At 43.0% G+C, this 72,089-nt stretch overlaps 1 long non-coding RNA gene across 1 annotated transcript; it reads right to left on the bottom strand.

Moving 5' to 3' along the window:
• Nucleotides 1-38,942: 38,942 nt before the first annotated feature.
• On the bottom strand, nt 38,943-59,016 carry LOC115425203 (uncharacterized). The gene is made up of 4 exons (XR_003936196.1): nt 59,003-59,016; nt 47,166-47,172; nt 44,647-44,651; nt 38,943-39,501 (listed from the first exon to the last, which is right to left on the bottom strand). It is a non-coding gene; the product is annotated as an uncharacterized LOC115425203 (long non-coding RNA).
• Between the last annotated feature and the right edge of the window lie 13,073 nt (nt 59,017-72,089).

The raw sequence follows: 72,089 nt of genomic DNA, 5'->3' as shown, positions 1-72,089 counted from the left end.
AACGCTGGTGAGTAAGCACACAAGGGTAGTAAACAAACCGGCAAAGACAGAGGGCAAGACGGGGTTTAAATACACAAGAGGGCGGGAAGACGATTAGACACAGGTGGAACACATCAGGGCGGAGGTAGGTAATCAGGCACAGGTGGAAACAATCAAGGAAGGGAAGTAAAAACACCAGACACGACACACGAGGGAAACTTGACAAAATAAAACAGGAAATGACAGACAAAACAGAAAAGACAGACAAAATCCAGACACTGTCTGGAAGCAGACATGACAATATGTTGGGTCCAGCTTGTTAACAAAGGCCCTAAAGCCTTTATATTCAACCACAGAAAATGGCTGGCAGTCCTGCACAACCATGTCTACCAAGACCTCATCCAGCTCAGCCTGGCGTCCTTTAAACCAGACAATGTAAATAGTTATTCACACATTTTTAAAAAAAAATTATTTTGTATATTTTTACTTTTTAATCTTGGTCTGTCTTTTTATTACTTACATGCTAGGTGCCATAGGCTTACCTTGTACAGTTACTTCAGGAGCAACTGGTTTGGGTGCAGTTTCTGGGTGCCTTGAGCACAGGTGCCTCAGCAAAGAAGAGGTGTTATTACTAAAGGCCAGCTCTTGAGCACAGATCAGACACTTGACCTTTTTAGGGGTAATAAGGTCAAAGTGCCCCCACACATAAGACCTAGCTCTTTTAGGTGGCCTTTCCTCCATTTTCCCTATCTCTCCTTTCCTCATTCTCAAACAATTAGACAAACTGTTAACGCTCACACATTCACTTTATACTCACTTTCACAAACAAACACACTAACTGTTTGTGTGTGTATGTATGAGTATGCGGGTATATAAATCAATGTAGTGTGTGAGAATAATTGTGTGCCAATGCAAGTTAATCTGATGTTCTACTAATCTTATCGTAAACCTCACTCTCCCTCATTCTAAATCACTAAAACTGTAACACAAACAAACTCCTCCTCAAAAACCTACAACCTTCTGAAGGATTGTGCCCATTTAAGCATTTTGAGTTTGACAACCCGCCCTTCATTCAAAGCTGGGGTGACACATTGCTGATACGCGTGTGATGTAATGAAGCTTCATTTGGGAAGTCACATGATTTTTCACCTGGTGAAGTGGGGATTTGAAACATTTTGTCACGATACTTCTGCTGTGTGAAACCCCAACATGGAGCAGAGCGTCTGCTTTGAGCGTAACATCACTAACAAACATATCTGCCATCTCAACTCAATATTCCTAGATGAGTTTATACTTAAGGCATATTTTAAAAACTTTGTGAAAGAGAAACCAAGAGTGACTCCTACACTCGTTGTCGTGCTGCATTCCAGGCAACCCATAACTCACGTTTTTCCAACCTTCTACCTTCTTCTGAAAATGCACTGGAATGTCAGTCAAACCTGTGACTTCCCACCCATGAACTCTTACTAGATCGATGTGCTCCCAGTTCAGAGTTCTGACGTAACATAGCAATGGCAGCCCCCACTGATGTGGTGTTTATGCAGATTGTTTATTAAAACAAGGTGTTGCTCTGACATTTATCTGCAAATGTTCTGCATAGTCAGCACCTGCTCTTGAGCTAGCTAGTTTTCAGTCCATTGAGTGCAAGAATAAATTAATACCAAATGTCTCCAAATATACAAATAACATGTTATGGAAAAATAATACTCTACTTATTCGTACTGTTCAAGAAAAATCCCAAAACCTGGTTCAAAGTTTGCTGTGATGAATGTAGCTTTATTTAGTGTTCCAGAGCACAGTGAGAGTACAGATGCAGACGGCCTGTTTCAGTAGTCTGACCCCGAATCTACATTTTCAGATGGTATTTATACAGTTACTTCAAAGCAGTCAACAGAAAACTAAAGAAAAGGGGGTTGTTCCTTTAGGAAGGAGCCAGGAAATTTACATTCAAGGGAAAGGGGAGGGGGTTGTACTCCAGGAACGGGGAAAGGATTCACACCTGGGGGAGGGAGGGTAAGTCTCTCAGACCTGGTGGAGGCATCTTAACATTATCAAAACATCAGTGGTTAATGCTAAACAGGTTAACTCAGCAGGGAACATGAAACAAAAGGGTGCCTTCTGTGTTCTCAAATCGCAAATTTCCTTCTTCAGTCCTCAAAATAATAAAAGGTCTTTTCAGCCGATCAGTGTCTTTGAGTATAAGTTTAATGGAGCTCCAACAAAGGTACAAAATCAAACAGAGGCTAATGCTGTCTGTGTGAGTACAAAGAATCAACTGAGTTTGTGTCTTATAGGGTAAGAAAGACTTGTTGTCAACTTACGTCATGCCAGAGAGTCCCAGAACTAAGAGATAAGGGCTCTCAGAGTCTGTGAGAACTCAATTTTATTTCCTCCAAGTGTCAAACTGGCCTATCGACTTTCAACACAACAGATAGGAAAGGTTAAGTTTACAGGTGCCATAAACTACAAAGTCATCCAATTTTATGTGATCTGTGCAAACATCTATGGAATAGATGTAAAAGCCTATGTGACATATGGAATGCATGTAAAGATTTATAGAATACATGTAACTTTCCATTACAATCTCCTCCCTCGTGATCATTTATTGATCACTCAGAGTATACAGTGATAGACTGAATACATCACTACACACCAACCAAGGTTTAAGTAGACTTCACAAACCATCACAGAGGAATGCTTTTTTTTTTTGAGAGGACAGACTCCTAGATAACATACAAGCAAAGATTTACATGTTCAAAAGTCTACTAGGTACCATGATAAATAGACTCATCTGCAAACAGAAGAAGTTGATTAAGAAAAATCTGAACCCAGTCTGTAACTGCAAACACCTCTGCAACATGTCTGTGTCTTCCAATTTACCACTTGTCCTGATACAAATAGACATAAAAGGGACCTAAACATTTGTGTCTGAGTCCGAGTAATTGCAGTGCTGAGCAGAGAATTGTGTGGCAGGAGTCAATCTCATTGGTGCTTTGTGGGAGTTTTATATATTGTCCAACGGTTTGATTTATTTTTTGATTTTGACCACCCTCAGGTCCCGTCTCCCGAAGCTGACCGACTGGCTGGAGACATCACGGACCGGTGAGTCCGCCCCGCAGAACACCACCTCCGCGCTCAGGCAAACAGTTCTCTGGGACCCGTCCTCCTCCTGTCAGCGGCCCGCCTGCTCCACTCCAAACAGGGGGACCCCGTGGACCGAAGTGGTTGTCCGCGGGCGGAGGAGGGCTCCGAGCGGGGCTCCTTCTCCTCCGATACCGCTCACCAACAAGTATGCGGCTCTGTCCGTGAGCGAGAAGCCGGCGACCCGGGACCCACACCAGGAGCCAGCACCTGTTCCTGCGGCCACAGACGCCATGCCCCCGCTGACGGACACCACAGCCTTCCCTCCACTCGCTGCTAACTGCCCTCCAGCAGGTGGGTGTCCAACAGGGAGCCGCCTGCTGGCGCCGACCCGGTCCTCATCCCAACGCAAGCAGCTCGTGAGGGACGCGGTGCGCTGGCACTTCCGTTTTCCCCGCCCGGCGAGGGATCATACCCGGTGTCCTGGTGTGGACGGCGGGCTGGCTGAGCTGGCTTGCTCCCCTGTGGACCGAGCAGACGCTCCCACAACCCTGGTCATCAGGGACTCCATCGTGAGGCACGTCCGCATGAGGGGGGCGTTAACTATGTCGTTCCCCGGAGCCACCATTACCGACGTGGCCGGGAAAATGCCGGACATCCTGAGCTCCCATCCGCAGACGAAAAGGATTATTATCCACGCAGGCACAAACGACATCACCAGGCAACAGTCCGAACTTTTAAAACAGGATTTTAGAGACCTTTTTAACTCCATCTCACAGTCCCAGGTGACTGTTTTTATCTCCGGCCCCACCCCCACCTGCGGCAGAGGGATAAGCAGCTTCAGCCGTCTGCTTAGCCTCAACACCTGGCTCTCCTCTGCCTGCAACTCCCACCACGTCGGCTTCATCAACAACTTTGATGTTTTCTGGGAGAGACGACACCTCTTTGGGCCGGACGGGCGTCACCTAAACAGGGCAGGTGCCCGCATGCTCTCTGCCAACCTGGCATACGGCGTTAAACATGCAATTATCCCCGCACCAGCTGCCCTGTCCCACACCGATTGATGTCCCCCAGGTCCATGCTCCTATTCACTCAGTTCCACCTCTGACCACCATACACACAATACCGGACTTGGACCTCATATTCACACCAACACCTCATCCATTCCGGTAATCGTTACACTACATCAACACATCAGACACCGCCATACTCAGTCTGTGAACCTTCATAACCTCAGACCACTCACAAAACACCCACTACTCACCTCCAACAAGCCACCTGTCACCATCAATGTGGCACTTTTTAATGTGCGTTCTCTTTTAAATAGAACTTTTTTAATGAATGATGTGATTTTAGATAATAAGTTAGACTGTCTTCTTTTAACTGAGACATGGCTTGGCATTGACGCATCTGTTGTACTCACCGAGGCCTGCCCACCAAATTTTAATTTTTTATTTTCTACTAGAGAGGGTAGAAGAGGAGGCGGGACTGCCTCAATTACAAATGACACATTGACCTCAAATGGAGTGTCTTTTAACAGTTATAAGTCATTTGAGCACCATGCCTTTACTTTTAGCAGCCCTCCGATTCTTTGCATCACTATATACAGACCACCCCATCACTCTAGTACTTTTATCAGCGAATTCTCTGACCTTTTATCAATCATTCACATTTCTTATAGCAGGATTTTAATAACTGGTGATTTTAATTTACACGTTGATGATTCCTCGGATCCAATATCCAGAGAGTTTTTAAACCTTTTAAATTGTCTTGATTTTAAGCAGCATGTCACACAGCCAACTCACAACAGAGGACACACTCTGGACCTGGTCATAACCATCGCTGTGTCCGACCACTACTGTGTATTTTTTAACATCACCAGTTTTAACCAGGAGGAGGCCCCGGTGAGAACAGTGAGGAGGCGCTATCTAACTTCTGAAGTGGCTGCAAATTTTATTGAGATTTTACAAAGAACTCCTAAAATTTTACCTGCGTCCTGTGATTTTATCGTTGATCATTTTAACAGTACACTGAAGTCAACTCTGGACTCAGTGGCTCCACTAATAACTAAAACAATAAATAGAAAACCTACACCCCCATGGAGAAAGAACGATGAAATCAATAAACTGAAAAGAGAATGCAGGAGTGATGAGAGAAGATGGAGAAAGAGCAAACTGACCGTGCATTACGAGATTTTACGTCAACAACTCCAAACCTACAATAACGCAGTCAAAAAGGCACGAATTTCCCATTTCTCACAACTCATCACCAACCATAGAGACAACCCCCGGTTCCTCTTCTCCACTTTTAATATTTTAACAGGCACTGATTTTAATAAAGATATTAAGACACCAACAGACGATATTTGTGAAAACTTTGCAGACCACTTCAGAACTAAAATCAAGGACATCAGATCCAGCCTTTTATCCCAGAAAGTTTTGTCTGTTAACACACCTGGACTGTTGTCCTTGTCTGAGGAAACACTGGAGAGTTTTGCCCTGGTTGATGCGAGGACACTTGGTCGAGTTTTCTCCCAAGTAAACCCAACAACCTGCCTTTTAGATCCAATTCCTACATCACTTTTAAAGACATTTTATGGCTTCTTTGAGGAACAGATTTTAATCATGAATTGCTCTCTTCAGACGGGTGTCTTCCCCACCGCCTTTAAAACAGCGGTGGTGAAGCCCCTTCTGAAGAAGAGCAACTCAGACCCCAACATTCTTAATAATTAACGACCTGTATCCAACTTACCGTTTTTGAGTAAAATTTTAGAAAAACTGGTTTTTAACCAAGTTACTGACTTTTTAATCAGAAATAACATTTTAGAGAAACGTCAGTCTGGTTTTAGGAGGAACCACAGTACCGAGACAGCACTTTTAAAGATTTTAAACGACATCAGGTGGAATTTTGATAATAAAAGCTCAGTGTTGGTTCTACTGGATCTAAGCGCCGCTTTTGATACGGTAGACCATCACGTTTTATTAAATAGACTCAGACACCTAGTCGGCTTCTCCGGTACTGTTTTTAACTGGTTTTGTTCTTATCTCACAGACCGATGCTTTTATGTAAGTATGGATACATGTTCCTCAAGAACACATGAAATTGGATGTGGGGTTCCCCAAGGTTCAATTTTAGGTCCACTTCTTTTTAATCTGTACATGCTTCCCCTTGGGGACGTCATCAGGAGACACGGCATCAGCTTCCATAGTTATGCTGATGATACACAGCTATACATTGCTGTGTCTCCTGATGACACAGGGCCAATTGATGCCCTTTTTAACTGCATTGTAGACATCAAGTCATGGATGGCAGAGAATTTCCTACAGCTCAACCAGGACAAAACTGAGGTTTTAGTTATAGGTCCTGAAGGCCAGAGAGAGAAACTTTTACAAAAACTAAAAGATTTTAAACCAACACAATCAGTAAAAAATCTGGGCGTGATTTTTGACTCTGAGCTGAATTTTATCTCACATATCAAAAATATAACAAAAACAGGTTTTTATCACCTTAAGAACATAGCCAGAGTCCGCCCGTTTCTCTCTCAGGCCAGTACGGAGGTGCTAATGCATGCTTTTATTTCTTGTCGCTTGGATTACTGTAATGCCCTGCTCTCTGGTCTTCCCAAAAAGAGTATTTTAAATCTCCAATTACTACAAAACTCAGCCGCACGCGTGCTGACAAGGACCAGAGGGCGGGAGCACATTACACCGGTTTTAGAGTCGCTGCATTGGCTCCCCGTACGCTTCAGGATCGATTTTAAGATTCTCTTGCTGGTTTTTAAATGTCTTAACGGCCTTGCGCCCTCCTATTTATCTGATCTGCTTTTACCATATCAACCCTCGCGGACCCTGAGGTCCTCCGGCACTGGCCTTTTAACCATACCAAAACCCAGAACAAAAACCCACGGTGAGGCAGCATTTAGCCGCTATGGCCCCCGCCTGTGGAACAGCCTGCCGGAGCGCCTCAGGACTGCAGAGACTGTTGTTATTTTTAAAAGAAGATTAAAGACACACCTTTTTAATCAGGCTTTTAACTAATTTTTTAAACTCTTCTTGTTCTTATTTTGTTTTATTTATCACTGATACTTTATCTATTCTATTTTATTTATAATCTTACGTATTTTACTCTTGGTACTGTATTTATTTTATTTTATTTATTCTCTTAGTCCTATGTTATGCTTTTAGTCTTTAGCTTTTAACGCCAGTGTTTCCTCAGGGGGGTCCTCCACACTGGGAGCTGTGTCTGGTCTGCTAGTGGGGGTACTGTCCTTGGGTCCCTTTGGCCTGGCTGGCTGGGGTTCCTCCCTTCGATGTGGGGGTCCACCTGTCTGTCAGAGTCGGGGGGCCTGGGTGCCGGTCCCCCCGATGGCACGGCCTGTGGCTCCTCCCAGTGTGGACGGCCCCAAAGGTGGCATTTCCTTGATCCACAGTGCCATGCCATGTCTCCCTGTTGTGTGCGTGTGTGTGTGTGTGTGTGTGTGTGTGTGTGTGTGTGTGTGTGTGTCTAGTATGGAGGGTGGGAGGGGTTTTCTTTGTAACTGTTATTCTATTTTTATTGCGTAATTGTTTTTAATTCTGTAAAGCACTTTGTGTTGCATCTGTGCATGAAAAGCGCTTTATAAATAAAGGTTGGTTGATTGATTGATATATTTAAGGATGAGGGCCTTCAAGCAGGTTAACAGAATTGTACAAAAACATATCATCACAGCAGACATTACAAATATGGGGACCAAAAGTTGAAAGGGTAATGCACCCCACGGGCCAAAGGTGTCGTGTAACCAAGGCCATCCATCCATCCATCCATTCTCTTCCGCTTATCCGGGGCCAGGTCGCAGGGGTAACAGTCTAAGCAGGGATGCCCAGACTTCCCTCTCCTCAGACTCCTCCTCCAGCTCTTCTGGGGGGATCCCGAGGCGTTCCCAGGCCAGCCGAGAGACATAGTCTCTCCAACGTGTCCTGGGTCTTCCCCGAGGTCTCCTCCCGGTGGGACATGCCCGGAACACCTCCCCAGGGAGGCGTCCAGGAGGCATCCGAAACAGATGCCCGAGCCACCTCAGCTGGCCCCTCTCAACGCGGAGGAGCAGCGGCTCTACTCCGAGCTCCTCCCTGGTGACTGAGCTCCTCACCCTATCCCTAAGGGTGCGCCCAGCCACCCGACGGAGGAAACTCATTTCGACCGCTTGTATCCGGGATCTTGTCCTTTCGGTCATGACCCAAAGCTCATGACCATAGGTGAGGGTAGGAAAGTAGATTGACCGGTAAATCGAGAGCTTCGCCTCTCGGCTCAGCTCCTTCTTTACCACAACCGACCGGTACAGCGACCGCATCACTGCAGACGCTGCACCGATCTGTCTGTCAATCTCACGCTCCATCCTTCCCTCACTCGTGAACAAGACCCTGAGATACTTAAACTCCTCCACTTGGGGCAAAGACTCCCCACCGACCTGGAGAGGGCAAACCACCTTTTTCCGGTCGAGAACCATGGCCTCGGATTTGTAGGTGCTGATCCTCATCCCGCTCGCTTCACACTCGGCTGCAAACCGCCCCAGTGCACGCTGAAGGTCCAGGTTCGATGAGGCCAACAGGACAACATCATCCGCAAAAAGCAGAGATGAAATCCTGTGGTCCCCAAACCGGACCCCCTCCGGCCCCTGGCTGCGCCTAGAAATTCTGTCCATAAAAATTATGAACAGAACCGGTGACAAAGGGCAGCCCTGCCGGAGTCCAACATGCACCTGGAACAGGTCTGACTTACTGCCGGCAATGCGAACCAGGCTCCTGCTTCCAACTGTAACCAAGGCCATAACTGACAATCCAGCACTATCAGATGCTTTAAAGTGGTCAGTGATGGTTTTTAAGATGTCATCGTGGGGGTCAGGGGCTAACACAGAACATTGAGAGTCAGTGAGATTTATGGCAGCGCACATACTGTACCACCTTCAGCCGCAAAGAGATAGTCCAGTCTCATGTTTAGTAAGAACTTTCCTGTGACTTTTTGCTGCATTACTTAACAATGAGAGGGCTTCTGTGTTGGTCTACATATAAAGGAACAAATCTGCAGGGATATGATCAATGTGATCAGCTAAGAAAGTAACTCCAAAGAAGGGAAATATACCAATACCCCATTTTTCTCCTAGTGAGGTTTTCCAGTAATCTCTGGAGGAGAATTGTGCCATAGACCTCTTTTGTCGTACATGATTCGAGACAGTTTTGTTAACAAAAGTGGTGAGTGGAACAATCATCAAAGGAACTGTTATTTTAGCCAAATAGCAACATCCTGCAAATGTTGGAGGTAAGGTGTAATACTGATCCCCACAAACCCATGCAAAATTGTGTATCATTCCCAAACCAGGGGTGGATTCTAGTACAGGTAAATTTAATCAGATTTACTGTCATACACCATTCAGTGTGTGGGAGAGGCCTTCTGTAGCATGCACTTTTTTTTTTTTTTTTACAGGAGGAGTTACCAAGGAACATGCTCGGAGTAGGAAAACCACTAGTAACATGGGATGGGTTCATACATATTTGATTCAAACCATGACACAGACAATATGGTGGGGGTGGTAGGAGGAGCTTTGATATCTGCCTGTAGCTTTTGAGTTCAGTGGGGTCCAAGTTGGTTTTCTTTAGTTTTGGTTCTACGATGGCCTGTTTGAAGGAGCTGGAAAATGAACCAGTTGAGAGCGACAAGTTTAAAAAAAAAAAAAAAAAAAACAACTTTGTGACCCATGGTCCAATTGTGTCAGACACTGACAAGAAGCTTATGGGGGAGGATGTCTGCAGAGTTGGAAGAGGCTTTCGTTTTAGAGAAAAGTGCTGAGATGTCCTCCAATGTCACAGGGTTGAAGAAGGACCAAGTTTTGAAGAGGGGGATCAACTCGGGTCAGACAGCCAGAGAGTGGTGGGATATTGTGTTTAATATCCCTGATCTTGTCTGAAAATTTAGGAAGTCATTGATGTCAGCTTTACAGAGCACAGGGACAGCAGGGGACATAATCGACTCAATTATGTCAAAGATTATGTTGGGGTTTTTCTTGTTTGTGGAAATAGCTGGATCTTGCCTCCTTAATCATTTTATTTAAGGAGGTTATGAGATCCTTAAGATGTGACCTGTGTACTTCCAACTAGGTTGATTTCCAAAGACTCAGTTTTGCGACAAATTCTCATCAAGTTTAAAATGTTTTCATTCATCCAAGGACAAGGCCACTTGCGAGTGACACTAGTTTTCAGGGGAGCCACCTGGTCAAGGATAGAGCTGCAGTGTGTGGCAAAGCACTGTATACACTCATCAACAGCGGAACTCTCATTAAAAAGACAAGGGTTAAACAGGGCACAGAAATCCTGGGCTGTGGACTCTAATAATCCTCCTCTTGGCCCTTCTAGGTGCAGGCTTGGGCTCAAGAGGCCCACACAAATCAAAAACACCACAATGATCACTTAAGTGGACATCCTCAACACACACATTTGTGACGCGTAAGCCCAGTGAGAATTCCAGGTCCAGGGTATGCCCTTTCCTGTGGGTGGGGCCAGATACATGTTGCTTAAGGTTAAAAGTGTCAATCATAGCTAAAAGTTCCATTGCTGGGCATTGTCGATGTGCATATTAAAATCCCCAAGAATTAAAACCTTCTCCAATTTTATTATTGATGCTAAGAAATCACTAAAATCATTTAAGAAGGCACCAGCAGGGCCAGGGGGACGGTAGATTAATAACAGTAAAACACATTGGAGGAGCCAATCTTTCCCTTATTTGTGACTCAAATGAGGGAAAGTCATCGGCGCTCATCCTTCTGCATGTGTATTTGTCCTGGTACACTACAACAAGGCCACCACCCCGGCGACGGGGGCGGGGCTGACCAACAGCAGAGCAGCCAGGAGGGCACAGCTCATTTAAATGAATGAACTCCCCATACCTCTGCCACTTCTCCGTCAGGAATAATGCATCCAAGTTCCTGTTAGTGAAAAGCTCATTTAGGGAGAAGGATTTATTAGCAATGGAACATGCATTTAGTAACCCAAACCGACTAGGTGGTGGTGACGTCATGGTGTTTGTGACTGCTGTGTGTAATGGGATCAGTCTCAACCCCTTACGATGCCTTTTAGCAGGGTGAAACCCCATACGTGAACGGGAAATAACAGGAATGGGGGAGAGCAAGGCAGAGATGTAGGCTGCCGGTGATGGGGAAGAAGAATTCACTGAGGAGGTTGACAGGTGAACAGTGAGACTTTGCTCGTGTTCTTTTTGTGGCCATGAATCACCACTTCAGACCAAGGTGCTGAACACGGGGGACGAGGACAGGCAGAGGATGGATCCCATAACACCGTATCAATTCAATTCAATTCAACTTTATTTGTATAGCCCAATATCACAACAAGGTTATCTCAAAGGGCTTTACAGAGTCAGTTAGAGTAAACAACAGTCAAATGAACAGCAAGAAAATGAGTAGTGTCCAGGGCATCCCCCGTCCTTAGACCCTCCTTCTCGGCAAGGAAAAACTCAAAACCCAGTGGGAAAAGGGAGAAACCTCGGGGAGAACCACAGTGAAGGAGAGATCCACTCCCATGGACGGACAGGCTATAGATGCACCAGGACTGATGGACGTCCATTTGCAGATGTAGTTCTAGTCTACAAGGATGCAGTAGGGTGGACACATGGGGGGTCCATCCCGCTGGATGAGACAGGCAGGGGCGAGGAGGCCCATCCACAGTGGTGAGGCCGAGGACGTCCATCCAGACAGGTGGGGGAGGGGGTCAGGACACAGGTCAGGGCAGGACACAGATGGGTCAGCGCAGATCCTGCCATCATTGGCTCCCAAGTGGTTACAACTGAAAAAGTAGCCACTCCCCCGGAGGGGAGTGGGGAAAGGGGTGTTATGGAAATGTTCAACTGATAACCCACACACAAAGAGGCGGAGAGAAAGTTAGAGTTAAAATAAATAAATGCATTTATTGAGAAGTCAGTCACAGAGAAACTCTGTAAGTGAAGTCTGCTTAAACAAGAGAAAACTAAAGATTATATAGAACCAAATCCAACCCCCTCAAACTATGATGTCATTCCTTACGTACATCGTACCACCCCATACTACTCCTTCTCTGCTCCGTGAAGAGGTCATGATGACCTCTCCACTCTAACCTTGCTTGGATCCAATCTGGAGTGCAGGCGCCATTCTCTATCTACACATTCAGACATTTAGGTGTTTGGGTTTTAACTCAAGGCAAGAACTCCGTTCCTGGGTTGGGGGTGTTACAGAGTGGTAAACATCACACATAATGACTAATGACTCAGCATTAAAAGAAGATGTACTAACAGTATAAAATATAAAGAGTATAAAATATAAAAAGTAAATTTTTCCACCACATTTCCTCCCTTTTGATTATTCAACCGAATCAATCATGCAAAAACATAAAATTTACGTACGAGTATCAATAAATGATTATAAATGATCATCAAACCATAAGGATTACAGGATTACACATTGCTTTCTTCGTCATCCTCAAAATCATCTAAGTCATCAAAATCACAATCGTTATTATCATCATCAATCACTTCATGCAGTACCATACTAAAAGTACCAATCACATTGCTGATCATTGACCGTATTATTGGAATGATGCAACAGGATAATACAAGGAGTAATACAAACACACCAAAAATCATAGCAACAATTTTCATCAACATTGTCTTCCATCCCCCAGACATCAGCCAGCCCCAAAAATCCCAACCTGTTGTAGTGTATGCAGTGTTTTCCTCATGTAGGACCCGTCTAAGGTGATCAAGCTGATTGTGGACATCTGACATGTTAGCAGTAACATCAGGTACATAGGTACAGCACTGATCGCCAATAAGATGACAGACACCTCCCTTTTCGGCCAATAGGAGATCCAAAGCTGCCCTATTCTGTAACGTGACAGTGCGGAGAGCCTTCATCTCACTGGTAAGAGCATCAAATCCTCTTTCAACTGACGCTGTGAGATTTTCTAGCTCCACAGAAAGCTCCTCTATGTACCAAGATAAACGAGCAGGGCCGTACATGGGAATAATACTGATTGCAAACTTATGGCCACCTGAAATCCGGTCCCGTTTTACACGGGTGTGAGGCGGTGACATAACTGGGCTGATGGTCAATTTGGAGGTAGCTGGAACCAAATAAGAGAGGTGACATGTACCTGCCCATCATGCTGGGAAATACAAATAAGAGTGTTGACCACACGTCCACACCATATCTGTAGGACAGACATACCCATAATCAGAAGGAGTTAAAGCTAGTACGTCATTATATGTAGTCGTAACATTAGTCTTAGAATCATAACGTATCAGTGGGGACTTACCTAATAATGCAGTGAGATTATAAACGACGATAAATGGAGAAGGAGAGAGTGTCCCTGTTGTTGGAAAAGTGTATTTATCAGTCCTGTTTTCACAATTTGCTAACCCACATGCTACCTTGAGAGTAATGTTACACCCAGATGTGTGCCCCAAATTATAACGTGTGTGTTCTGTGACTGGGGAATGGAAACACAACTGTGGAATGAAAAAGGATTAGACATGTCTCTCAGCCGAAAAACAACATTTTTCTGTACCATAGTAGTATTAGTATCTCTAGAGAAATTTCTGGGGTTTCTGAAGGTCATGTTGGGTTTCCACCTCAGCCAGGGATACTCTTCGACAGACGGCCAATCACCCACTGTCCACTTTATCATTGTCAACAGTGTGTGATTGATCGAGAGAGGATAAGGAGCGAACAGAGTATCTTCATGTGAGCTGTGTGGCATCAAACTGCACACATAGCAAGACTGATTAGTGACACGTCGTGTCAGATCACGTGTCACTCGCCACCATGTGTTATCGCTATAGTCGTGGTGATCAATGAGGTGGAGGTCACGGCCGTGACGTCTCCGAAGCTCTTCTGACCCTGGCTGTCCTCCGACAGACCAGGGCGCAACAGGAATGTGATGTGTTGGTGAAGGATCAGATACCTGATAGAATGTGTCCATGTACCACATGTACAGGCACAGGAGGGTGATGCAGGTGACAGCTGACCCTTTGATCACCTCCATCGTCATCGAATCAGTGTATGTGTGGGGCAGGGGATCTTCAGTCACTCGCCAGCGACCAGGCAAAGGATAAGTGTATATGAGACGTCACTGGGGTCGTTACCACCGCTAGGTTTCAACCAGTGAGTCTTGTGAGTGTAGGTGCATGATACAGCTGTGTCCAGCTCCGGTGTCCAGTCGTCCAGTCTACGCTGTCGATCGATGCTCCGGCCCGTCCTCGGCTGCAGCAGTTGGCGTTCTCCCAGAAACCGCTTACAGTGGATCGCATGGATCCACATGGCACGTTCAGCAACCTTGACCACTGTGTGCGTCGTCAGGAGCACCTGGAAAGGGCCTCGCCACCTGCGCTGTTTCCAGTGCTTTCGTCTGAAGTCCCGAACCAGGATCCAATCCCCCGGCTGCAGCGGATGAAGCAGCCCCTCTGCAGGAACCGGTAGTGCTGATTTCACCAGTACCTGTACTTGAGATCGTTCAGAGGAGAGTTTCCTACACTAAGACAACATGTCATGCTCCAACAATGATGTCAACCCGGTTGGTTGGGGGCCTGGAGACCTGTATATGGGGTCTCCCAAACATAATCTCAAAAGGACTCAGCCCACTTCGACTCCTACGTCTCATTCTCATTTGCATGAAAACCAGAGGTAGGGCCTTGACCCAGTTAAGACCTGTTTCCTCACAACATTTAGCCAGTTTTGATTTTAGGGTGCTATTTTCCCTTTCAATAGCCCCCCCTGACTGTGGATGGTATGCACAGTGTGTTTTTAGATCAAAACCTAGCATTTTCCCTAACTCAGTTAGTGCTGTGTTCACAAAGTGAGTACCGTTGTCTGATGAGATCCTTTTTGGGATCCCCCAACGAGGCAAAATTTCAGTTAACAAAGCCTTAGCCACTGTGGAGCTGTCTGCATGTTTTGCAGGAAAACATTCAACCCATTTGGACCACATGTCTACCATCACCAGACAATACTTTTTACCCTCAGCTGGAGACAGCTCCACAAAATCCATCATAAGGTGGTCAAAGGTGAGGTGTGGTTGCTCGTGACCTGCTGAGCGACATGGGAAAGACTTTGTAGTGTTATGAGCAGCACAGATAAGACATTTCTTGCAAAATTTCTCTGCAACTACTGTAAACCCCTTCGTGAACCAATACTGTGCTATAGCATCTAACATTCCTCCCTTAGACACATGATCTACGCCATGTGTCAACTTAGCAAACCAGGGGAAGAAATGTTTGGGTAGACAAGGTCGCCCATCAGCAGCACGCCACACAGAAGAAGAATCCAGTGCACAACCACACGAGGCCCAAACACGCCTTTCATCAGGAGTGGCAAAGGACTGTGTGTCAGACACTGACGCGGGAGGGGCCCCCTCTCACTGCTGAGACAAGAAGGAGGAGGCGGCCTCCAAGGACGCAGCAGCCCTGGCAGCTGCATCTGCTCGGGAGTTCCCCTGCGTGACGTCAGTGTCTTCCTTCTGATGCGCCTGACATTTCACAACTGCAATAGCAGAAGGGAGAAGAACAACATCCAACAGATGTGCCACAAGAGATGCATTCAGAATCGGCTTACCATCGGACTTCAAAAATCTACGGTGCTTCCACAGGGCCCCAAAGTCATGCACCACACCAAAGGCATACCTGGAATCAGTATAGATAGTGACAGAATGGCCCTCAGCCAACTTACAGGCCTCCGTCAAAGCGACGAGCTCAGCCGCCTGTGCTGAATAGTGTGAGGGCAAGGGGCCTGAGGAGACCGTGTCGATGGACGTGCACACCGCAAAACCAACCCTGTTCGTGCCAGACGCGTCCCTAAAAGAAGAACCATCTGTGAAGAAAACAAAGTCAGGGTTTGACAAGGGCACATCAGAGATATCAGGACGGGGGGAACATGTCTGCTCCAACGCGGCCTCACAACAATGAGGTTCTCCATCCTCAGCAGTCGGAAGTAGTGTGGCGGGGTTAAGCGTCGTACAGCGCTTCACAGTGACATTTGGCATGTCCAGCAGAACGGTGGTATATCTGCGCCACCGGGCTGCGGACAGATGTGGGGTCTTCTGCTCTAAAAGAATGACAGAGACAGAATGTGGAACCAACACAGTCAAAGGGTTATACCCAACAATGTCACGTGATGCAGCCACAGCCTTTTTACATGCAGCGACGGCACGGAGGCAAGAAGGAAGACCCGCAGCCACAGAGTCAAGTTTAGTGGAGAAATACGCCACCGGGCGTAATCTGTCACCGTGAGCCTGCAACAAAACAGAAGACATAAACCCACGTTTCTCATCCACAGTCTGTGTGAATGATTTGGCCGGGTCAGGGAGGGCCAAAGCAGGGGCAGAACCCAAGGCCATTTTGAGAGACGTGAACGCCTGTTCAGCCTCAGATGTCCACACAACTCTATCATGTGCATTCAGGCCCTTACCATGAATACATGATGTCAGAGGGTGCTCGAGCTCAGAATAATCAGGAATGAACGCCCTGCAATAACCAGTCATACCTAAAAATGACATCATCTGCTTTTTCGTGACCGGCCTAGCAATGTTCTGAATGGCTCGAATCCGTTTAGGATTGATGAGCCTTTGGTTCTGAGAGATCAGGTGCCCCAGAAACACAACCTGCTGTTTACAAAACTGGAGCTTTTTGGCGCTGACCTTATGACCCTCCTCCCCCAGGTGAAGCAACAACGACCTTGTGGCCTCGACACAAGCCTGTGAAGAAGGACAACAAAGGAGAAGGTCATCAACATACTGCAAAAGAGCAACACCTGGTGGGAGGTCAAGGTGGGACAGCGACTCAGCCAAAATGGAATTGTAAATGCTTGGGGCCTCACAATACCCCTGAGGCATGCGTGTCCATGTGTACATTTTGTTTTTGAACTGAAACGCAAACCAATATTGGCTATCTGCATGCACAGGCACAGATGTGAACGCGTTCGACAGGTCAATAACAGAAAAGTGAGACGCAGATGGCGGAATTTGTGACAAAATTGTGTGTGGATTTGGAACCGTGGGCACGTGTGGAACCACGGCTTTGTTTACTGCCTGCAGGTCTTGAATAAACCGCCATGTGTCTGGGTCAGGAGGGTTCGCACTTTTTTCCACAGGAAAAATTGGGGTCCTGACCGGTGAATCAGGACATGGAACTATAATTCCCACATTCAAATAAGCTTAGAACTCGGACTGTTTTTGACATGGCCTGTAATCAGATCGCGGGGTAATGATGACCAGTGGGCAGTTCCGGACGAGACCCACATCATGTGGACCAGTAGCCCAGACACCAGGTGGGATATCAGCCAGTTTGGGTGGCACGGAGACGGGTGAGAGGCCTGTGGGAGATGTAGACATACAGGTGAGCGCTTCATCATTTAACAACTGTACAGTTTTCTGACAGTGAAACACTGATATCATGCTCTGTCTGTATACCCCCAGTCGGGGAGCGAACATGATGGCCGGGTCAGAGGTGGGACACAAATCTGACACCTGCAAGGCCTTTTCCACAAACGGGCCCACGTCTTTCCAATCTGCATGGCATGGTTTGGAAAGAGCAACATACGTGGTGCAGCACCAAGCCTGTAAAAAGAATGTTGGTTATCAGTCAGTGACACAGACAATGCCCAAAAAAATATGAATCCCAAAACATGTAACCAGTTGTGAGCTTATCAGACTCTGTGTGAAAAAACTTTTCCTCATATGTGGGGTCAGGGCCTCCAGGACTGAAATGAGAAGCACACTATAAATCATTTGGGGGTGAGACATAAGCGCCAGGCTGAAGTCTGCTGTCACTTAGCTCGACCCATTTTTCTGTAATTTGGGGGGAACAGACTTTCCAGTGGTATACAGAATCTGGTCACCCAGCAGCATACCTAACCATTGTGTGTGCATACACACAATGTGAGTGGAGATCTGTGCCTGCGACTGTGTTTTGTTGAGTTATCGTTAACCCCTCTGGACCCGATTCAAGTTTTACCCCCAATTTGCACATCAAATCCCGCCCACACAAATTAATGGGACAGACGGGTGCGAGTAAAAAAAGAATGTTAGAAAGTACATTCTTGTGAAACACATGTCAACGGAACAGTAAAGCTCTCTCTGTCCTGTTTACCACCAGCCGACACAGAAATAATAGTTTTTCCACTCAACTTTAGTGTAGGTGTTAAGTCTACATGTCTGATCACAGAGTATGTAGCTCCACTATCTACTAAAAACAATAACTTAAACCTGCTTATAGTAAGATCAACCACAGGGAGCTTCTGATAGGAGTCAGTACACAGCTGAGCGTGTGTGTGTGTGTGTGTGTGTGTGTGTGTCACCTCCTCCTCCCTTGGGCAGTGCAGCAGAAGCTGTAGTGGGTGTGGAATCCGTGTCTGGAGACCCGCCCTCCAGGGCCGCGAGCCAATCCCCTGCCCCGTTCCCTCCACGTGGCTGTCTCCGCCTCGCCTTCTCTGTGGGCAGTCCCTTTTCCCATGTCCTGGTTGGCCACAGAGGTGGCCCACCCCTCCACATGTCGGACCACCCCTTTCCGGGTGTAGGTGGGCCTCGAGTGTTCTCCGGTCCCCGCCCACGCTGTTCCCCGGGGGGGGGTCAGGCGGACCAGTCCAGAGTGTCTGATGAAAGTGACCCCTGCCCTGCGTCTGGAATCTTCCACTGTCTCATCAGGCCTGTTTCAGGTTTGTCCATGCAGACAGACAGCCTCAGGTGGGAAAAAACGTCCGGCAGAGGCTAGGGGTCATCTGTGCAGCCAGAAGCCGCCTGAGTTCGGACCCAGTGGGTCTGTGTTCATTGCAGAAAGTCCCTCGGATGGATCAGGTAGATGTTTCAGTGAATGTCCATGCCCTGAACACCACAACAGGACCGCCTGGTCCACCGTGGGCATTTGTGCAGCTGTGCCAGAAGTCAGTCCTCCCCCCTGCCTGCAGCATCAGCAGCGGGGGTGGAGTCGGGTTGTGTGGAGTCCGGCTCCGGTGGTGGAGAAGGCCGGGGGTCAGCAGACCTGGGGGGCCTGCTGGGGCCCGTTGACGTTTGGCCGGTTCTGGAATTACGGCTGAGTGTTCCGGGAGGGGGGGCGGGTTCTCGCGGCGTCTTTGTGGGCAGGCGTCCAGACCCGGACACCAACTTCGCTGCCTGCACAGAAACACAAGGGGGGGGGCATATAGTATATGGTAAAGTGGCGGAGCTCAAGCTCCTTGACAATCTAAAATATAACTGTTTAATCTGTATAATCTGTTTTATATCTGTTTTTATAACCAGCAGCATAATTTACCAGATCTTACAGAAGTAGCACAGACGTCGCACAAAAATACAAGGGAAGTATAAAGTTATGAATGAAAAGAAGTGGTTTAAATATTCTAACAAATTAGGCATAAAGGGAAAAAAACACAGCTAGATGGTGTCATCTACGGTTACACATGCCTCAGTTTGTTTTTGCTTCATTCACCACATCTCAAAACATTTGTTACAAGGTTCCTATTGTTTAAATTCCCTGACCTTGTTTTTTCTCTCTTTGCCTCCCTTTAACTCATTCAGTTTTTGCACACCCAAAGTTGGCATTTTAGAAAAAATACCCATGTTTACCCAATAATCAGCACATTCAAGCACAATTTCCCCATATTTTCTTTTTACCCATGGGTTTTGGAATAGGGGCCTCTCTGTCCACACCCCCGTCACTGTGCCCCGGCCGGTTTCCCATTTTTACACTTAGAACGTCTTCTAAGTGGTTTTTGTTCCTTGGCGAACAAAATACTAAAAAACCCTGATTTTTCTTTTCAGTTGTCAGCGAAAAAATCACCTAAAACGCTTTCAAGTTTGTTATAAACTTTACTCTACTGTATTTACATACAGTAGCAACCTTATACGATTTTTCTTTTTGGTTGAAGGCAGGCGAAAAAATCTCCCAAAAACGCCTGTACTCTATTGCATTTGCATACACTAGCAACCTTATACGATTTTCTTTTTGGTTGAAGGCGAAAAAATCTCCCAAAAACGCCTGTACTCTATTGTATTTGCATACAATAGCAACCCTATACGATTTTCTTTTTGGTTGAAGGCGAAAAAATCTCCCAAAAACGCCTGTACTCTATTGTATTTGCATACAATAGCAACCCGACTCAGGTCTATATATATATATATACTTATTCTTATTTTTTATTTATTATTTTTTTATTTTTCATTTTTATTTTTTTTTATTTTATTTTATTTTTTTATTTTTTTTTATATATATATAAACCCGAATCGCACGCCACTATTGTTTCAGTGACGTGCCCAGTGACGTGAGTTTGGAACACAGAGAGTAAAAGGCCCAACACCCCAAACTGTAACTTTCTCACCGTGTGTGGCGTTGAACTCAGTTCCGATTCCAGTGGTGAGACGGGCGGGGCTCGGGGCCGGTCCCCCGTCTGCGGTGTCGTTTTACCACGGGGCTACAGCCGCTTTTTGGCCTGTAGGATGATCAGTCCACCAACCTCCGTTCCCCGCTCGACAGCACACATGGAACCCTGCCGACAACGCCAATTTGTTATGGAAATGTTCAACTGATAACCCACACACAAAGAGGCGGAGAGAAAGTTAGAGTTAAAATAAATAAATGCATTTATTGAGAAGTCAGTCACAGAGAAACTCTGTAAGTGAAGTCTGCTTAAACAAGAGAAAACTAAAGATTATATAGAACCAAATCCAACCCCCTCAAACTATGATGTCATTCCTTACGTACATCGTACCACCCCATACTACTCCTTCTCTGCTCCGTGAAGAGGTCATGATGACCTCTCCACTCTAACCTTGCTTGGATCCAATCTGGAGTGCAGGCGCCATTCTCTATCTACACATTCAGACATTTAGGTGTTTGGGTTTTAACTCAAGGCAAGAACTCCGTTCCTGGGTTGGGGGTGTTACAGAGTGGTAAACATCACACATAATGACTAATGACTCAGCATTAAAAGAAGATGTACTAACAGTATAAAATATAAAGAGTATAAAATATAAAAAGTAAATTTTTCCACCACAGGGGACATCGGGTGAATAGCACTGCACAAACTAAGTTGGCTAAATATTAAAAATATAAGTGCAGACCAGAATGGTACGTAGAACCAGAAACAGGAGATAGGACTCAGTGCCTGTACTTCCCCCAGCATTCTTGCTCCTAGGGCAGCTTAGACTGAACTGTGGGTTTAGTCTGGTTTGAACTAGCCTGACCATAAGCTTTTTCAAATAGGAATGTTTTTAGCCTGACCTTAAATGTAGAGACTGTGTCGGCCTCTTTAATGTTAACTGGAAGCTGATTCCATAAAACAGGAGCTTGGTAACTAAAGGCTCTAGCTCCTACTGTACTTTTACAGACCCTGGGAACTACCAGTAGACCTGCATTCTGAGAACGAAGGGTTCTGTTGGGATGGTACGGCACCAGAGCATCTCTGAGATAAGAGGGGCCCATACCATTAATGGTCTTGTATGTGAGGAGGAGGATTTTGAATCTAATTCTAAACTCAATTGGAAGCCAGTGAAGGGCTTGGAGCACAGGGGTGATGTGTTCTCTTCTATTTGTTCCTGTTAGTAGTCTCGCTGCCGCGTTCTGAACCAGTTGATAACTTTTTAGAGAGCTTTTAGGACATGCTACGAGAAGGGAGTTGCAGTGATCTAATCTAGATGTAACAAACGCATGAACTAATTTTTCTGCATCATTTTTAGAAAGAATATTTCTAATTTTGGCTATGTTGCGCAGGTGGAAGAAGGCGGTTCTGCAGGCTTGGTTAATATGTGGTTTAAATGATAGAAACCTAGGAGTTCTATTTGACCCAGATCTAACTGTGGTGCTAGAGGCTACACTCACATTGTCCAGAGTGACTATCTGGTCAGATAGGGAGTCTCTTGCATTTTTAGGGCCTATTATAATGACCTCTGTTTTTTCAGGGTTAAGTAAAAGATAATTAGCGCTCATCCAGGTTTTAATGTCACGGACACAGGAACTTAGTATCACAAGGGCTTTGGTTTCTCCAGCCGTCTTCCCACACTGTCCAGTCTCTTTCTGAAAGTGCAAAGAAGCCCAGAGAGCTGGGCATTTTTCTCCGCTAGATCTGTGGAGAGGCGCAGTATTTCCTCTTTGAGATCCACGATCGTCCGGTAGGCCTTTACCAGGCTTTTGTTGGCTTGGATGAGCGGACTATCTCCGGGTGATGTGGATGACACCATGGTGGTAGCAGCGAGATACCAGGGGCAGAGTGCGGGAAGCGGTCAGTGACAGTCACAGGTAAGGCTCCGCTTACACTACTTACCTGTCTTGATGGCGGTTTGGTCAATGGCGCTGTATAGGTAAAAAGACTGAGAAATCTAGCAATCAGTCACTTCGATTATTAGATAAAACCACTCAAGATAAAAAGACAGTTAAGAAGTGAGGTTTGAGTGAAAAGCATTAAAAGGCTGTATTTCTGGAAGTGGGTACACCGGTGGTTTGACTGCATGCGCAGTACTGAGTACACAGTGATGTCAAAGTGATGTTTCTGAAGGCGACTCAATGACAAATGAAAGCACGGCCTAAATTGTCGGGCAATAATTCACAAATTCAACAAATGACTTCAGTGAAGAAAAACTTATTTTATTGCACACGTGAAAATATTCAAGGCAAATTGCTACAATATTAGCCTAAAGTAAGTAAAGTAAATTTTATTTATAGAGCACTTTTCACAGACAGAATCACAAAGTGCTTTATCAATTCAAATCAGAATCAAATTAAGTTTACAGAGACCCAACAGAATCCTTCAGGAGCAAACACTTGTGATTGGTGACAGTGGCGAGGAAAAACTTCCCTTTAACAGCAGAAACCTGGAGCAGACCCAGACTCCTGAAGGATGGCTGTCTGCCTTGACCAGTTGGGGTTAAAAAGAGAGAGTAAAGGAGGAGAAAAGAGAGAGCGATAGAGATATAGAGAGACTGGGGGGGGGGGGGGATGACACATGGAGTACGTTATGATGAATACAGAGTGTAATCAGTCTGTGGTGGTCCTGGGTCAGGTGGGAGACTAAAAAGCCTTTTTGAACAGGAGGGTTTTGAGGTGTTTCTTAAAGCTCTCTACAGAGTCCATGGACCGTAGGTGTAGAGGCAGGTCATTCCATAGACGTGGTGCCACAGCTTTAAAAGACCTGTCACCGCATGTGCTAAAACAGGTCCATGGAACCATCAGCAGGTGCTGTCCTGAAGACCTCAAGCTACGAGTCGAGCTGTAGGGCTGGATCAGGGAAGCAATGTATGCAGGGGCCTGGCCATGTAGGGCCCAGAAAGTTAGCACAAGAATTTTGAAATGAAGACGATATAGAACAGGGAGCCAGTGGAGAGATTTAAGGATGGGAGTGATGTGGGTTCTCCTGTTTGTGCGGGTCAGAAGCCTGGCAGCAGAGTTCTGGACAAACTGTAGACGGGCCAGCTCCTTCTTGTTTAAGCATGTAAACAGGCTGTTGCAGTAGTCTAAGCGAGAAGATACAAAAGCGAGAACGATCATCTCGAGCTCATTTGTGGACACCATAGATCTGAGTTTGGAGATGTTGCGTAGGTGGAAGAAACAGTTTTTGACTAGGTGTTTGGAGTAGAATTCTAAAGACATGTCCTGGTCAAAGATGACACCCAGATTCCTCAGTTTTGTCTTTACCGAGGAACTCAGGTCTCCAAGGTGATGTTTGATCCCTGGGATCAATCCGGGGCAATGATGAGGGTCTCAGTTTTGCTGGAGTTCAGCTGGAGGCTGTTATCATTTAGCCACTGCTTCAGCTCTGACAAGCAGTTGATTAAGGAACTCAGTTTGTGGGGCTCAGAGGAGTTAAAGGAGCAGTATATCTGGATGTCATCCGCGAATAGATGATAGGAGACATCACTGTACTGTTGGATAATGTGGCCAAGTGGGAGGACAGAGTAAGAATAGCACTGGTCCCAGGACAGAGCCTTGGGGCACACCACACAGTAGATCCGCTGAGTCAGATTGGAAGTTGTTTATTGACACAGTGAAGCTTCTGCCAGTCAGGTAAGAGGAGAACCAGTCTAGCACAGGACCTGACATCCCTACCAGGTCCCTCAGTCTCTCAATCATTATGGTATGGTCCACTGTGTCAAAGGCCGAGGACAGATCTAGCAGGACCAAGACCGTGGATTTCCCGGAGTCAGCCGCCATCAGGATGTCACTAGCCTACAATGTAGGTTGAAGATAAAAATAAATCAAATTATTAAAGTCTCAACTGTGAATTAACAAATGCCAATGCACTGTAGACAAGTTAATGCCTATGTACAGTCTGCTGTTATACAGGTGGGTATTAGTGACCATTATTTGTCCAATTCAGCATTTTGCGCACACGAACAGAGATCCTTTTCTACATTTACAACCCCTATACTTCTGGCAAACAGCACATTTGTCAGTGCTCTGATTTCTGTCACAATGAAGATAACACAAACTTCAGTATCTCACAAAACTGAAATATTACATAAGATCAATTAAAGGGTATATTATACAGAAATATCAGGCTTCAGCAAAGTGTTCATTTCTATGTGCTCAAGACTTGGTTGGTTCTCCTTTTGTATGAATTACTGCATCGATGTGGTGTGGGATAGAGGTGATCCTCCTGTGGTCCTGTTCAGGTGAATGGAGGCCCAGGTTGCTTTGATAGGGGCCTTCAGGTCATCTGCATTGTTGGGCCTGGTGTCTCTCACATAGAAATTTGCCATCTTTGTAAAACTGGTCATAAGACGCATAAGATGAAGGTTTGAGGTCTTCATCAACACGATATAGGAAAAACAACTGAAGAATATTTTTGAAATAAAACTTTTGTCTGAGAAAAGTGTGCATATTGAACAGTAGGTTTGGTTCTTGTTGTTTTTGCAATGCAACCAAATGATTCTTGTAGTTTAATAGTATTTTTAGATTTTTCTCTGTTTGACTTAAATTGCGATAGTCAGATGCAAATGTGGCTATACACGTCATTAAAAGTATTATCCTTGGGTCTGTTTTTGTATCTGTCAACAAGACCAGTCATCCAAATATTTTTGGTTCCTGGTTTATTCAGTTCACTTATAGGTTTGGTTAGTTTAAAGATAGTGTCACTGATTAGGATAAACACAACTTTTCTGGAACATTCCTTCAGATGCATGTTTGTAATTCTGTACACTGCTTCCTATGGAGGTAGACTTGTCCCGTTTTTTTTAATTGTCTCTTTAGCATCAGAGTTGCCGTCTTTAGTTGCCTCTTTATGAGCCTGGCTCAACAACAAACCCATCTCTTTCTCAGATTTGGACCTATAGCTTACAATGTAAACTATACAAGCAAACACATCAATAACATACTGGATGTCCATGTTGGCATTCCAACACTTTAACAAGTATTTGTTGTATGGATTGATCCAAACCTCATTAACACTACTTTTTAAAACAATTTGAGTTTTTCGTTCCAGGCTTTTGTATGCTTTCTCATAGATTTCTTGGTTGGTACTAAGACTTTTAAACAACTGATCTACAGTAGTACATGGATTATTTTCATCCAGAAGGGCTTTTCTAACGGCTGTCATGATTTTGTGTGTGCTCAGGTTTCATTTAGTTTTGTTGAGCCTGAAAGCATTTGCACTGGACATTGTCCTTTGTTCTTCCTTCATGTTTTTTTTTCTCGCTGTACATCACATTTGGGCTTTGTCTGTACATAGCTGAGGAATGTCCGAACAGATATTGGCCATGTAAAAATTGAAATGACAAACTTTCTTTTTCTTACATGTTTTAGAATGTTGTTGCACGGTGGTCACAATATCTGCTAATTCCTCATCGTCTGCAGGTATTTCACACATCATGCACTTGTCAATGAAATCTATTACTACTTTATCTGTGTTTTCACTGATTACAGGTGGCTCCACCCAAATGAGAATGCAAACAGGGGCTCCCACACTGTTGAAACTGTATTCAGTAAAAGTAATTCTTAACCTTCCCAAATGGATGGACTGCGGACATTATCACAAATTTCAGAAAGATGTGTCAGCGGTAATCAAAAAATCATGCAACTGTAACTGGATTATTCCTCAACAGTTCACATCGCTCTGCATACTCTAAAGTTTCTGCACTTTGCGTTCTTCCAGCCTGCTTCAAAATCGTAGTTAAAAGCGTACCCCATCTTCAGTCAGCTGATGAGAAACTACAAAAAAAAACGTGGGTTTCCCTAGGTTTTGCACACATGCCAACAAATCTTTGAGCTCCCTGCCAAAAGGCTGGAGTCCCTCTAATAGGACGTAAAAAGCGGTAGCCATCATCTGATTGCACAACATCCTTAAAGGCAAGGCAAGTTTATTTGTATAGCACATTTCAGCAACAAGGCAATTTAAGGTGCTTCACACAGGACATTGAAATACGACAGGGAAAAAGAAACACATTTAAAACATTAAAAGGTGATTAAAAACAGCAAGTAAGAAATCAAGACATAAAATTAAAAAAAAAAAAAAAAAAATATATATATATATATATATATATATATATACATACATACATACATACATACATACATACATACATACATACATACATACATACATTAAAGTAAGAATTGCAGTGCAGAGTTTCGAAAGAGAATATAAAATGTAAAAAGTCAAAAGCCTTTTAGTCAAAGGCAGCAGTGAACAGGTGAGTCTTTAACCTGGACTTAAAAGAACTCCGACTCTCAGCAGACCTGATATTTTCTGGTAGTTTGTTCCAGATATACAGAACATAGAAACTGAACGTTGATTCTCCATGTTTAGTTCTGACTTCTGGAACACAGAGCAGACCTGCACCAGACCACCTGAGTGGTCTGGATGGTTCATACTGGACTAGAAGGTCTCTGATGTATTTTGGGCCTAAACCATTCAGTGCTTTATATGCTAGCAAGAGAATTTTGAAGTCTATTCTCTGAGAGACAGGGAGCCAGTGTAGAGACTTCAGAACTGGACTATATGTGGTCCACTCTTTTGGTCTTAGTGAGGACTCGAGCAGCAGCATTCTGGATCAGTTGCAGTCGTTGGACAGACTTTTTAGGCAGACCAGAGAAGATACCGTTACAGTAGTCAACTCGACTAAAGATAAATGCATGGACAAGTTTTTCAAGGTCCTGCTGTGACATCAGTCCTTTAATCCTAGAAATGTTCTTTAGGTGATAGTAAGATGACTTTGTAATTGTTTATGTGGTTTTTAAAATTCAGGTCTGAATCCATGACAACACCCAGGTTCCTGGCCTGGTCTGAGGTTTGTAACTGAAGTGACTGTAGCTGCATGCTGATTTTAAGATGTTCCTCCTTGAGTCCAAAAATGACTACCTCAGTTTTTTCTGTTTAACTGAAGAAAGTTATGGCCCATCCATTCAGATATTTGCTCCATGCATTTACCCAGTGCTTGTATGGGGCTATGGTCACCTGGTGACGTTGAAATGTAGAGCTGTGTGTCATCTGCATAGTTATGGTAATCTATTTTGTTTTTTTCTATGATCTGAGCAAGTGGAAGCATGTAGATGTTGAATAGAAGGGGCCCCAGGATGGAGCCTTGGGGGACTCCACATGTAATTTTGGTCTGCTCAGATTGAAAGTTGTCAAACAAAAAATAATCCCTGCCCTTTAAGTAGGATGCAAACCAATCAGGAGCTGTGCCAGATAGTCCCACCCAATTTTCCAGTCGATCAACTAATATATCATGGTCGACTGTGTCAAATGCAGCACTGAGGTCCAATAAGACTAAAACTGAAGATCTGCCATGATCTGTGTTAAAGCGAATGTCATTAAATACTTTGAGCAGAGCTGTCTCAGTGCTGTGATGTGGTCTAAAACCTGACTGAAAGACGTTAAAGCAGCTGTTGACTGTTAAGTAATTCAGCTGTTGGGACACAGCCTTTTCAATGCGCTTACCTTAAAAAAAGGAAGATTTGATATTGGCCTGTAGTTTTTCATTGCAGTCTTTTCTAGATTGTTCTTTTTTAGGAGTGGGTTAATAACAGCTGTTTTCAGGGTCTGTGGGAAGACTCCTGAGCTTAGACACATTTACAATCTGTAACAGGTCAGATGGCATGTGAAACTTTTTAGAAAAAGTCTGTGGGTAAAACATCTAGACAGCAGTAGGAAGAGCTCAGTTGGTGTAGAATGTCCTCCAGATTTTTGTCATTGATTGGATTAAACTGCGTCAGGGTGTTAATGGTTTTCAGACAGCAGAGATCCTGAACCTGGTGTTGAAGGATTCAGTGTGATCCTGTGCATCATTTTGGCCTTTTGCATTTGTGTGTCCTTTGCGTAATGCTATTGACACTTGCTGAACTTCAGACATGTATTGTGCAAAAAATATATATTCTACATTTCTTGCAAATCTACCATCTGCATGGAGAATCCTGTTATAATAACGTGCTAATGTCAACTCATGCCGTCTGGGTGTGTGATAAGTAGTATTTCCAAGTGGGAGTAAGTCTGGCAATAACCTCACTTTATTGTCAACATCAGACAACGGCCTCACAGGATTGTTTCCTTCAGCAGAAGCTAGAATTAGAATTTCTTCAAAATATTGATCTGGCCATGATGGACAGGAATGGCACATGAGTCTTGATCGATGCAGTGTTGCTGCCGGTCATGGAGAGTTTCATCTTCAGGGTCTTCACTTTCTTCCACAAGACTATTTGGATCTTCTTTTGCTTGTTTCTTTGGCTCCTTTTCATACTAATTTATCCAGTCTGCATTAAATTCCACATCTTTGTACTATTTATTGTTTTCCTTTAAATATTTCAGAGCTTCTTTTAGGTGCACTGTGTCTACAAAGTGATATTCATAATGACCTTTATGACAATTTCCACTTGAACTTCACATGTGAGAGACAACCTTCCATGTTTGAACACGGCAGTAAGTTAGAAGTCTTGAAGGAACACACGCAATTGGACCGTGGACTGCCATTTGGCTACCCTTGGGCAATGCTAACATTTTCATAAATGGGATGTTAAGCGCAATTAAAAGTTTTTTTTTTTCTTCTAAATGATTCAAACAGGTCAGTACCAGAGGAATTGGGTCAAGTTGTAATTTGTTGCCCCACCATTCTGATGGGATCAGACATCTTCGAATCTTACAATAACAAACATTGCAAATCCACAGCTCCCCTCTTGATTCTTTTAACAGACAGGAGGTACTATAGTCTAAGTTACATTTATGCAAGTATTTATCCGAAACACACTTCTCTGCAATTTTAGCCACTTCACGTCTGTAATTCTGTTTTTTAAAATAACAACCCGAAAACATACACAACATATAAATTCAGGGCCATTGTTGACTTTTAAAAACTCATTCAAGACAAAATCAAATTGCTCTGCCTTTAGTTATATCTGTTTTTTGTTGAGCTATATTTACTATCTTTGATATTTTTCTTTACTGACAAATTTTAATGTCCTAAGTTCTGGACTAGTTTTATACCAACAAATACCCTGTGATTTCACATTATTTTGATGTGTAGGATTGTTTGTATTTTTCTACACTGTATGTTTTTACATTCTCTTTATGCATGGGATCAGTTTTGTATTTTTCAACACAGTATGCTTTAACTCTCTATGGATGGGATCATTTTCATATTTTTATGCATCACATTAGTTTTGTATTTGTCAATACTTTTAGCTATATCTCGTAACCTATATTCTTGATTATGATTTTTCATTGCATTTTCTTTGCATTTCTTTTTATGCAACAGTTGTGAATCTTGAGTTGTTTTTTTTTTTTTTTTCTTTTTCATGTATTTTGAAGTAACAGCTACACATTTGATTTGGCTTTTGTTGTGGAAATGTTCAATGGACCACTCACTCAAAAAAGAGGAGAGAAAGTTAGAGATGAAATAAATGATCATTTATTTCAGAAGTCATTCACAAAGAAACTCTGTGAGTCTGATTAAACATGGGGAAAAACTAAAGATTATATAGAACGCGGTCCATCCCTTTCTAGCTCTTACATCACCCTATACGTACATTGTACCACTACATATGACTCCCTCTCTGTTCCATTAAGGGGTCACTGTGACCTCTTCACCCTACCCTTGCCTGGATCCTATCTAGAGTGTAGGCGCCATCATTTTATCTACACATCCAGACATTTAGGTGTTTGGGTTTTAAATCAAGGCAAGAACTCCCTTCCCGGGTCAGGGTGTCATGCAGTTGTAAATGTCACACACAAAGAACAGATGGCATGAATAATGAACCATGTCACGATAGCAGTGAAGAGGTAAATTTGCCGCCACACTTTGTTTTGGCAGTGAAAGAATTATAAAGGCTCATATCTACGTTTTTTTGTTTTTGGCCTAATATTATATCCATGTGGTTCATTTATGTGTCAATTTTTATAACAGGCATTAAGTTCACCTTGCTTGACACATACAACATTATCATAGTGAACACCGCTGTTTTCAAGATAAATACATTGTTTTGACAGTTGCTTTTGGGTACATTTGAACCTCAGCCATTTGCCTTGATAAAAAAAAGTATAAAAGTCTACTCCTAAATAATTAGCTGTGGCATGTATTTTGACATCCATTGCCCAGGTGTTTACTTTACACACATTTTGTTGTTTAACATACTCTGCCACAGACAAATGCTGATGGTTTTCATGTAAAAGGCTGTGATACATGAAAGGGTTGTTTTCTAACTCTTTAACTGCAGCTAGTCGGATTTTTCTGTTTCTGTGTGCCACTCACTGCTTGACACACAGAATGATAAACAGTTACCATCAGCTACTATGTTGTCATTGTAGCATGGTACTCCAGCATCACCCGTAGTTATAGATTTTTGGACAGGACATTTTGTATAATCAATATTGAGGTGTGTACAAATAGAGCTGTACACATCTTCACCCAATGGCATAAACTGTGCAGCCTTTGTGTCCATGCCGACATATGTTACTTCAGTTGTGTCATATGTCTTGGCAATCTTTACAACAGAATTGCCTTGAAAACAATAGGGTTTTGTTTCTACTTTAGTGTCAGCTCTCCTACGTTTGTTACCTATGTTTTGTTTTTTGGATGCGTCTGTTCTGTGTTTTAGACTTTTCTTTCTAAAATCTTCTTCACTAATAGTTACAGAATTATTGACTATCAGTGCCTCTTCAGATGGGCTTAGCATCTTCAGGTTAAACATAAGGTTCAGAACAGTTGAAAACTAATCCTGAAAATGAAATTTCCTTCATCTCGTGTTGTTTTAAGACAGGCTGCTCATTAATAGAACTATTTATGAATGAGCTTTTCTCACCTTCCAATTCAGTCGAAGTTAGAACAGGAGGCATGTGTTCACCTTTTAATTTTAAAGATTCTGTATTAAGTTCAAACTTGGTGTTATACGCATTCAGCCCAGCTGTAAGTCAGAAATGGTATTGAGAAACACACTTGTTCCATCCTCATCAACCATCCCAGATTGACTGCGTGCATGGAAATCTACTACAGTATACAGGTTGTTTTTACTAATAATAGCACATGTGTTTGAAGCTGTAGTTGTAAGAATTTGCTGGTTTTCTTACTTTAGCTGGATAGCTGTAGCGCCTGAGTCAAATAAAAGCCATCACTAGTAAGAAAAATGCTTCGCTCTTTTTTTTTACTATGTTTATGCATTTGGCAGACGCTTTTTTTCCAAAGCAACTTACTTATAAATGGGGTGACATGTGCCCTTTTAGGCTGATTGAAGACCAGACGCGCTGCTGCATTCTGGACCATCTGTAGTGGTTTGACAACACAAGCTGGGAGGCCTGTTAGAAGAGCATTGCAGTAGTCAAGGCAGGAGATAACCATAGTCTGCACCAGGAGCTGGGTGGCCTGTTGGGTTAGGTATGGCCTGATCTTTCTTAGGTTGAACAGAGTGAAACGACATGATCGGGTGACAGAGGCAACGTGATCTGTGAAGGTCAACTGATTATCGATCATGTAGAAAGGATTGTTGATTTTTATTAGAGATTTATACATCTTCAAAATATTGATCTGGCCATGATTGACAGGAATAGCACATGCGTCTTGATTGATGCAGTGTTGCTGCCGGTCATGGAGAGTTTCATCTTCTGCATCTTCAGGGTCTTCACTTGCTTGTTTCTTTGCCTCCTTTTCATACTACCGTATTTTCCACACTATAAGGCGCACCTAAAAGCCTTCAATTTTCTCAAAAGCCGACAGTGCGCCTTATAACCCGGAGCGCCTTATGTGAACTACAGAGCTGCCCACTCCATTTTCTCCCGTAGAAGTAGCGCGCATTTTCATTTCCATTTGTGTGTGCGTGTGTAAAGACCCCAACATGGCTCCTATCAAGAGACACGCTTACAACGCAGAGTTAAAACTGAAGGCTATCAGTCACGCAGTTGAACATGGGAATAGAGCAGCAGCTCGGGAATATAACTTTAACGAGTCAATGGTGCGGAAGTGGAGGAAGCAACAAGATGAGCTGCGCCAAGTAAAGAAGACTAGACAGAGTTTCCGTGGGAACAAAGCAAGATGGCCGCAGTTGGAGGACGAACTCGAACAGTGGGTTGTTTAACAGAGAGCAGCAAGTAGAAGTGTTTCTACCGTCACAATTCAAATGAAGGCAATAGTGTTTGCACGCAAATTTAATATAAGTGAATTTAGAGGCGGTCCTTCTTGGTGCTTTAGGTTCATGAAAAGACAGAATCTCTCCATCCGCACACGGACTACTGTTTCACAGCAACTACCACAGGACTACCAAGAAAAGCTGGCCACTTTCCGTGCATACTGCAAAACCAAGATGAACGAAAAACAGATCCGACCAGAGCACACCATAAACATGGACGAGGTTCCACTCACCTTCGACATTCCTGTGAACCGCACTGTAGACAAGACGGGAGCACGTACGGTGAATGTTCGTACCACAGGGAATGAGAAGTCATCATTCACGGTAGTTCTCGCCTGCCAGGCTAATGGACAGAAACTTCCACCCATGGTCATTTTCAAAAGGAAGACCTTGACAAAAGAGAACTTTCCAGCCGGCGTCGTCATCAAAGCCAACTCGAAGGGATGGATGGATGAAGAAAAGATGAGTGAGTGGCTGAGAGAAATTTACGTGAAGAGACCGGGTGGCTTTTTTCACACAGCTCCGTCCCCATGCGCTCCCATATCACCGATGGTGTAAAAAAAACAAGTAAAGCACACGAATTCAGTGCTTGCCGTCATTCCGGGTGGATTGACAAAAGAAGTCCAGCCGCTCGATATTGGAGTGAACAGGGCATTCAAAGCCAGACTGCGAACTGCATGGGAGCAGTGGATGACGGAAGGTGAACACACGTTCACCAAGACGGGGAGGCAGCGCCGAACGACATACGCCACTATCTGCCAGTGGATAGTTAATGCCTGGGCTGATATATCCGTCTCAACTGTGGTCCGAGCTTTCAGGAAGGCAGGAATTGTCACTGAGCTGCCCGACAACAGCAGCTACACTGACTCTGATAATGACTTGGACGAGACGGAGCCGGGCACGTTGGATCCCGTATTCACCCAACTGTTCAATTCGGACACCGAAGAAGAAGAATTCGGGGGTTTGCTGATGAGGAATAAACCGATAAAGTAAAATTTACGTGTTTCTTTTGTGTGTTTACAGCTGAACAAGGTTGGTCATATTGTGAATATGGACATTAACATATGAACAACGTTGAGTTATTGTTATATTATTATTTCTTTGCACTATTTCGAGAGTTATTATATTGTGAGTGCACTAACGTTTGGTTTACCGTAACGGTATCAGACTTTTTTACGTGATTAAAATCTTGCACTACCGGTTATACCTTGCTGTCGCGAAAATACTATGTCACTGACAATACCTCGGGAGAATAATAAAACAGCTGTTTATTCATTTTAGGAGTGAACAGAGTTGTCAGAATGCTGGTTTGTATTCTATTAATAAAGTCTGACTGACTTATCTGACTGTTTTGTTGACATTCCCTTTAGCGCAGCTCCATCTAGTGGATGCATAACGCAATCCCAGCCACTACTGTAGCTTCTATGCGCCTTGTATTGCGGTGCGCCTTGTATATGAATAAAGTTTAAAAATGAGCCATTCATTGAAGGTGCGCCTTATAACCCGGCGCGCCTTATAGTGTGGAAAATACGGTAATTTTTGCAGTCTGTATTAAATTCTGCATCTTTGTACTATTTGTTTTCCTTTAAATATTTCAGGTGCGTTGTCTACAAAGTGATATTCATAATGACCTTTATGACAATTTCCGCTTGAATTTCACACATAAGAGACAACCTTCCATGTTTGAACACAGCAGTAAGTTAGAAGTCTGAGAAACTCTTGAAGGAACACATGCAATTGGACCATGGACTGCCCTTTGGCTACCCTTAGACAATGCTAACATTTTCATAAATGGGATGTTAAGTGCAATTAAGTTTTTGGTTTTTTTTTTTCTAAATGATTCCAACAGGTCAGCACCAGAGGAATTGGGTCAAGTTGTAATTTGTTGCCCCACCATTCTGATGGGATCAGACATCTTCGAATCTTACAATAACAAACAAAGAATCAAGAGGGGAGCTGTGGATTTGCAATGAACAGACAGGAGGTACTATAGTCTGAGTTACATTTATGCAAGTATTTATCAGAAACACACTTCTCTGCAATTTCAGCCGCTTCACATCTGTAATTTTGTTGTTTACAGTGTACAACAGATTTTTTTTAAATAACCAAAAACATACACAACATTTAAATTCAGGGCCATTGTTGACTTTTTAAAAAAAAAAAGTCATTCAAGACAAAATCCAATTGCTCTGCCTTCAGTTTTATCTGTTTATTGTTGAGCTTTTTCTTTGCTAGAACTTTAGTCCTATATTTACTACCTTTACGATATTTTTCTTTACTGACAAGTTTTAATGTCCTTCTAAGTTCTGGACTAGTTTTATACCTACAAATACTCTGATTTCACATTATTTTGATGTGTAGGATTGTTTTTGTATTTTTCTACACTGTATGTTTTTACATTCTCTTTATGCATGGGATCAATTGTGTTTTTCCGCACTGTAGGCTTTAACTTTGTCTTTATGGATGGGATAATTTTCAGAATTTTTTTTTATACATCACATTAGTTTTGTATTTGTCAATACTTTTAACTATCTTGTAACCTATATTTTTCATTGCATTTTCTTTGCTTTTCTTTTTATGTAACAGTTGTGAATCTTGAGTGTTTTTCTTTCATGTATTTTGAAGTAACAGCTACACATTTGATTTGGCTTTCTGTTTTGGCAGTGAGAGAATTATAAAGGCTCATCTACATTTTTTGTTTTTGGCCTAATATTATATCCATGTGGTTCATTTATGTGGTATTTTTTATAACGGGCATTAAGTTCACCTTGCTTGACACATACAACATTCTCATAGTGAACACCGCTTTTTCAAGATAAATACGTTGTTTGGACAGTTGCTTTTTTTGTTACATTTGAGCCTCAACAGTTTTCCTTGATTATAAAGTATAAATGTCTACTCCTAAATAATTAGCTGTGGCATGTATTTTGACGTCCGTCGCCCAGGTGTTTACTTTACACACATTTTGTTGTTTAACATACTCTGCCACAGACAAATGCTGATGGTTTTCATGTAAAAGGCTGTGATACATGTCAGGGTTGTTTTCTAACTCTAACTGCAGCTAGTCGGATTTTTCTATGATGTCTCTGTGTGCCACTAACTGCTTGACACTCAGTAGCTGACTAACTGTTTTTATCGTGCTATGTTGTCATTGTAGCATGGTACTCCAGCATCACCTGTAGTTAGTTTTGGACAGGACATTTTAAATAATCAACATTGAGGTGTGTGCAAATCTATTTGTACACACCTTCACCCAATGGCATAAACTGTGCAGCCTTTGTGTCCATGCCGACATATGTTCAGTTGTGTCATATGTCTTGGCAATCTTTACAACAGAATTACCTTGAAAACAACAGGGTTTTGTTTCTACTTTAGTGTCAGCTCTCCTACGTTTGTTACCTATGTTTTGTTTTTTGGATGTGTCTGTTCTGCGTTTTAGACTTTTCTTTCTAAAATCTTCTTCACTAACAGTTACAGAATTATTGTCGACTATCAATGCCTCTTCAGATGGGCTTAGCATCTTCAGGTTGAACATAAGGTTCAGAACAGTTGAAAACTAATCCTTAAAATGAAATTTCCTTCATCTCCTGTTTTTTTTTTTTTTTTTTTAAGACAGGCTGCTCATTAATAGAACTATTTATGAACGAGCTTTTCTCACCTTCCAATTCAGTCGAAGTTAGAACAGGAGGCATGTGTTCATCTTTTAATTTTATTGACTCTGTATTAAGTTCAAACTCTGTTATATGCATTCAGCCCAGCTGTAAGTTTGATTGACTATGTAAGTCAGAAATGGTATTGAGAAACAATGGTTTCTCAATACCTTTCTCAATGGTTGATGGTCCCATCCCCATCAACCATTCCAGACTGACTGCATGCATGGGAATCTACTACAGCATACAGGTTGTTTCTACTAATAATAGCACATGTGTTTGAAGCTGCAGTTGTAAGAATTTGCTGGTCTTCTTACTTTAGCTGGATAGCTGTAGCGCCTGAGTCAAATAAGTCATCAGTATTAAGAAAAATACTTTTGTAGAAAGGATCGTTGATTTTTTTTTTTTTTATTTATTTATTTTTTTCATTACACATTTATAGCTGAAGATGCCCACATCTATTAAACCTTAAACTTAAGTCTAACTCTCAAATGAACACTTTGGACCTAAAAGAACTAAGTGACAATGATTCGGGGCACCACCTAACTGACTTTAGAGGAGTTAGGGTAATCTTATTAACTTAAATCAACCCAAACCAATAATTTGGAAACCTTTCGAATTTAGTGGGTCATTGACTATACAGGGAACCCGAGTGTGAAAAGATGCAGTACACAAAAATAACTGAAGCAGCGGATTTGTGCACACAAAGAATTTATTAACTAAACGAAGACAAGACACAAATACGACAAAAGGGAGCAGGAGATTATGGACAGGAGAAATGTGGCCTAAGTTGACAGATGGGCTATATTACAGATAGTATAACGTTGGTGAGGGTAAGTTGAGGTAACTCTACTTAAATTGGGAATCACACCAACTCGGGCAAGTCAGGAGCAAGTTTCCTTACAAGTTGCAGATCTTGACTTTGGAGAAGGAGCAGGCACAGCTGGAGTGACACGGCAGTGGTGAGGATGCAGCGGCTGGAGTGGCCTTGACAGCGAACGGATGAAGTTGGGATGATGTCTTCTGCCGGAGTTCGAAGCAGCAACAGGCGGCGGAGCAGCCAGAGCAGAGGAGGCAAGAGGGCATGGAGGCGAGAAAGCAAAAGCAGGGAAAAACAAAACAAAGTGAGAAGAACACAAGAAGCTGGAGAGTGTGAGAAGTCTGTTCCATTTTCTTTTATAGTTTTGCCAGGAACCAACCTGGCACACCCTCCTCGTGCATATTGATGAGTCATTGATACCTCTGGGCCATGCCTTCTTTGTCCGTTTTGGCGCCAGTCCAGCCCACCTCGCAGGTCACTCACATGCTCCCAAAAGCGTCAAATTTCTCTCCCCCCTTTGAGAGAGAGAGGGGACTCTGTGCAAATTTGTAAGAACTGCTCCATCCTTAAATAAAATCACTCAAACTTATTCACCAACTGTAACCTCACTGAGCATCAGTAAGATGGTAGCACTATTACCAGACATGTTATAAACAGTGTTACTGAGTTTCAACATAATTCACAGTGAACATGAACAGGGCACAAACATATGGTCTCACAGATCAGGCAAATGGGCTCTTGCATAGATATGCATCAAGGGTTAACATGCTGAGTACAATCAACATTAACACATTACTGTGACACTATCAACATGGCAACATATGGGGATTTTGGTTATTCAGTCTCTTTGTTCTGGGTTTCTCTCCACTTCTTCCTCCACTAGAGGTGAAACAGAAAGTAAGGCACAGATGTTGAAGATAATGAACTGGGAGATATAAACACCCAGTTCCTGTGTTCCTTAGCTTATCACGGCAGGGGAGACGGTTCTGATGAAAAAACAGGTGACAATGGGCTTAGGTCCTTTTGTCTTAGGTCTATTCCTTGGGTCCATTTGTCACCATAATTGTTGTTTGCAGATGGTGTCCTTACTTTGGCCTGATGCCAGCCCATCAACACAGCTTTCCTGGAATTTGGTTCATGGAGAGGAGGATGGGGTCAATTATAGTTCAGTTCTGTTCACTCACTCCCATTGTCATGATGCTACAATCTATATCGACGTTTTTACAAAGCATAGCACATGCATTTACACCTATCTGTTAAGACCCCACCGAAGTAGCTGTTTGGATTTATGGAGATGGCCTTCGAATTCCTTTAATTTCCCCATCTTATGTCCAAAGTCTTGCGCATTTATTGTTATATAATTTGGACCCATGCTCTGAAGTTTATTGGTATTATGTACCAACACCTGTAGGTTAGTTGGAAAAATATACAATGCATCTAGCACTTCGCCAGTTTTTTTTTTAAATATTTCTACATCGCTTTTTAGCATAGGTGTCTCCTTTTTGAGCACACTCTTAACCAGTTTAGTAACACTGCAAATGTATTATCACTCTGCCTAACTATTGTTTTTAACTCCGCAACCTTAAATATATCTGCTCAATAATTAACGCCTATTGGTTCACAGTACAGGGCTTTACCTTTTACTGGAGATAACTGAAAGAAATCTCCGACAGCTAAGATGGTGACTTTTCCAAATGGGGGAAAGTCACCTGATTGTTTAATCAGACAGTCTACTATGAATGACATTTTGTGGTCGACCATGGATATTTCATCTCTTATGAGTATTTAGCATTTGGCACGTAGCCAGTAAGTAGTGAGGTATTTATTATAATTAGGATCGTGTCAATAGTTAGGGGCAGGGTCTCTTTAAAAAGTTTGGTTGGGATTGGGTCTAAGAGGCAGGTCGATGGTTTGGAGGACATAATGATAGATGCTACATCAGCTCGATCTACAGTAGTGAAATTATCTAACATTGTAGGGGGGTTTATAAGAGATTCTAGGTTTGCAGCCTGTGCTTTGTCAGACCTAATATTTGGAAGTAGTTCATCTATTTTGTTTCTAATAGTTGAGATTTTATCATTAAAGAATTGTAGGAAGTCATCACAGTTGAGTGTAAGTGGGATAGAGGGTTCTACTGAGCTGTGACTGTTTGTCAGCCTGGCTACAGTGCTGAACAGAAATCTAGGGTTATTGTTTTTCTCGATTAAGGATGAGTAATATCTAGTTTTAGCCTTATGCAGGACCTGCTTATAGGCCAATAAGCTGTTTTTCCAGGCACTGAAAGAATGCTCTGAGCTGGAACGGTGCCATAGCCTCTCTAATTTACACGCTGCTTGTTTAAAGGAACGTGTTTCAGCATTATACCAAGGAGAAGCTGGCCTTGGCTTAACAATCCTCGACTTGAGGGGGACACTACATCCAGAGCAGTCTGTAGTGTGAGCATGGCACTATCAACAAACTCATCACATGCAGCAGGACTAGACATGTTCTCTACATAATCAGACAACAGGGAAGGAAATATTGGCTGAATTATCTCTTTATACCTTGAGACAGAACGATCACATAATGTCCTTTTCATCTGAGCTTTAATCACAGGTGTAGAATTATCCTCAAGCACAAACTGAAAGGTAATTAAAAAGTGGTCTGAGAGTACGGGGTTAGGGGGGAGGACAACAAGGTCATTAATCTCAATACCATATGTTAAGATCAGATCCAGGGTGTGCTTGTGACGGTGAGTTGGTTTATTTACATTTTGAACAAAGCCAATCCCATCTAATAGGCCACTAAAAGAGTCATTGTCATTATCAACATGTATGTTAAAGTCCCCAACTATTAAAATCCTATCCCAGTTTAACACTACAGTGGATAAAAAGTCAGAGAATTCTGATAAAAACTGTGATTAAGGACCAGGAGGGCGATAGACCACTACAAATAGAACTGTTTTTTTTGTTTTTCCAATTAGGATCAGTAATTGACAAAACTAAACTTTCAAAGGATTGATAAGTGTGATTAGTTTTAGGGTTCAGACCCAAACTGGAGTGTGAAATTACTGCCACTCCTCCACCTCGACCAGTGCTTCTAGCTGTGTGGATTCATTTAGTCTCACATATTCATTTTGCTGAAGCCAGGTTTCTGTCAGAGCCAAAATATCAATTTTATGGTCACCAATTAAGTCATTTAATAACAGATTTGGATGAAATAGACCTAATGTTTAGTAATCCACATTTAATGTTTATTAGATGTCCTTTTAATTTGACTGCAATCCGGAACTATTTGTATTAAATTATTTGATCTCACTCCTAAAGTCTCTATCGGGTTAGGTTTTTGAGTCTCTACTTCACGAGGAACAGACACAGTCTCTATCTTCTTTCCTAAACACTGGATGTGTGACAGCTCGGGAAGGAGTGAGTGATTAACAGAAGTGTTTTACACTACAGCTCTGCGCCCGGGCCCCCACTCTGAAGTGTCACTTTGGAAGACTAAGGCTAGTGGCCAGATTGCGAGCTAAAAGACAGGCACCCTCCCAAGTGGGAATTAACGCCAGACCCTCATGATGACTCATAACATTTCTTTTCTCCACATGACCACTGTCTTCATTCCTTACAGACAGTTCTAGGATAGGCTTTTTCTCATGCTCAGAGCTAACTTCCTGTACCATCTTGCTAAACTCCTCCTTTGACTCCAACCTCTCAACTTCCTGCTCTGGGCAGAGTAAGCCCCATGCATCTTCAAATAGTTTGTTGCAGTCCACATTCTCTTGGATCTCTTTTATGGCCTCAGTTTCAATTTCAAAATTGGCTCCATTTGAAAGTACTACTGACTTAACTGAATGTAGAGATCGATCACTAAAATGTATTTCACAGGTTTCAAATGAAGGCGGCTTAAGGTCACCATATGGTAAAAACGACTGCAGTGAAATTTGATAAAATAATCCAGGATGTTTAGTTTAAGAAAATTGCACATATCTAACTACAGCAGGTTTAGTCCTGGTTCTTTTTATCGTACCAAGGGAATTTTGTAATTTAATGGGACTTTTACTTTTTTCAGTGCTATAAAGACTATATTCAGAAGCAAATGTGGCAATGCACGTCATTAAAAGTACCATTGTTTGGCCGATTCACATAATGGTAGTCATCCAAATATTGTCTGCTTTTGACTCGTCACTAAGCTTAGTGATGGGTTTACTCATTCTTACTATATCGCCTGTCGGTACAAAAGCTACTTTTCTGGACAATTCCTTTAGGTGCATATTTGTTACACGATAAACTGCTTCCTGTGCAGAGACATCACGATTATGTATATAAACACTACCCAGTTGTTTTAAATGCCTCTTTTACACTAATATTACCGTTTGAAGCTTCTTTTTGCACATTACCTAAGAGCAAACCCATCTCCCTTTCTGCCTTAGAAATATATTAAAAAATACAAACTATACACAACCACGCATCTACAACAAATTGAATGCCCATATTTGCATTCCAGCACATAAGTAAATTTTTATTGTACTGGTTAATCCATACTTCATTTTTCTCCCTCTTCAACATTATGTGAGTATGGCCACCTAAAAGATTATACGCCAATTCAAAAATTTCTTGAGTAATACAGATACTTTTAAATAACGCTTCCACATCATTTAGGGCATTCTTAATAGCAGTCATAATCAGTACAGCCTGTTCCTTAGTCATCTGAGGTTCAGATTCTGGGTCAAATTTTTTTAATACATGTACACCTTGAAACAGGACATGGGAAATTAAAAAAGATTCTCCCCCCCTTTTTTTCCACATGTTTTTGAATGACGTTTAGAATGCTGCTGCACTGTAAGTAAGTAAATTTTATTTATAGAGCACTTTTCACAGACAGTCACAAAGTGCTTTATCAAATCAAATTTACAGAAACCCAACAGAATCCTCCAGGAGCAAACACTTGACTGGTGACAGTGGCGAGGAAAAACTTCCCTTTAACAGCAGAAACCTCGAGCAGACCCAGACTCCTGAAGGATGGCCGTCTGGCTTGACCAGTTGGGGTTAAAGAGCGAGTAAAGGAGGAGAAAAGAGTGATAGAGAAATAGACTGGGGGAGGTAGGGGGAGACACATGGAGTAAATCTAACACTGTAAAGTAGCAACTTTGCGAAGAACAAATAAAACTGTACAAAATAAAATACAATTAGAATACCATTAAAAACAGTTTAAAATATAATGAATACATAAAGTGCAGTCAGTTTGTGGTGGCCCTGAGTCAGGTGGGAAATTAAAGTCTGTTTGAACAGGAGTGTTTTGAGGTGTTTTTTTAAAACTCTACAGCGTCCATGGACCGTAAGTGTAGAGGCAGGTCATTCCAGAGACGTGGTGCTACAGCTTTAAAGGACCCATCACCGCATGTGCTAATACACGTGCGTGGAACCATCAGCAGATGCTGTCCTGAAGACCTGGCTACGAGCCGAGCTGTAGGGCTGAATCAGGGAAGCAATGTATGCAGAGGCCTGACCATGTAGAGCCTGGAAAGTTGGCACCAGAATTTTGAAATGAAAACTATATAAAACAGGGAGCCAGTGGAGAGATTTAAGAATGGGAGTGATGCGGGCTCTCCTGTTTGTGCGGGTCAGAAGCCTTGCAGCAGAGTTCTGGACAAACTGTAGACGGGCCAGCTCCTTCTTGTTTAAGCATGTGAACAGGCTGTTACAGTAGTCTAAGCCAGAAGACACAAATGCGTGGACGATCATCTCAAGCTCACCATAGACCTGAGTTTAGAGATGTTGTGGAGTTGGAAGAAAGTTTTTCACTAGGTGTTGGATGTAACTTTATTAATACATTAGCTGCAAACTACCCTTGGATCCAGATTTATTAAAGTCAATTAGCTCGTAGTCACTAATTGCATCTACTTTGGGGGCAGACTCAATCCAAAAGAGGGCATGAACATGGGGGGAGCCGCACTGTTGAAATTCAATACGGTAAAAATCTATAATTTTACAGATAGGTACATGGTTACGACACAAAAGGTTGCATCTCTCTGCCCAATCTAAATCTACAACCTCCTAGAACTACGTTCCTGCTTCCAAAGTGCTCTCATGAGGTTTTACCAACGTAGATCTGCAGAACTAAACGAACAGAACCATGTTGGAATACCCAATTGGCGCACACATGCAAACAAATCCTTTTGGGCAGACTGCCAATGCGGAGGAGTACCTCTAATTGGCTGCATACAACGGTAACCTGTAACAGACTGAGTACAAAGCCTGAACCCAAATGCAAGACCAGCAAACAGATGAAAAGTTGAGTGTGTTTATTAAACACAATCACAGGGGAAAAAAAACACAGCACAGAATAGTTAACACATCTGTGAAGGCATGGGTATCTGGACTCGACATCCAGGCTGTGAGCGGGGACAGCAGGCAGTCAGCACGGCCGAGCCGGAGAAATCCCGACAGCAACCCGACTAGGGCAAAACAGAGGGAAGTCAAAAAATAGGCCAGGTCATACACGGGAGAGAAAAACAGGTGGCAACGGGACATGAGGGACAGGTTTACTCACAGTCAAAATCCAGGCGAGGGTCAAAACACACGTAATTGTTGGAGGCTGAGGTAACCAGGGGAAAAGGCAGAGTCAGAAGTCGGATGAACGAACCAGGTCACAAACAGACGAGCAGGCAGGTCAGGAATGGGCAGAATTGGTGGTCGGTAGACAAAAACGGGTCACAACAGGCAGACAGACTGACAGGATCCAAAAATGCTGGTGAGTAAGCACAACGAGTGTAGCAAACAAACAGGGGAAGACACAGGGTTTAAATACACCAGAGGGCGGGAAGACAATTAGACACAGGTGGAACACATCAGGGTGGAGTCAGGTAATCAGGAACAGGTGAAACAATCAAGGAGGGGAAGTAAAGACACCAGACTTGACACATGAGGGAAACTTAACAAAATAAAACAGGAAATGACAGATGAAACAGAAAAGACAGACAAAATCCAGACACAATCTGGGAGCCGACATGACATAACCATTATCATATTGTAATAAATTACTTAAAGATTCTCCACCTGGAGCATGACCTTGACCAACAAAAGCATGCCATTTACACAAGGCTCTTGAAACTTTAGAAACTACTTGCTCAAGTTCTAACAAGAAAAGAGCGTAGAATATTAATGTAACATTTCGTGAAAATCTTCCATCCACATGAGTCGATTTTATAAAATATTAACACATGGTTAAACAAACGCCATGTATTATGTCCATATGGGAACTCTCTTGGAAAACATTTAACCTCATTTTCTGTATTGGATAACAAACGAACTTGACTATTCCCCTCTGCCAGAGCAATATTTAATACGCCCTCAAAATACTGGTCAACCGTTTCTTGTGCCAACTCCATGGGCATAAAAAAATGTATCCTGATACATACAATGGCACTGTCTATCATGAAGAAGCTCATCGTCTAAATCACCTGCCTGTTCTTCAGTTTTAACCTTTTCCTCTCCCGTATCCATATTTTCATCTCTAACAAACTCATTAATCCACTGCTCATTAAACTCTGTCTAAATAATATGGATTATTATGCTTAAGTAATGCTATCACTCACCTTATACCTCCTGTATCTACATATTCATACTCAGTGTCCTTTATACTTAAGTTTACGTTTTAATTTAATGGACAACAACAAACCATGCATGTGTGGCAACAGCTTAGTTGTTTCACCAATGTTTGAGGAACTGCCATCACTGGTCCATGGACTCCACCCTGTCCACCCTCATGTAAAGCTAAGAGTTGCATAAACATACGAAGAGCAACTAGATGTTCACCTGTAGTTAAACATGCCAATTCAGGGGGAATGTCATCTGGTTGAAAATTATTTATTGAGCATTCAGGAGGCATAAGACCCTTACTGAGTCTAATATTAGAGGTAGTTTATGGATTTGCTACACTTGTAACCTTAAAGAGCGGACATGGTGTTGTGCAATTATCAAATGTATGTAAATACGCCTCAGAGATGCATGATTCAGCAAGAGCAGCACTTTGTCCTTTACTTATATAGTGTTCTTTTCTTTTATAGTTTTGCCAGGAACCAACCCAGAATGCCCTCCTCGTGCATATTGATGAGTCATCGATCTCTCTGGGCCGTGCCTTCCTTTGTCCATTTTGGCACCAGTCCAGCCCACCTCGCCCGTCATTTGCATACTCCAAAGGCGTCAAGTTTCTCTCCCTCTTCAGGAAAGATGAAGTGGTGCCTGTGCAACTTCTAAGAAAACTTCTCCAACCTTAAATAAGATCCTTGAATAAGATCACTCAAACTTCATACATCAACTGTAACCTCACTCAGTATCAGTCAGATAAGCACCATTATTATCCGACATGTTATAAGCAGTATTACTCTTACTTTCAACATAATTCACCCTGAACATGAACAGGACACACATATGAAACCACAGGTCAGGCAAATGGCTTATGCATACCTGTGCATAAGAGTTAACATGCTGAGTACAATCACATTAACACATTGTGACACTATTAATCATGGCAACAGATACGGATTTTGTTATTCAGTCTTTGTCCTTAGGTTTACCTCCACCTCTGGGTAAACAAGCAAGACGGGACACAGATGTTGAAAGTAAGGTGGTTGACTAAGTGTAAACAATCAGTTCCTGAGTCCCCTAAATTACCACGACAGGGGAGATGGCTCTGATGAAGAACAGGTGACAATGAGCAAGGGTTTTGTTCATTCCTGGAGCTCATTCATCGTCATAAACGTTGCTCACAAATGTTGTCCCTGCATTGACCTGATACCAGCCAATCAGCATGGCTTTTCAGGAATTTGGTTTGACATGGAGACAAGGGTGATTTAATTAATAGTTCTATTCTGCTCTCTGTTCACTCACTCCCAACGTCGTGACGCTACAGTCCCCCCTTTCAGCGCGATGGTCCCGTGTCTGTGGAGTGTTGTGGCGAAGTCCAAAGTCTGACGGGAGTTGAGATGAACAGGTGCACTTAGGTCCAGATGTAGTGGAGACGGGAAGGGTCGGCGCAGACACACCACGGGGCAGGTGCACCTGAAACAGTGGAAAACAGACACCGCAGGGCAGGAACCAGAAGTCCGGTGAGCTGGGAGTCTGGCGGGTCTGGAACCACAGCACACTCAAAAACCATGCTTCTGACAGTACCTGAGTTGGCATGTTTTCCTTTTCTATTGGCACATAATTCTGGAAGTTTGAATTGGTAGGTTAGTGTCACAGAAACAGACAGGGAGAGAAACATACAACTCCGGTGAAGGAACACACAGGTGACATACATCCTAATTTACCTAAGTAATTAGTAATGACATGAAAAAAAACAAAGGTGTCTAGGTTGGACATGTGAGGATGAAAATTTTGGATAAAGAACAGAGGTTTGGTTAAAATATAGATACATAGGTTAAATTGTGAGTGTTATTTCCTCTGTTCCTTGACTTAATTATTTGATTTACACCGGATTGTCTTCTAAGTCAACAAGATCCTCAACTGTTTCTTCCGCAGCTGGGGACTCGGGTGTCCCTGTTTTATGGCGGAAGATTCGGGGGTGCCGAGCTTTGAACTTGGCTATACTTTGTGTAAGATGAGTTTTCCTATGAAGGAGATAAGCTAATCCGAAAGACAGTAGATACCCCAGGTTGACAAGTGCCACTAGGATGCTGTCAGCCGTGGACCAGGAATATGTAAGAGGAATTTCTGGTATGTTAGTATCAGTATTAACTGCATGCAAGGTAGTGTCTACGGTGGTAAGGTCAATAGTCTGAGTTCCCTCAAACCGGAGTTGTTGAAGTTTTGGGTCTACTTTGAATTTATATTGGCTGAAGAATTGGGACACTTCAATTTCGCTCTCAAACTTCAGATGGTAGATGATACAGGGCAACGTCCTCAATGTGCAGGATAGTCTTTAGGGACGTTGACCCAAAGGGTTTGGTTTGGAAGGGTGAGTTTGGTGGAGGTATCATGGCGGTCATAGCTGAGGGTGGTGCTGAGGGCTGGGGTGTTAACCAGCCATTTGTCGCCAACGACCTCGGCCCTGGTGTCAGTCACCTGATACCTGGGCGTAGCTTCAGCTCTACACTGAGCATTATCTGACATGGATTTTAAACCGCAAATCCCCTCCGTAACATCTCTAATGAAAGCTTGCTGGCACACAGATAATGAATGTCTTTTATCAGAGTGCGCACATGTAGGTTTGGAGCCAAACACAGGTTAGGGTTGCTATCATGGTATGTCACCACCGATGGGTATTAATCTGCACATAGGTGTCTTCCTGCCAAGTGCCAACATTGACCACATCTTTTAAACGGTAAATGATGCGGGAATTGATGAGAGACAGGGTGACTAAAAAGGCTACTTCACGGAACTCAGGGTTAACATAACACCATAGCGCTACCAAGAGAATAAGCCAAGTGGGCTTGGATAGGACTGATTGAGCCTGATAGGGCCTTTTTCAGAATACCCTCGACCATGGAGAGAGGTACAAGGTAAGGGGAAATTCTTCCCATAGCTAGACTGTCTACTGAAGAACTGATTTCACGCAGCATGTCGTTCATGAGCATGGAGATGACCTGCGTGTGAGTGTAGTCATTTTGTACTACAGACGGGGGCATTCACAGTGCGTCTGGTTTGATTAAGGGCTGCGCTGTGGGTGTTGACCAGATAGATAGTGCCTCTGAGGGTTTTGCCTAAGTCTTGAAGGTTAGTAGTTTGTTTTAGCATGCCTTGGCAGATGAGTGGAATTTCGGCCTGTAATTCAGTTATTTGTTGTTTAACGGTGTTAAGGCTAACAGCGTTAACTGTGGACATGATGACGCTAAACGGGGAGCCTAAGGCGGCGGCAGCGGCAAGCAGGCCTCCCACGAACTGTTTGGAATGGCGGGGGAGTCCAGCGAGCTCAGACTGGGTGACAGTGAACTTTTCCAATTGGCGCAGCATATGTGTAGTATCTTTAGTGGCATGGTCGACGGTGGTCTGGGACCATTGGGTACTGGCCCAGCTCATGAAGTAGTCCAGGCTGGGGATGTGTTTTCGGTAGACTTCCACAGCGTCCAACCGAACAAACACCCTTTGGGTGTGGATCCTACAATCAGTAATTAAAAGGCTGGGTTGCTCCTTAAGAGCGATTCTGGACGTGGGTCCTGGCAATATCACCTCTGGCTGGCAATAGGTTGTGGTCAGGTGAAGGGCCAGGAACAACAGCAGCAGCACCATCATTCTCTGAGAACACAATACAGAGTGCAATTAATTTTGTAAGTGGGTTTCGAGCTTGACCCTGTGGTTGAGGTCAACTTTGTAATGGACATTTTTATAGAACCTGGATCAGTATTGGATTAGGATTAGTTTCAAGCTGTGGTATATTTGTGGAAGGGAAAGGGAAGAAAACTGACAGTTTACATGATACAGGTTATTTTGGATAAGATTAGTTTTGTCCCTGGGGGGAACCCTGCTGGGTCCCACCAGGCATTGGTGAGTTGTGATGTCTTGATTTGGTTCCGGTGGACCCACTTCAGTGTGGCCTCTTTTCGACCCTTGGTTATTCTGATTTGGTATGCGACCGGAAAGAGTTTGTCTACCACCTCATACGGTCCGGTCCACTGGGGAAGGAATTTCTGGGAGGTGCCTCGGGCACTCCTGAGTGGCATTTACCGGTTGGGCAAACAGGTAGTACCACACTTTTTCGCTGACCTGAAATTCATCTTGTGATGCTTTTTGGTCATAATGGGCTTTCTGGCCCTCTGCACTCTTTTCCAGCTGTTGCTGGGCAAATGCAAATATAGCTCTTAAAAGTGAATGCAGGTTGGTCATGTACTGATGAGTTGTGTAGGCGGTGACTATGTTAGCTTCGCCTGGTTGATATATTAGGTGTAACGGGAGCACCATACATCTTCCCGTCATTAACTCAAATGGCAATACCCCAGTGGACTCATGGGGTGTGGCCCTAATTGCCATCAGCACCAGGGGGAGCTTCACGTCCCAGTCTTTGTGATTGGAACTCACAAATTTCTTTAGGATGTGAACAACCGTTCGGTTGGCTCGTTCTACCTGGCCCGAAGATATTGGGCGATGGCTGATGTGTAGTTGGGCTTTAATCTGTTTAACATTAACCACTGATGTGTTGATGTTAACTCGGCAGGGAACATGAAACAAAAGGGTGCCTTCTGTGTTCTCAAATCACACATTTCCCTCCTCAGTCCTCAAAATAATAAAAGGTCTTTTCAGCCGATCAGTGTCTTTGAGTATAAGTTTAATGGAGCTCCAACAAAGGTACAAAATCAAACAGAGGCTAATGCTGTCTGTGTGAGTACAAAGAATCAACTGAGTTTGTGTCTTATAAGGTAAGAGAAGAATTGTTGTCATCTTTTGTCATGCCAGAGAGTCCCAGAACTTAGAGATAAGGGCTCTCAGAGTCTGTGAGAACTCAATTTTATTCCCTCCAAGTATCAAACTGGCCTATCGACTTTCAACACAGGAAAGGTTAAGAAGTTCACAGGTGCCATAAACTACAAAGAGTCATCCAATTTTATGTGATCTGTGCAAAGATCTATGGAATAGATGTAAAAGCCTATGTGACATATGGAAAGCATGTAAAGATTTATAGAATACATGTAACTTTCCACTACAATCTCCTCCCTCTTGATAATTTATTGATCACTCAGAATATACAGTGATAGACTGATGAATGCAGCCATTACTACACACCAACCAAGGTTAAAGTAGACTTCATAAAACATCAGAGGAATGCTTTTTTTGTGGGGGGGGGGGGGGGGGGGGGGGGGGGGACAGACTCCTAGATGACATGCAAGCAAAGTTGTAGAAAATGGGGAGGTTTTCATATTTACATGTTCAAAAGTCTGCTAGGTACCAGTGGCAGCTGCTTGTCCTTCAGAGAGGGGAAGCTCATTGTTGGCTTATATTAAAAAAAAAAAAAAAATAAAAAATTCAAGTTATTTAAACATAAATTCAGCCCTCCGTTCCTTTTTAAGAAAATGGTCAGTGACCTTATCGTACTAAGTAGGCGTCTTTTCCAGGGACTTGACCAGTGTCCTCTCAATGTCCAGCAGAGCTGGGCTGCTTAGACGGCCTTGGCCCATTGTGTTGCGGGTGTAAGACTTTTTAAACAAGAGATGCTCCTCTCACTCAGACCTAGTCGACAGTTTGATTTAACTATCTACAAAACAATATTAAACTCAAACAAGAAATGATTAAATTATGTAACTGAAACAAGAAAACGCTGAAATTATGTTAAATCGAAAGAAGTACAATGAGTTTTATTTACAGTGCAAGAAATGAACGAGTAATTTCGTAGTGGTTTCTCTCTTGATTTCACAGCAGAATGCACAACGGTATTAAACTGAACTGTGTCAGTGAAGGAGTAGATCTCAATAGCTGTCAAACGGGATTCAGCCTTTTGACTGATCATCCAATCAGCAAGTGGGATTCTGGCGTCCAGCTTAGCTCCGCCCACAGCTCCATTCACCCCCAGAGACACCCGGCGTCCGGGGGCGGGACAACATTGTGGTATTTATCCAATTACCGTCCAGTTTTGAGGCAATGAAAAAAACTGTTCCACTCAGTCCCACTGAAGCCCAGAGATGCCCGCAGTCTACGGACAAATGCACTGAGCAGAGATCGAATGAGAAAACAGCCCAACAGGAATGGATGAGAAGTGAACAACATCGAGTCTGTGATAAAGCTGATTCTGAACGAACTCGTCTTTGAGATGAACGTGTTCTAACACATTTGTAGTCCATGAAATGTCAACACAACCGTACATATTTAACAATTTTAGGGGAAGCCGGGCTTCCCTTAAAGTCTGAGAAATCGCCACTGCGAGGTACCATGATAAATAGGCTCATCATCTGCAAACAGAAGAAGTTGATTAAGAAAAATCTGAACCCTAGACCGTAACTGCAAACACCTCTGCAACATGTCTGTGTTTCCCAATTCCTCACTTGTCCTGGTACAAATAGACATAAAAGGGACCTAAACGTCGAAGTCTGAGGTGACTGAGTCTGAGTAATCACAGTGCTGAGGAGAAAATTGAGTGGCAGGAGTGAATCTCATTAGTGTTTTATATATTGTCCAACGGTTTGATTTACATATTTAAGGATCAGAGCCTTCATGCAGGTTAACAAAATTGTACAAAAACATATCACAGCAGACATTACAAATATGGGGACCAAAATTTGAAAGAGTAACGCACCCCATGGACCAAAGGTGTCATGTAACCAAGGCCATAACTGACCATCCAGCACTATCAGATGCTTTAAAGTGGTCAGTGATGGTTTTTAAGATGTCAAGCTGCTTAGTGATGTTATCGTGGGGGTCAGGGGCTAACACACAACACTGAGTCAGTGAGATTTATGGCAGCGCACATACTGTACCACCTTCAGCCGCAAAGAGATAGTCCAGTCTCGTGGTTAGTAAGAACTTCCCTGTGATTTTTTTTTATTTATTTTTTTTATTTTTTGCTGCATTACTTAACAATGAGAGGGCTTCTGTGTTGGTCTGCATATAAAGGAACAAATCTGCAGTGACATGATCAATGTGATCAGTGTGATGGGACTAGTACAGAGGCTGAACCCAATTGCAAGACCAGAAGACTGACGTGAGTTCGAGGGTGTTTATTGAACACTTTAACAAGGAAAAAGACACAGCACAGAATAATTAGTGAATCTGTGGATCCGCTGTGTCCAGGGCTTGATGTCTGGGCCGGGAGTAGGATCAGCTGGCGACCAGTGTGGCTTAGCCGGGAAAAACCCAACGGAACCCCGACTAGGAATAAGCAAAGGGAGGTCAAAAAACAGGCCAGGTCATACACGGGAGAGCAGATCAAAAGGCAACGGTACATGGGGGACAGGCAAAAACTCAGTCAGTAATCCAGGCGCAGGGTCGAAACACAGGTAATCGGTGGAGGCTGAGGTACCAAAGGGAGTAGGCAGAATCGGAGTCGGGTAAACGAACCAGGTCATAGACGAGCAGGCAAAACAGGAACGGGCAGAATCGGTGGTCAAAAGACGAAATGGGTCACAACGGGCAGACAGACTGACAGGATCCAAAACGCTGGTGAGTGAGCACACGAGTGTAGAACACAAACAAACAGGGGAAGACACAGGGTTTAAATACACAAGAGGGCGGGAAGACAATTGGACACAGGTGGAACACATCAGGGTGGAGTCAGGTAATCAGCACAGGGAAGGGAAGTAAAGACACCAGACATGACACATGAGGGAAACTTAAAATAAAACAGGAAATGACGGACAACAAATGACAGACAAATCCAGACACAGTCTGGGAGCCGACATGACAATCAGCTAAGAAAGTAACTCCACAGAAGGGAAATATACCAATACCCCATTTTTCTCCTAGTGAGGTTTTCCAGTAATAATCTCTGGAGGAGAATTGTGCCATAGACCTTTTTTGTCGTACATGATTTGAAACAGTTAGGTTAACAAAAGTGGTGAGTAGAACAATCATCAAAGGAACTGTTATTTTAGCCAAATAGCAACATCCTGCAAATGTTGGAGGTAAGGTGTAATACTGATCCCCACAAACCCATGCAAAATTGTGTATCATTCCCAAACCAGGGGTGGATTCTAGTACAGGTAAATTTAATCAGATTTACTGTCATACACCATCCAGTTTTGTAGGAGAGGCCTTCTGTAACATGCACTTTTTTTTTTTTTTACAGGAGTTGCCAAGGAATGTGCTCAGTAGGAAAACCACTAGTAACATGGGATGGGTTCATACATATTTGAGTCATACCATGACACAGACTATACGGTGGGGGCGGTAGAGGGAGCTTTGATATCTGCCTGTAGCTTTTGAGTTCTGTGGGGTCCAAGTTGGTTTTCTTTAGTTTTGGTTCTACGATGGCCTGTTTGAAGGAGCTGGGAAACAAACCAGATGACTGACAGGTTAAAAAAAACTTTGTGACCCATGGTCCAATTGTGTCAAAGACACTGACAAGAAGCTTATGGGGGAGGATGTCTGCAGAGTTGGAGGAGGGTCTCGTTTTAGAGAAAAGTGCCGAGATGTCCTCCAATTGTCGAACGAGGACCAAGTTTGAAGAGGGGAATCAGCTCGGGTCAGACAGCCAGAGGGTGGTGGGATATTGTGTTTAATATCCCTGATCTTGTCTGAAAATTTAGGAAGTCATTGATGTCAGCTTTACAGAGCACAGGGACAGCAGGGGACGCAATGGACTCAATCATTTCGAAGATTACTTTGTCTTTTTTTCTTGTTTGTAGCTATAAGTTTGTGGAAATAGCTGGATCTTGCCTCCTTAATCATTTTATTTAAGGAGGTTATGAGATCCTTAAGATGTGACCTGTGTACTTCCAACTACGTTGATTTCCAAAGACACTCGGTTTTGCGACAAATTCTCCTCAAGTTTAAAATGTTTTCATTCATCCAAGGACAAGGCCACTTGCGAGTGACACTAGTTTTCAGGGGAGCCACCTGGTCAAGGATAGAGCTGCAGTGTGTGGCAAAGCACTGTATACACTCATCAACATCGGAACACTCATTAAAAAGACAAGGGTTAAAAAGGGCACGGAAATCCTGGGCTGTGGACTCTAATAATCCTCCTCTTGGCCCTTCTAGGTGCAGGCTTGGGCTCAAGAGGCCCACACAAATCAAAAACACCACAATGATCACTTAAGTGGACATCCTCAACACACACATTTGTGACGCGTAAGCCCAGTGAGAATTCCAGGTCCAGGGTATGCCCTTTCCTGTGGGTGGGGCCAGATACATGTTGCTTAAGGTTAAAAGTGTCAATCATAGCTAAAAGTTCCATTGCTGGGCACTGTCGATGTGCAGATTAAAATCCCCAAGAATTAAAACCTTCTCCAATTTTATTATTGATGCTAAGAAATCACTAAAATCATTTAAGAAGGCACCAGCAGGGCCAGGGGGACGGTAGATTAAAAAAACAGTAAAACACATTGGAGGAGCCAATCTTTCCCTTATTTGTGACTCAAATGAGGGAAAGTCATCGGCGCTCATCCTTCTGCGTGTGTATTTGTCCTGGTACACTACAACAAGGCCACCACCCCAGCAACGGGGGCAGGGCTGACCAACAGCAGAGCAGCCAGGAGGGCACAGTTCATTTAAATGAATGAACTCCCCATACCTCTGCCACTTCTCCGTCAGGAATAATGCATCCAAGTTCCTGTTAGTGAAAAGCTCATTTAGGAGAAGGATTTATTAGCAATGGAACGTGCATTTAGTAACCCAAACAGACTAGGTGGTGGCGTCATGGTGTTGTGACTGCTGTGTGTAATTGGATCAGTCTCAACCCCTTACGATGCCTTTTAGCAGGGTGAAACCCCATACGTGAACGGGAAATAACAGGAATGGGGGAGAGCAAGGCAGAGATGTAGGCTGCCGGTGATGGGGAAGAAGAATTCACTGAGGAGGTTGACAGGTGAACAGTGAGACTTTGCTCGTGTTTTTTTTGTGGCCATGAATCACCACTTCAGACCAAGGTGCTGAACACGGGGGATGAGGACAGGCAGAGGATGGATCCCATAACACCGTATCACAAGGGCTTTGGTTTCTCCAGCCGCCTTCCCACACTGTCCAGTCTCTTTCTGAAAGTGTAAAGAAGCCCAGAGCTGGGCATTTTTCTCCGCTAGATCTGTGGAGAGGCGCAGTATTTCCTCTTTGAGATCTATGATCGTCCGGTAGGCCTTTACCAGGCTTTTGTTGGCTTGGATGAGTGGACTATCTCCGGGTGATGTGGATGACACCATGGTGGTAGCAGTGAGATACCAGGGGCAGAGCGCGGGAAGCGGTCGGTGACAGTCACAGGTAAGGCTCCGCTTACACTACTTACCTGTCTTGATGGCGGTTTGGTCGATGGCGCTGTATAGGTAAAGACTGAAAAGAAGTCTAACAATCGGTCACTTTGATTATTAGATTAAACCACTCAAGTTAAAAAGACAGTTAAGAAGTGAGGTTTGAGTGAAAAGCATTAAAAGGCTGTATTTCTGGAAGTGGGTACACCGGCAGTTTGACTGCATGCGCAGTACTGAGTACGCAGTGATGATGTCAAAGTGATGTTTCTGAAGGCGACTCAATGACAAATGAAAGCGCGGCCTAAATTGTTGGGCAATAATTCACAAATTCAACAAATGACTACAATGAAAAATTATTTTATTACACACTCGAAAATATTCAAGGCAAATTGCTACAATATTAGCCTACAATGTAGGTTGAAGGTAAAATAAATCAAATTATTCAAGTCTCAAATGTGAATTAACAAATGCCAATGTACTGTAGACAAGTTTAGTGCCTATGTACAGTCTGCTGCCATACAGGTGGGTATTAGTGGCCATTATTTGTCCAATTCAGCATTTTGCACACACGAATGGAGATCCTCTTCTACATTTACAACCCGTATATTTTTGGCAAATGGCACATTTCTCAGTGCTCTGATTTCTGTTACAAGTTGCACGGACTTGGCATGTGGTCGTTTTACCTTGAGAAATCCTTGTCATTCCACACAGTAGCATCTTACTCTGTCCTGTGCAAGTTCCTGCATTTGTCTTTTTCAGAGTTCGATCGCAAGCTTGTGCTGAAATTTTCGCCTTGTTAGGCCCGGGCCGAGAAAAGCCGGCGCAGGGCCTATTGAGTCTGCAGTGGGCGCATGGGGATGAAATCGCCAGTGACGCAGTCGCCTTTCACCACTGTCGCCACTCTCACACATATTCACATTCACGACACTGAGACCTTTCCGAAGATGTATATGACATGTGCACAAATCGCATATTTACACCTGCTCAGAATGAATGGGAGTCAATGGGACACGCCCACTCGGGGTCAGTCACGTGTGTGTAAGTGCACGACACGTGACATCTGACCCCACAGACATGTGGGACCTCGAGAGCTTTCAAATAAAGTCAAATACGTGGTTACCACGGAAACAGCTATATTGTTCTTGCTCAGATTATTATTATTATTATTTTTTTTTTTTTTTTTTTTTTGTCTTATTTTTCCTTCTCCTGCGCTTTGAGCTCAATTTTGACCCCTGAACATTTACGAAAACTCACCAAATTTTTGCACAAAATTCAGAAATGTGAGAAATTGAATTTACATATAGGTTTCGTAGATGTCGGTAAAGAAATGTTGCAGCAACGCCCCCTTGAAAAGTGGAAATGCATTGCGCCAATGGGAGCGTGTCCAACATAAAGTTTGTCGTAGAGCCACGAAAATCAGTAGACAGATTCATCATGAGGAGACAAACAAAAAATATTATTATGGCCACGCCCCTAAACCAACCCTTAGTCGGCCATATTTGATTGAAACTTCCAAAATGCGGAGTCAGCGTTTTCGCTGACGTATTTTAACTATCTCCTAAGCCGTTTGGCCAAATGAGCTCAAAATCGGTATACAGTAGCTAGAGAAGTGGGGCATCAAAAGTTGGCCGAATTTTTTGAATCTGTGTCACCGTTTTTGTGCGACGAGGTTGCAAACTTTGCAAAGTTTTTTTGAAAATTTGCCATGACAAAAATTGCTTCAGCTCAGACATACAAACACCAATTTGGCTCAAATTTGACTCAGACGTCTATCTCGCAGGCCTACACCCATTTATTAAAAGAAACTAAAATTTCGCACTACAGCGCCCCCTACAAATGTACATTTACAAAAATGACATCAGTTCGGAGATACGAACACCAATTTGGCTCAAATTTGACTCAGACATCTGTCTCCCAGGCCTACACCTATTTGTCAAAAGAAACTGAAATTTTGCACTACAGCGCCCCCTACAAGTTTTTTAAAAAATGTTCTATTAAAATTGCTTCAGTTCGGACATACAAGCACCAATTTGGCTCAAATTTGACTCAGACGTCTATCTCTCAGGCCTACACCCATTTATCAGAAAAAATTGAAATTTGGCGCTATAGCGCCCCCTCCAATTCTACCTTTACGAAAATTACTTTACTTAAGACATACAAACACAAATTTGGCTCAAATTTGAAGCAGTTGCCAATCTCCCAGGCCTACACCCATTTCGCTCAGTAGCGCCCCCTACAAATTTACCTTCACAATAATTGCATCAATTCGGACATACGAACACCGATTTGGCTCAAATTTAAATCATTTGTCAATCTCCCAGGCCTACACCCATTTATCAAAAGAAAATGCCATTTTTCGCAATAGCACCCCCTACAAATTTACCTTCACGAAAATTGCATCAGTTCGGACATACGAACACCGATTTGGCTCAAATTTGACTCAGTGGTACATCTCGCAGGCCTACACCCATTCAATGGAACAAATTGAATTTTGGCTCCGTAGCGCCCCCTACAGATTTATTTATACAAAAATTTTTTTAGTTCGGACATACGAACACTGATTAGTCTCAAATTTGAGTCAATTGTCAATCTCCCAGGCCTACACCCATTCATCAGAAAACAAAATTTCGGGCTAGAGCGTCACCTGCTGAACGACGGACGGCCTTTAGATGCCGCTTGCGGCTTTAATTTCCTTTGATCCTGTACATGCCTTGAACAGTACATGTGCATTTGCACTGCAATCCAAAACTTTATCCCAAACTAGTCAGGTTTAGATGCAATGTATTGCAGAAAAGGACATCAGACCTTTGTTGGAAAAAGCTGTTTGTCAACCGTAACGTGTTGTAAGACAGGGTTGTTCCGAACAAAGCACCCCCAAATTTCTGAAAATAGCAGCAAATTTGTCCGTCTGCATGTGCTCCAAGCGGGTGTCCTTGATGTCAAAGCGCAAATAGCGCATCAGCTCTTCATAACTGTCTCGAGACATCATGGATAGGATCTCAGGAAGGCAAAAACATTTTGACCAGCAGTCACGCATGGCACCGGTTCTGCCACTCGCTCCTCTGAAGTACAAAACGGCGATGAATACCATCAGCTCATAGACAGTTGTGTTCCGGTTAGGGTTTGTTCCATGGGCTTTGTGCACTGTGCAGTCTCTATTTGATATCAGCATGCTGATAACCATCAAACAGAGGAAGCTTTGCAAGCGACTAGTGACTCTGAGTCTTGCAACTGTCGGTCCTGCGTCACTGAATGGTGTCTGCATTGGTTGAATGGTACTCAAGTCCTCAAGTTGTTGCTGGAACCAAACAGTGCCATCTTTTGCTGTCTCACAAGGTCCTGCCTAAAGATGAGATGAAACCTCTGTTGCCCAAAAGGGGAAATTAGTTTTGCATTTAGGAGCATATATACAGGTAAATCTAAAAAAAATTTGAGTCATGAAAAAGCTCAAAATTTTTTGTCACTCATTTCAGAAAGTGAAACCCATATATTATATAGACTCATTACACAGTGTGAATGATTTCAAGCCTTTATTTCTTGAGATTTTGATGGTTGTGGCTTACAGATAATGAAAACACAAACTTCAGTATCTCACAAAATTAGAATATTACATAAGATCAATAAAAAAGGATATTTTATACAGAAATATCAGGCTTCAGCAAAGTGTTCATTTCTATGTGCTCAAGACTTGGTTGGTTCTCCTTTTGTATGAATTACTGCATCGATGTGGTGTGGGATAGAGGTGATCCTCCTGTGGTCCTGTTCAGGTGAATGGAGGCCCAGGTTGCTTTGATAGGGGCCTTCAGGTCATCATTGTTGGGCCTGGTGTCTCTCACATAGACATTTGCCATCTTTGTAAAACTGCTCATAAGACGCATAAGATGAAGGTTTGAGATCTTCATGAACACGATATAGGAAAAACAACTGAAGAATACTTCTGAAATATAACCCCAGATTTTTTGTCTGAGAAAAGTGTGCATATTGAACAACAGCAGGTTTGGTTCTTGTTCTTTTTGCAATGAAACCAAATGATTCTTGTAGTTTAATAGAGGAAAAAAAAAAAAAAAAATCTAAAAATACTGTTTGACTTAAAATGCGGTAGTCGGATGCAAATGTGACTATACACGTCATTAAAAGTATTATCCTTGGGTCTGTTTTTGTATCTGTCAACAAGACCAGTCATCCAAATGTTTTGGTTCCTTGTTTGTTCAGTTCACTTATAGGTTTGGTTAGTTTAAAGATAGTGTCACTGATTAGGATAAACACAACTTTTCTGGAACATTCCTTCAGATGCATATTTGTAATTCTGTACACTGCTTCCTTTGCAGAAACGTCAAAGCTATGGAGGTAGATTTGTCCCGTTTTTTTCATTGCCTCTTTAGCATCAGAGTTGCTGTCTTTAGTTGCCTCTTTGAGCCTGGCTCAACAACAAACCCATGTCTTTCTCAGATTTGGACCTATAGCTTACAATGTAAACTATACACGCAAATGCATCAATAACATACTGGATGTCCATGTTGGCATTCCAACACTTTAACAAGTATTTGTTGTATGGATTGATCCAAACCTCATTAACACTACTTTTTAAAACAATGAGTTTTTCGTTCCAGGCTCTTGTATGCTTTCTCATAGATTTCTTGGTTGGTACTAAGACTTTTAAACAACTGATCTACAATAGTACGTGGATTGTTTTCATCCAGAAGGGCTTTTCTAACAGCTGTCATGATTTTCTGTGCATGCTCAGGTTTCATTTAGTTTTGTTGAGCCTGAAAGCATTTGCACTGGACATTGTCCTTTGTTTTTTCTTCATGGTTTTTGTTATCTCAATGTACATCACATTTTGGACACTTGGGCTTTGTCTGTACATAGCTGAGGAATGTCCGAACAGATATTGGCCATGGAAAATTGAAATGACAAACTGTTTTCTTTTTCTTACATGTTTTAGAATGATGTTTAGAATGTTGTTGCACTGTGGTCACAATATCTGCTCATTCCTCATCGTCTGCAGGTATTTCACACGTAATGCACTTGTCAATGAAATCTATTACTACTTTCTGTGTCTTCTCTGATTACAGGTGGCTCCACCCAAATGAGAGAGTGCACACAGGGGCTCCCACACTGTTGAAACTCTATTCAGTAAAAGTAATCTTTAACCTTCCCAATTGGATGGACTGGGGACATTATCAAAAATTTAAGAAAGATGTGCCAGCGGTAATCAAAAAAATCATGCAACTGTAACTGGATTATTCCTCAACAGTTCACATCGCTCTGCATACTCTAAAGTCTCTGCAGTTTGCGTTCTTCCAGCCTGCTTCAAAATAGTAGTTGAAAGCATACCCCATCTTAAGTCAGTTGACGAGAAACTACAAAAGAACGTGGGTTTCGCGCACGCCAACAAATCTTTGAGCTCCCTGCCAAAAGGCTGGAGTCCCTCTAATAGGACGTTAAAAGCGGCAGCCATCATCTGACTGCACAATATCCTTCAATGATTCAGTGTGATCCTGTGCATCATTTTGGCCTTTTGCATTTGTGTGTCCTTTGCGTAATGCTATTGACACTTGCTGAACTTCAGACATGTATTGTGCAAAAAATATATATTCTACACTTCTTGCAAATCTACCATCTGCATGGAGAATCCTGTTAAAATAACGTGTTAATGTCAACTCATGCCGTCTGGGTGTGTGACAAGTAATATTTCCAAGTGGGAGTAAGTCTGGAAATGACCTAGCTTCATTGTCAACATCAGACAACGGCCTCACAGGACTGTTTCCTTCAGCAGGAGCTAGATTCACAATATCTTCAAAATATTGATCTGGCCATGATGGACAGGAATAGCACATGAGTCTTGTTGCTGCCGGTCATGGAGAGTTTCATCTTCTACATCTTCAGGGTCTTCACTTGCTTCCACAAGACTATTTGGATCTTCTTTGGCTTATTTCTTAAACTCCTTTTCATACTACAGTCTACTCTCGTTATACCGCCAACTTCCGTTCACGGCCAAATTGGCGGTATAGCGAAAATGGCGTTACAACGGGTTGCGTCCATAATGTGCATGTCTTTACTATATGATGTCTATGCTGCCTCCGTTAACCCGTTCTAATTATGTTTCTAAATAAATCTTGATTCTGTTATGTTGTACGGCAGGGATCGGCAACCTTTAACACTCAAAGAGCCATTTCGACCCGGTTTCCACGGAAAAGACAACACTGGGTGCCGCACCTCGGAGGTGCCACGGTGGCGCACCTCGGAGGTGCCGCGACGCTGGCGGTATAACGGTCGGGAAATCAATGGTATAACTGTTGTTTGTGCATGGAACTGGGCTGGCGGATGGCGATAAGTGGAAATGGCGGTATAACGGCGGGCGGTTTAACGAGAGTAGACTGTAATTTATCCAGTCTGCATTAAATTCTGCATCTTTGTACTATTTATTGTTTTCCTTTAAATATTTCAGAGCTCCTTTTAGGTGCACTGTGTCTACAAAGTGATATTCATGATGACCTTTATGACAATTTCCGCTTGAATTTCACATGTGAGAGAAAACCTTCCATGTTTGAACACAGCAGTAAGTTAGAAGTCTGAGAAACTCTTCAAGGAACACATGCAACTGGACCATGGACTGCCCTTTGGCTACCCTTCGGCAATGCTAACATTTTCATAAATGGGATGTTAAGTGCAATTAAAAGTTTTTACTAAATGATTCAAACAGGTCAGTACCAGAGGAATTGGGTCAAGTTGTAATTTGTTGCCCCACCATTCTGTTGGGATCAGACATCTTCGAATCACAAACATTGCAAATCCACAGCTTCCCCTCTTGATTCTTTGAACAGACAGGAGGTACTATAGTCTGAGTTACATTTATGCAAGTATTTATCAGAAACACACTTCTCTGCAATTTTAGCCACTTCACATCTGTACACCGGATTTTTTAAATAACTGAAAACATACACAACATATAAATTCAGGGCCATTGTTTACTTTTTTTAAAAAAACTCATTCAAGACAAAATCAAGTTGCTCTGCCTTTAGTTTTGTTTTTTGTTGAGCTTTTTCTTTGCTAGAACTTTAGTCCTACATTTACTATCTGATATTTTTCTTTACTGACAAGTTGTAATGTTCGTCTAAGTTCTTGACTAGTTTTATACCTACAAATACTGATTTCACATTATTTTGATGTGTAGGATTGTTTTTGTATTTTTCCACACTGTATGCTTTAACTTTCTCTTTGTGAATGGGATCAATTTTGTATTTTTCCCACACTGTAGGCTTTAACTTTGTCTGTATGCATCACATTAGTTTTGTATTTGTCAATACTTTTAGCTATATCTCGTAATCTATATTCTTGATTATGATATTTTTTCATTGAATTTTCCTTACATTTCTTTTTATGCAACAGTTGTGAATCTTGAGGGTTTTTTTTTTCTTTTTCATGTATTTTGAGGTAACGGCTACACATTTGATTTGGCTTTCGGTTTTGGCAGTGAAAGAATTAGAATTATAAAGGCTCATCTACATTTTTTGTTTTTGGCCTATTACATCCATGTGGTTCATTTATGTGGCAATTTTTATAACAGACATTAAGTTCACCTTGCTTGACACATACAACATTCTCATAGTGAACACCGCTGTTTTCAAGATAAATACATTCTTTGGACAGTTGCTTTTTGGTACATTTGAACCTCAGCCATTTGCCTTGATTAAAAAAAAGTATAAATGTCTACTCCTTAATAATCAGCTATGGCATGTATTTCGACATCCATCTCCCAGGTGTTTACTTCACACACATTTTGTTGTTTAACATACTCTGCCACAGACAAATGCTGATGGTTTTCATGTAAAAGGTTTGTGATACATGTCAGGGTTGTTTTCTAACTCTAACTGCAGCTAGTCGGATTTTTCTATGATGTTTCTGTGTGCCACTAACTGCATGACACACAGCGCGATTAAAAAAAGTTACCATCAGCTACTATGCTGCCATTGTAGCATGGTACTCCCGCATCACTCGTAGTTATAGTTTTGGACAGGACATTTTGTATAATCAACATTGAGGTGTGTACAAATAGATTTGCACACATCTTCACCCAATGGCATAAACTGTGCAGCCTTTGTGTCCATGCCGACATATGTCACTTCAGTTGTGTCATTTGTCTTGGCAATCTTTACAACAGAATTACCTTGAAAACAGGGTTTTGTTTCTACTTTCGTGTCAGCTCTCCTACATTTGTTAACTATGTTTTGTTTTTTGGATGCGTCTGTTCTGTGTTTTAGACTTTTCTTTCTAAAATCTTCACTAACAGTTACAGAATTATTGTCGACTATCAGTGCCTCTTCAGATGGGCTTAGCATCTTCAGGTTGAACATAAAGTTCAGAACAGTTGAAAACTAATCCTTAAAATGAAATTTCCTTCATCTCCTGTTGTTTTAAGACAGGCTGCTCATTTATAGAACTATTTATGAACGAGCTTTTCTCACCTTCCAATTCAGTCAAAGTTAGAACAAGAGGCATGTGTTCACCTTTTAAATTTTATTGACTCTGTATTAAGTTCAAGTGACTATGTAAGTCAGAAATGGTATTGAGAAACACACTTGTCCCATCCCCATCAACCATCCCAGACTGACTGCATGCATGGGAATCTACTACAGCATACAGGTTGTTTCTACTAATAATAGCACATGTGTTTGAAGCTGCAGTTGTAAGAATTTGCTGGTCTTCTTACTTTAGCTGGATAGCTGTAGCGCCTGAGTCAAATAAAAGCCATCAGTATTAAGAAAATACTTTTGTAGAAAGGATTGTTGATTTATTGATTTTTATTACACATTTATAGCTTAAGATGCCCACATCTAACTATTAAACCTTAAACTTTAGTCTAACTATCAAATGAACACTTTGGACCTAAAAGAACTAAGTGACAATGATTCGGGGCACCACCTAACTGACTTTAGAGGAGTTAGGGTAATCTTATTAACTTAAATCAACCCAAACCAATAATTTGGAAACCTTTCGAATTTAGTGGGTCGTTGACTATACAGGGAACCCGAGTGTGAAAAGATGCAGTACACAAGAATAACTGAAGCAGCGGATTTGTGCACACAAAGAATTTATTAACTAAACGAAGACAAGACACAAATACGACAAAAGGGAGCAGGAGATTATGGACAGGAGAAATGTGGCCTAAGTTGACAGATGGGCTATATTACAGATATTATAACGTTGGTGAGGGTAAATTGAGGTAACTCTACTTAAATTGGGAATCACACCAACTCGGGCAAGTCAGGAGCAAGTTTCCTTACAAGTTGCAGATCTTGACTTTGGAGAAGGAGCAGGCACAGCTAGAGTGACACGGCAGTGGTGAGGATGCAGCGGCTGGAGCAGCCTCGACAGCGAACGGATGAAGTCTTCTGACGGAGTTCGAAGCAGCAACAGGCGGCGGAGCAGTCAGAGTAGAAGAGGCAAGAGGGCACGGAGGCGAGAAAGCAAGAGCAGGGAAAAACAAAACGAAGCGAGAAGAACACGAAGCTGGAGAGCAAGAGAAGTCGGTTCCAATTTCTTTTATGGTTTTGCCAGGAACCAACTCGGCACGCCCTCCTCATGCATATTGATGAGTCATCGATACCTCTGGGCCATGCCTTCTTTGTCCATTTTGGCGGCGGTCCAGCCCACCTCGCAGGTCATTTGCATGCTCCCAAAAGCGTCAAGTTTCTCTCCCCCCCCTTTGGGAGAGAGAGGGGACTCTGTGCAAATTTGTAAGAAAACTGCTCCATTCTTAAATAAAATCACTCAAACTTATACATTAACTGTAACCTCACTCAGCATCAGTAAGATGGTAGCACTATTACCAGACATGTTATAAACAGTGTTACTCTGAGTTTCAATATAATTCGCAGTGAACATGAACAGGGCACAGACATATGGTCTCACAGGTCAGGCAAATGGGCTCTTGCATAGATATGCATCAAGGGTTAACATGCTGAGTACAATCAACATTAACACATTACTGTGACACTATCAACATGGCAACATATGGGGATTTTGGTTATTCAGTGTCTTTGTTCTGGGTTTCTCTCCACTTCTTCCTCCACTATAGGTGAAACAGAAAGTAAGGCACAGATGTTTATGTTTATGCATTTGGCAGACGCTTTTTTCCAAAGCGACTTATAGCGGGAAACAATCAAATTTTATTTATATAATGCCAGATCACAAAAAAATTATCTCATGACACTTTATATATAGAGTTGGTCAAAACAAGACTAAGCCAATTTACAGAAACCCAACAGAATCCTCCAGGAGCAAACACTTGTGACTGGTGACAGTGGCGAGGAAAAACTTCCCTTTAACAGCAGAAACCTGGAGCAGACCCAGACTCCTGGAGGATGGCTGTCTGCCTTGACCAGTTGGGGTTAAAGAGAGAGGGTAAAGAAAGAGAAAAAGAGAGCAATAGAGATGGAGGCAGTTGAGGATAAGTGAGTGGTGATGATGAGGGCAGGGAAGAGGAAGGATCTCCGCAGCAGGTCCAGAGAATCCTGGAAGAATCTGTGGTTATCCTGGGAAAAACCTTATTAGAATATTTAAAATGGAATGTTTGAAAGTGCGAGGATAGGAGGTGCTCTCAGAAGAGCTGGGTCTTCAGGAGCTTCTTGAAGATAGGCAGGGATGCCTCTATTCTTGTAGCACTTGGTAGAGCGTTCCACCAACGAGGAACGACCCATGAAAAGAGCCTGGATTGTCTTATACAAGGTCTGGGGACCACCAGACAACGTTCCCCAGACGAGCGGAGTGGTCGTGGGGCAACATAAGCTTCTATCAGTGCACCTAAGTAGGTAGGAGCAGACCCACTGAGAATTTTGTAGGCTAGGATTAAAGATTTGAATTTGATGCGGGCAGCTATGGGTAGCCAGTGTAACTCAATGAGTAAGGGGGTGACATGTGCCCTTTTAGGCTGATTGAAGACCAGACAAACTGCTGCTGCATTCTGGACCATCTGTAGTAGTTTGACAACACAAGCTGGGAGGCCTGTTAGAAGAGCATTGCAGTAGTCAAGGCGGGAGATAACCATAGTCTGCACCAGGAGCTGGGTGGCCTGTTCGGTTAGGTATGGCCTGATCTTTCTTAGGTTGAACAGAGTGAAACGACATGATCGGGTGACAGAGGCAACGTGATCTGTGAAGGTCAACTGATCAATCATGACTCCCAAGTTACGTACTACACTGGTAGGAGCCAGAGGTATGGAGTCAATACTGATGGAGATGTCCTTCTGTATGGTTGGCTTAGCTGGGAAGACCAGCAGTTCAGTTTTGGACAGGTTCAGCTGAAGGTGATGGGCTTTCATCCATGCAGATATGTCAGAGAGACAATCTGAGATCCGCACTGAGACTGGAGTCATCAGTTGGGAATGCCAGATAGAGCTGGGTATCATCAGCATAGCAATGATATGTGAAGCCGTGTGATTGGATGATCTGACCCAGTGAGGTGGTGTATATGGCAAAAAGGAGGGGGCCCAACACAGAGCCTTGGGGGACCCCCGTGGTGAGGTGGTGAACTGCTGATGTGTGCCCTAGCCAGGACACTTTGAAGGACCGACCAGTGAGGTAAGATTGAAACCAGGAGTGTGCGTGGCCTGTGATGCCCATGTTCCAGAGTATGGATAACAGGATATCATGATTGACAGTGTCAAATGCTGCTGATAAGTCCAGTAGAATGAGTACTGAAGACTTGGCTGCTGCTCTAGCCTCTTTCAAGGCTTCTGTCACAGACAACAGAGCCATTTCAGTGGAGTGGCCGATTTTGAAGCCAGATTGGTTGATGTCCAGGAGGTTATTTTGGGAGAGGAATTCTGTGACCTGTTTGAAAACCACCCTTTCGATGATCTTAGAAAGGTATGGGAGGAGTGAGACTGGTCAATAATTCTCCACTTTAGTGGGGGTGAGGGAAGGTTTTTTGAGTAGTGGTGTTACCTGCGCTTGTTTAAATACTGTAGGAAATGTTCCTGATGTCAGTGAAGCATTAATCACATGTGTGATTGGTGCTGTGATAGTAGGGGCAACAGACTGTAAGAGGTTGGATGGAATAGGGTCCAACAGGCATGTCGTAGGACAGCTAGAGGAAAGGAGTTTAAACACCTCATTCTCTGTGAGGGGAGTAAATGAGGGGAATGATGCAGTTGGACTGTTGTCAGTTGAGTTAGAAGTACCCATAGTCAGGGGAGAGGGAGCAGTGTGTGATGATGATGTTGAAGAAGGAGGCATGCAGTCTATGGGTGGATCAGTGAACTGACTGCTGATGGTAGACACTTTGTGAAAAATGTAGCAAAATTGTCTGCTGTCAGGTTAGTAATGGGCAGTGGAGGCGGAGGGTTGAGTAGTGTTTTGAAGATTGAGAATAGTTTCTTGGTGTCTTTGGCAGAATTAATTTTGTTATTGTAGTAAGCCTTCTTCGCAGCAGTGACACTGGATGAGAAGGATACTAAGAGTGACTGGAATGTGATCAGGTCAGAAGAGCTTTTTGTTTTGTGCCATTTTCTCTCTGCGGCTCTGGGGTTGGTACGCAGCGACAGGAGGGTATCACTGAGCCATGGGTGGGACTGGGAGGATCGAGCGGGTCTAGTGGATAGAGGACACATGCTATCCAGACAGAGGTTAATGATGCCACTGAGTCTCTGTGCTCTACACTTAGCTCCTAAGGAGGAAAAAGTGCTGGGGGGAGGGAGAGCGGAGGCTACGACGGTGGAGAAGTGAGTGGGGGGCAAGTTGCAGCGGAAAGAGACCATGGGGGAGGGAGCAGAGTCTTTTTCAGGGAGAGACACACTGAACTGAATGAAATAGTGGTCAGACAGGTGTAAAGGTGTGACTGTGAGGGCGTCTGTGATGCAGTTTCGGGTGAAAATGAGATCGAGCTCTTTACCAGCTTTGTGGGTTGGAGGACTGCAAACTCGCTGTAGCTCAAAAGAGTATGAGTGACATGAAATCTGAGAAGCTGGGATTGTCTAAGTGGATGTTCATGTCACCGAGGACTAGCATGGGGCAGTCATGCTCTGGGATGGAGGAAAGCAGAGTGTCAAGCTCATCAGGAAACTCACCCAATTGCCCTGGTGGATGATAAATGACAATTGTGTAAAGTTTGACTGGTGCTGTCACTAGGATGGCATGGTATTCAAAGGAGTTGTATTTGACTGAAGGTAGTAGTTGATTGTATTTCCATTTGTTGGAAATTAACAGACCCACACCACCTCCTCATCCAGATGGATGAGAGGTGTGGGAGAATGTGTGATTGGTAGAAAGTGCGGCTGGGGTTGCATTGTCTTCAGGCTTAATCCAGGTTTCAGTGAGAGCCAGGATGTCCAGTGCATGGTGGTTGGCATAGGCAGCAATAAAATCTGCTTTGTTCACTGCAGATTGGCAATTCCATAACCCTACAGAGAAGGACGCACCAGTGACTGAGGTGTATATTAATGGGCGGAGATTGGTGATATTACGATGCCTTTCAGCAGTGTGAAACCCCATATGCAAACCGAAAATAACAGGAATGGGATGGTGACCAGTGGAGAGATGGTTCCTCAGGTGAGCTGGTGTGAGTGAGGGGTGTAACTGTCTTTAGTGAGGGCCTAGGAGAGGAGGAGAGATCAGCTGGGGTGGTATTCAGTCTCACTACAGACTATACAGGAGACTCTGAATGTGGTGATGTTTGATGTGACCAGCAGGGGGAGCAGGTGGCTGCAGCAGAAGAGGGAAAGTATAGTCACATAGGTGTGGGTGTGGTTTTAGTCAGGACAGCGTGTTGAATGTTTTGAGTCAGGACCCTGCTGCCTAGTCTAGAGGGGTAGGCACCAACTAACCTACAGGTGTTGGTACATAATACAAGTAAACTGCAGAGTATGGGTCCAAATTATAGCAATAAATACGCAAGACTTTGGACATGATAAAATGGGGAAATTAAAGGAATTAGAAGGCCACCTCCATAAATCCAAACAAGCTAGTTTGGTGGGGTCTTAACAGATAGGTGTAAATGTGTGTGCTATGCTTTGTAAAAACGTCTATAGATTGTAGCATCATGACAATGGGAGTGAGTGAACAGAACTATAATTAACCCCATCCTCCTCTCCTCATCATAAACCAAATTCCAGGAAAGCCATGTTGATGGGCTGAAGATGTTGAAGATAACGAACTGGGAGATATAAACACCCAGTTCCTGTGTTCCTTAGCTTAACACGGCAGGGGAGACGGCTCTGATGGAAAAACAGGTGACAATGGGCTTAGGTCCTTTTGTCTTAGGTCTATTCCTTGGGTCCATTTGTCACCATAAATGTTTGCAGATGGTGTCCTTACTTTGGCCTGATGCCAGCCCATCAACATGGCTTTCCTGGAATTTGGTTTATGATGAGAGGAGGAGGATGGGGTTAATTATAGTTCTGTTCACTCACTCCCATTGTCATGATGCTACAATCTATATCGACGTTTTTACAAAGCATAGCACATGCATTTACACCTATCTGTTAAGACCCCACCAAACTAGCTTGTTTGGATTTATGGAGGTGGCCTTCTAATTCCTTTAATTTCCCCATTTTATCATGTCCAAAGTCTAGCGCATGTATTGCTATATAATTTGGACCCATGCTCTGAAGTTTATTTGAATTATGTACCAACACCTGTAGGTTAGTTGGAAAAATATGCAAGGCATCTAGCACTTCACCAGTTTTTTTTTTTTAATATTTCTACATTGCTTTTTAGCATAGGTGTCTCCTTTTGAGCACACTCTTAACCCGTTTAGTAACACTGCAAATGTATTATCACTCTGCCTAACTATTGTTTTTAACTCCGCAACCTTAAATATATCTGCTCAATAATTAACGCCTATTGGTTCACAGCACAGGGCTTTACCTTTTACTGGAGATAACTGAAAGAAATCTCCGACAGCTAAGATGGTGACTTTTCCAAATGGGGGAAAGTCACCTGATTGTTTAATCAGAAAGTCTACTATGAATGACATTTTGTGGTCGACCATGGATATTTCATTTATTATGAGTATTTAGCATGCAATGAATTGAGTTTTTCTTCTCCCAACATTGTGCATGGGAGGCTAAGGTTTGTACCGATGCTAAACGTAGAATGGATTGTAGTCGACTGTAAGTTATACACAGCTATATAGTGGGAGTGGTTAATAAAATGCTGAAGTTATCCGGATTACCACAAGTAGGGACCAACAACCAAGACATCTCATACTGAATTGCCCTAATCAGGTGACTTTACCCAGTGCCTCCACCACCAGTTAAACACGTGCAATGGTGCTTGGTTTTAACCTCCAAGCACCACTGCCGTACTTTATTAAAAAAAAAAAGGGACAGCTGCTGTTCATTTAACGACCGAATTAATGCCAGACCCTCATGACGACTCATAACATTTCTTTTCTCCACATGACCAATGTCTTCATTCCTTACAGTTCTAGAATAGGCTCTTGCTCATGCTCAGAGCTAACTTCCTGTACCATCTTACCAAACTCCTCCTTTGACTCCAACCTCTCAACTTCCTGCTCTGGGCAGAGCAAGCCCCATGCATCTTCAAATAGTTTGTTGCAGTCCACATTCTCTTGGATCTCTTCTATGGCCTCAGTTTCAATTTCAAAATTGGCTCCATTTGAAAGTACTACTGACTTAACAGAATGTAGAGATCAATCACTAAAATGTATTTCCATCCATTATCCACCGCTTATCTGGGGCCGGGTCGCGGGGGTAACAGTCTAAGCAGGGATGTCCAGACTTCCCTCTCCCCAGACACCTTCCGGGGGGACCCCCGAGGCGTTCCCAGGCCAGCCGAGAGACATAGTCTCTCCAACGTGTCCTGGGTCTTCCCCGAGGTCTCCTCCCGGTGGGACATGCCCGGAACACCTCCCTAGGGAGGCGTCCAGGAGGTATCCGAAACAGATGCCCGAGCCACCTCGGCTGGCCCCTCTCGACACGGAGGAGCAGCGGCTCTACTCCGAGCTCCTCCCTGGTGAAATTTTGAAATTTGAAAATGTATTTCAAAGGTTTCAAATGAAGGCGGCTTAAGGTGAGAAAAAGGTAAGAAAAGCGCGCATATCTAACTACAGCAGGTTTAGTCTGGGTTCTTTTTGTTATCGGACCAAGGGAATTTTGTAATTTAATGGGGCTTTTACTTTTCAGTGCTATAAAGATGACAATATTCAGAAGCAAATGTGGCAATGTATGTCATTAAAAGTAACATCGTTTGGCCGAGTCACATAATGGTCAATGATAGTCATCCAAATATCATCTGCTTTTGACTCGTCACTAAGCTTAGTGATGGGTTTACTCATTCTTACTATATTATTGCCTGTTGGTACAAAAGCTACTTTTCTGGACAATTCCTTTAGGTGCATATTTGTTGCACGATAAACTGCTTCCTGTGCAGAGACATCATGATTATGTAGATAAACACTACCCGGTTTTTTAAATGCCTCTTTTGCACTAATATTACCTTTGGAAGCTTCTTTTTGCACATTACCTAAGAGCAAACCCATCTCCCTTTCTGCCTTAGAAATATATTAAAAAATACAAACTATACACGGCCACGCATCTACAACAAATTGAATGCCCATATTCGCATTCCAGCACTTAAGTAAATTTTTATTGTACTGGTTAATCCATACTTCATTTTTCTCCCTCTTCAAAACTGAGAGTATGGCCACCTAAAAGATTATACGCCAATTCAAAAATTTCTTGAGTAATACAGATACTTTTAAATAACGATTCCACGTCATTTAGGGCATTCTTAATAGCAGTCATAATCAGTACAGCCTGTTCCTTAGTCATCTGAGGTTCAGATTCTGGGTCAAATTTTTTTAATACATGTACACCTTGAAACAGGACATGGGAAATTAAAAAAGATTCTCCCCCCCTTTTTTTCCACATGTTTTTGAATGACGTTTAGAATGCTGCTGCACTGTTAGTAAGTAAATTTTATTTATAGAGCACTTTTCACAGACAGTCACAAAGTGCTTTATCAAATCAAATTTACAGAAACCCAACAGAATCCTCCAGGAGCAAACACTTGACTGGTGACAGTGGCGAGGAAAAACTTCCCTTTAACAGCAGAAACCTTGACCAGACCCAGACTCCTGAAGGATGGCTGTCTGCCTTGACCAGTTGGGGTTAAAGAGCGAGAGTACAGGAGGAGAAAAGAGA

The sequence above is a fragment of the Sphaeramia orbicularis genome, chromosome 9, assembly GCF_902148855.1.
Source record: "Sphaeramia orbicularis chromosome 9, fSphaOr1.1, whole genome shotgun sequence".
NCBI lineage: Eukaryota > Metazoa > Chordata > Actinopteri > Kurtiformes > Apogonidae > Sphaeramia > Sphaeramia orbicularis.
The sequence above is the reverse complement of the archived record's forward strand: the minus strand, read 5'-3'. Positions and strand labels throughout refer to the sequence as shown.